This window comes from Triticum urartu, chromosome 7 (assembly GCF_003073215.2).
Source record: "Triticum urartu cultivar G1812 chromosome 7, Tu2.1, whole genome shotgun sequence".
NCBI classification, from domain to species: domain Eukaryota; kingdom Viridiplantae; phylum Streptophyta; class Magnoliopsida; order Poales; family Poaceae; genus Triticum; species Triticum urartu.
The window spans coordinates 4943071-5015159 of NC_053028.1; the positions used below are offsets into that span (position 1 = coordinate 4943071).

General features: G+C 46.4%; 1 protein-coding gene and 1 pseudogene across 1 annotated transcript; both read right to left on the minus strand.

The window, feature by feature from the left end:
• Positions 1-24105: 24105 nt before the first annotated feature.
• Positions 24106-47567, minus strand: LOC125518032 (annotated as a pseudogene).
• A 580-nt stretch (positions 47568-48147) lies between these two features.
• Positions 48148-50630, minus strand: LOC125525029 (sucrose:sucrose 1-fructosyltransferase-like). Its single transcript, XM_048690053.1, has 4 exons — positions 50345-50630; positions 50205-50213; positions 49276-50120; positions 48148-48837 (listed from the first exon to the last, which is right to left on the minus strand). The coding sequence occupies exons 1-4, from the start codon at positions 50628-50630 to the stop codon at positions 48148-48150; spliced, it is 1830 nt and encodes a 609-aa protein (XP_048546010.1).
• Between the last annotated feature and the right edge of the window lie 21459 nt (positions 50631-72089).

Genomic DNA, 72089 nt, shown 5'->3' on the forward strand with positions numbered 1-72089 from the left:
TACATCTGTATGTATGATTTCCAACAAATCTGTTGCTCTCTCCATAGTACCGGAGAACGGTGTTTTTGTCATCTTACCCATAAGGCACGGTTCACAAGTACCAAGTGATTCATAATCAAGTGGTTCCAAAAGCCCATCAGTATGGAGTTTCTTCATGCGCTTTACACCGATATGACCCAAACGGCAGTGCCACAAATAAGTTGCACTATCATTATCAACTCTGCATCTTTTGGCTTCAACACTATGAATATGTGTGTCACTACTATCGAGATTTAATAAGAATAGACCACTCTTTAAGGGTGCATGACCATAAAAGATATTACTCATATAAATAGAACAACCATTATTCTCTGATTTAAATGAATAACCGTCTCGCATCAAACAAGATCCAGATATAATGTTCATGCTTAACGCTGGCACCAAATAACAATTATTTAGGTCTAATACTAATCCCGAAGGTAGATGTAGAGGTAGCGTGCCGACTGCGATCACATCGACTTTGGAACCATTTCCCACGCGCATCGTCACCTCGTCCTTAGCCAATCTTCGCTTAATCCGTAGTCCCTGTTTCGAGTTGCAAATATTAGCAACAGAACCAGTATCAAATACCCAGGTGCTACTGCGAGCATTAGTAAGGTACACATCAATAACATGTATATCACATATACCTTTGTTCACCTTGCCATCCTTCTTATCCGCCAAATACTTGGGGCAGTTCCGCTTCCAGTGACCAGTCTGCTTGCAGTAGAAGCACTCTGTTTCAGGCTTAGGTCCAGGTTTGGGTTTCTTCTCTTGAGTAGCAACTTGCTTGCTGTTCTTTTTGAAGTTCCCCTTCTACTTCCCTTTGCCCTTTTTCTTGAAACTAGTGGTCTTGTTGACCATCAACACTTGATGCTCCTTCTTGATTTCTACCTCCGCAACTTTCAGCATTGCGAAGAGCTCGGGAATAGTCTTATTCATCCCTTGCATATTATAGTTCATCACGAAGCTCTTGTAGCTTGGTGGGAGTGATTGGAGAATTCTGTCAATGACGCAGTCATCTCGAAGATTAACTCCCAATTGAATCAAGTGATTATTATACCCAGACATTTTGAGTATATGCTCACTGACAGAACTGTTCTCCTCCATCTTGCAGCTATAGAACTTATTGGAGACTTCATATCTCTCAATCCGGGCATTTGCTTGAAATATTAACTTCAACTCCTGGAACATCTCATATGCTCCATGACGTTTAAAACATCGTTGAAGTCCCGATTCTAAGCTGTAAAGCATGGCACATTGAACTATCGAGTAGTCATCAGCTTTGCTTTGCCAGACGTTCATAACATCTGGTATTGCTCCAGTAGCAGGCCTGGCACCCAGCGGTGCTTCCAGGACGTAATTCTTCTGTGCAGCAATGAGGATAATCCTCAAGTTATGGACCCAGTCCGTGTAATTGCTACCATCATCTTTCAACTTTGCTTTCTCAAGGAACGCATTAAAATTCAACAGAACAACAGCACGGGCCATCTATCTACAATCAAACAAGAAAGATACTATCAGGTACTAGGTTCATGATAAATTTAGGTTCAATTAATCATATTACTAAAGAACTCCCACTTAGACAGACATCCCTCTAATCCTCTAAGTGATTACGTGATCCAAATCAACTAAACCATGTCCGATCATCACGTGAGATGGAGCAGTTTCATTGGTGAACATCGCCATGTTGATCATATCTACTATATGATTCACGCTCGACCTTTCGGTCTCTGTGTTCCGAGGCCATATCTGTATATGCTTGGCTCGTCAAGTATAACCTGAGTATTCTGCGTGTGAACTGTTTTGCACCCGTTGTATTTGAACGTAGAGCCTATCACACCCGATCATCACGTGGTGTCTCAGCACGAAGAACTTTTGCAACAACGCATACTCAGGGAGAACACTTCTTCATAATTAGTGAGAGATCATCTCAAAATGCTACCGTCAATCAAAGCAAGATAAGATGCATAAAAGATAAACATCACATGCAATCAATATAAGTGATATGATATGGCCATCATCATCTTGTGCTAGTGATCTCCATCTTCGAAGCACCGTCGTGATCACCATCGTCACCAGCGCGACACCTTGATCACCATCGTAGCATCGTTGTCGTCTCGCCAATTTTATGCTTCCATGACTATCGCTACCGTTTAGTGATAAAGTAAAGCATTACAGCGCAATTGCATTGCATACAATAAAGCGACAACCATATGGCTCCTGCCAGTTGCCGATAACTTGGTTACAAAACATGATCATCTCATATAATATAATTCAGCATCATGTCTTGACCATATCACATCACAACATGCCCTGCAAAAACAAGTTAGACGTCCTCTACTTTGTTGTTGCAAGTTTTACGTGGCTGCTACGGGCTTAAGCAAGAACCAATCTTACCTACGCATCAAAACCACAACGATAGTTTGTCAAGTTGGTGCTGTTTTAACCTTCGCAAGGACCGGGCGTAGCCACACTTGGTTCAACTAAAGTTGGAGAAACTGTCACCCGCTAGCCACCTTTGTGCAAAGCACGTCGGGAGAACCAGTCTCGCGTAAGCGTACGCGTAATGTCGGTCCGGGCCGCTTCGTCCAACAATACCGCCGAACCAAAGTATGACATGCTGGTAAGCAGTATGACTTATATCGCCCACAACTCACTTGTGTTCCACTCGTGCATATAACATCAACACATAAAACCTAGGTTCTGATGCCACTGTTGGGGAACGTAGTAATTTCAAAAAAAATTCCTACGCACAGGCAAGATCATGCTGATGCATAGCAACGAGGGAAGAGTGTGATGTACGTACCCTTGTAGACCGACAGCGGAAGCGTTAGCACAAGCGTTACCCTCGTACGTCTTCACGGCCCGACCGATCAAGCACCGAAACTACGGCACCTCCGAGTTCTAGCACACGTTCAGCTCAATGATGATCCCCGGACTCCGATCCAGCAAAGTGTCGGGGAAGAGTTCCGTCAGCACAATGGCATGGTGACGATCTTGATGTACTACCATCGTAGGGCTTCGCCTAAGCACCGCTATAATATTATCGAGGATTATGGTGGAAGGGGGCACCGCACACGGCTAAGAATATGATCACGTGGATCAACTTGTGTCTAGGGGTGCCCCCTGCCCCCGTATATAAAGGATCAAGGGGAGAAGGCCGGCCGGCCCCTATGGCGCGCCAAGGAGGAGTCCTCCTCCTAGTAGGAGTAGGACTCCTACTAGGAGGGGGAAAGAAGTGGGGAGGGAGAAGGAAAGGGGGGCGCCGCCCCCCCTCTCCTAGTCCAATTCGGACCAGGGGGGAGGAGGCGTGCGGCCCACCTTTGGCTGCCCCTCTCTCTCTCCACTAAGGCCCATATGGCCCATTACTTCTCCCGGGGGGTTCCGGAAACCCTCCGGCTCTCCGGTTTTCTCCGAAATCACCCGGAACACTTTCGGTGTCTGAATATAGCCGTCCAATATATCAATCTTTATGTCTCGACCATTTCGAGACTCCTCGTCATGTCCGTGATCACATCCGGGACTCCGAACTAACTTCGGTACATCAAAACTCATAAACTCATAATATAACTGTCATCGAAACCTTAAGCGTGCGGACCCTACGGGTTCGAGAACAATGTAGACATGACCGAGACACGTCTCCGGTCAATAACCAATAGCGGAACCTGGATGCTCATATTGGCTCCTACATATTCTACGAAGACCTTTATGGGTCAGACCGCATAACAACATACGTTGTTCCCTTTGTCATCGGTATGTTACTTGCCCGAGATTCGATCGTCGGTATCTCAATACCCAGTTCAATCTCGTTACCGGCAAGTATCTTTACTCGTTTCGTAATACATCATCTTGCAACTAACTCATTAGTTGTAATGCTTGCAAGGTTTATGTGATGTGCATTACCGAGAGGGCCCAGAGATACCTCTCCGACAATCGGAGTGACAAATCCTAATCTCGAAATACGCCAACCCAACATTCACCTTTGGAGACACCTGTAGAGCTACTTTATAATCACCCAGTTACGTTGTGGCGTTTGGTAGCACATAAAGTGTTCCTCCGGTAAACGGGAGTTGCATAATCTCATAGTCATAGGAACATGTATAAGTCATGAAGAAAGCAATAGCAACATACTAAACGATCGGGTGCTATGCTAATGGAATGGGTCATGTCAATCACATCATTCTCCTAATGATGTGATCCCATTAATCAAATGACAACACATGTCTATGGTTAGGAAACATAACCATCTTCGATTAACGAGCTAGTCAAGTAGAGGCATACTAGTGACATTTTGGTTTGTCTATGTATTCACACAAGTATTATGTTTCCGGATAATACAATTCTAGCATGAATAATAAACATTTATCATGATATAAGGAAATAAAATAATAATATTATTATTGCCTCTAGGGCATATTTCCTTCACGGAGTTCAAATAAGTTTAAAAAACAGTGAAGTGCCCGTGTAACAGATGAGTTCTCGTCCGAAACCCTGATACTCCAAAAGAGTTTGTCCAGTTTATACATGAAGTGCGTCCATCTTTTGCCGTGACCCTCTCTAGTCTTTCGCACATGCTATGCGGGTGAAATGATGATACCATGCCAAGTTTCAACATTTTCAGAGTTCATTTTGTAGTGGTTTTCAATTTCACGGTCATTTAGCTCTCTAAACAATTAGGTAAATGACCCAAAAACAACAAATGATGTCAGAACATGTTGGAAATTGTTGAAGTCGCTTTGAATGCTGCATACTGAACACAAAAGAAGTCCAGAGTTCAAATAAGTTTAAAAAACATTGAAGTGCCCGTGTAACAGATGAGTTCTTGTCCGAAACCCTGATACTCCGAAAGAGATTGTCCAGTTTGTACACGGAGTGCGTCCAATTTTTGCCGTGACCCTCTCTACTCTTTCGCACATGCTATGCGGGTGAAATGATGATAGCATGCCAAGTTTCAACATTTTCACAGTTCATTTTGTAGTGATTTTCAATTTCACGGTCATTTAGCTCTTTAAACAATTCGGTAAATGACTGAAAAACAAATGATGTCAAAACATGTTGGAAATTGATGACGTCGCTTTGAATGCTGCATACTGAACACAAAAGAAGTCCGGAGTTCAAATAAGTTTAAAAAACATTGAAGTGCCCGTGTAACAGATGAGTTCTCGTCCGAAACCCTGATACTCCGAAAGAGTTTGTCCAGTTTATACACGAAGTGCATCCAGTTTTTGCCGTGACCCTCTCTACTCTTTCGCACATTCTATGCGGGTGAAATGATGATACCATGCTAAATTTCAACATTTTCACAGTTCATTTTGTAGAGATTTTCAATTTCACGGTCATTTAGCTCTTTAAACAATTCGGTAAATGACTGAAAAACAACAAATGATGTCAGAACATGTTGGAAGTTGATGACGTCGCTTTGAATGCTGCATACGGAACACAAGAAGTCCGGAGTTCAAATAAGTTATTAACAATAAAAAAAGAGGTGCAATGCTGGTTAATTTGCTTCAAGCCTTTCGGAATAGTGTAGACTGCACTGCACATAGCTCAGTGCAATCTATGCTATTCCGAAAGGCTTGAAGCTAATCAACGTGCAGGTGAGCATTGCGCCTCTTTGTCATTGTCTCTGCACTCACGGCTTATAAACCGCTCATACTGCCTCTCTCTTGGCGAGGTGGTACTAAAAATCAGCTTACTAAGAAACTCTAGTACCGGTTCATGCCATGAACCGGTACTAAAGGTCTTCGTGGGGGCCCCAGCCTGACCACAGCCGCACTAGCCTCATTAGTACCGGTTCGTGTCATGAACCGGTACTAAAGGTTGCCCATGAACCGGTACTAATGATGCCCGCCCGCCTAGCCGTTGGAACCGGCACTAATGGTCACATTAGTGCCGGCTCAAATTCAAACCGGCACTAATGTGCTTCACATTTGACCCTTTTTCTACTAGTGCAAGCTCAACGCCGTACACAAGGGGGAGGATACACCAAGCGAAGACGAGGATGAGCCTCTCAAGCAAGACACTGGGGAACACAAGAAATTTCCACCAGAAGTCAAAACAGTAAACGTGTTGTACATGATCAAGGGGAGAAACAAAATGGCACTCCCAGAAAAATTTGCCCAAGGGCCTATCACCGCGGAGTCCTGCCACTGGTCGTCTCAAACGATCACTTTCGACCATCGTGATTACTCAGCAAGTATCCGGCGTGCAGGAGGGGCCGCCCTGGTATTAGACCCAATAATTGACGGATGCCACTTCACGCGAGTCCTGATGGACGGTGGCAACAGTCTAAACCTGATATACCAGGATACAATCCGCGAAATGGGGATAGACCCAACAAAAATTCGCCATAGCAATACTACCTTGAAAGGAGTAATGCCAGGCCCAGGGGCTCATTGCACGGGCTCCCTACTACTAAAGGTTATATTCGGCTTCCCCGATAACTTCCGTAGCGAACGTTTAGCCTTCCACATCGCTTCGTTCCAAAGTGGCTATCAAGCACTACTTGGACGCGAAGCTTTTGCTTGCTTTAATGCAATACCACATTACGCTTCCCTGACGCTCAAGATGCCCGGTCCACGCGGCATCATTACAGTGAACGGGAGTATTAAGCGATCCTTGCGTGCCGAAGAGAATGCGACTGCCTTGGCAGCCGCACACCAAAAACGGCCTCGCCAACTAAAGTATTTGATAGGTCGTCAAGACCACGGACGCGGTTAGACGAGTCCGGCGCTGCTATATGTAATTTATACCGGATTGATGGCCACACCCCTATTACAAATACAAGGGGCCCAACGCGCACAGACAAGTGGCAATTTATACTCATTTCTAGTTATACATGGTTTCTTTAAAAACTATCTCCCTGCACGACAACTTTTTCACCTAAATTCCTCTCTTTTACAGATGACCATCGTGCTACACCCGTCCAGGATACGGCACAACGGAGACACAGGCGCAGACGTGCAGTAGGGACCCGTTCCAAGGATTCTTTTTAGATTAAGACCCTGCGTAAACCTTTTTTACTGTCTCTTGTTGATACACATCCACCGAATTCTCAGCACAATTGAGAAGGATGCTGATGTCTTGGCATGTGGCCACGTCAGAATAATGCGCGTACCTGGACACAAGGGGCTTCTTACAAAGGGCACTATTTAGGCCCGGTTTATACCATAAAGACCGAATACCTTAGGGAGTGTTCGGCGTCGCGAGTTTGTCTTTGGTCAAATGTCGGGTTTGCCCGGCTCCTGTGTTTTGGTTCCTTACGTTCCGCTTTATCGGCTAAGGCAGGACCAGGAGAACTACTGCGATTGTGCCCTGGTTCATCCGGATGAGCACCTCAGTAGAGAAAGCCGAAAACTGACTGTCATGACATAGCGTGAGACTGGTCAACCACTCGATGACCTATCGGAATGTTAGAATTCCTCCGCCTTAACGAAGGGCCGTTTTCCGGCCAGGCATGTATGCACCCCGAGATCAGGAGAGTGCGGAGCCACCAGGGGCTATCTAGTAGCCCCACTGTCAAACTCCTATGGCTAAGTGAAAGTGTTAAAGCATTATAGTCTGGTTGCCTCATTCGCTACACTATCACCTCCTTAATAGGACCAAGACGTTAGGTTAAGTGTGAACACGCGTTTTTCGCAAGCACCTCCGCATTATATGCATGGGGATTGAACCGACGGCTGCAATCTTTCAGGTTACACACATGTATACATAAATGGCCGCACAGGAGGCATCATACTACTTTCAGGCAAAAGTATAAACATAGCCTTATAAAATTTCATAAAAGCATATCACTCAAACATAATATTCTTCGAGCACTGGGCCTCTATCAAATGAGCACCCTCGAGAACTTCTTTGAAATAGTGCTCGGCAGCCACTCGGCCTATGGCCGAACCCTGCGCAGCAACAGTGGTAGCGTCCATCTCCGCTAGTATGCTTTAACACGGGCAAGGGCCATCCGCGAGCCTTCTATGCATGCCGACCTCTTCATCGCATTAATGCGTAGCACCGCACCAAGGTACCGCTGCACTAAACTGAAATAGCTGTTCGGCTTTGGCTTTTCCGGCCATAGCTGATCCACGACAGACCTCATGGCGAGTACGGACAACCTATTTAGTTCGGCCCATTCGGCTAGCTGATCAGTCAATGGAAGTGGACGCTCTGGAACATTGAATTGTGACCCGAATAGCTTGTCCACTTCACGATCTGTTTGACCTTGGAAGTATTTGGCCGCATTGGCAGCGCTCGCCGCCAAGTCCATATACGCATCTGTTGAAGGGCATACCGTGGATCTCCGAACTTCCTCCGTAGCATGAAGGGCTTCCCAGCCACAATTTCCCCGGCTTCCCGCATCTCCTCCTTCTTCACTCTCATAGCAGAGCGGGTGTCTTTGTCCGCCATCGTGGCCTTCTCAAGGTCCGTTGCCTTCGCTCGGTTTTCTTTTTCTAGGAGCCGGCAACAATCGGCAGTGTCTTTTAAATCTACGGCTATCATGGCCATCTTCTCTTGGCTCTTGCAATGTGCGGCCTTCTCGGCTCTCAACTCTTCGGCCACCTTCAAAGCAGCCGCATTACCCCGTGCCTCGTCAAGCCTCTTGTTAACAAGCCCGATGTCGGCGTCTGCCGCATCCAGTTGCCGTTTTAATTCGGCAAACTCACCAGTCCGGCTAGCCACCGGAGCTTCCACCACCTGCACATAAGGGCAGTCTGGTTATTGCATGGGACTATGATCCTCTGTTCGCCGCCGTTCTCGACGACAACCAGAGTCTCAGGGGCTACTATCTACACAGGGCACACCTAACATGTGCAGTACTATCACATATTATCTCACGTACCTCAAAGCCTGTCAGTAGACTCATAAAGGCTTCATGTAATCCGCTTTCGGCGGACGAAATTCTCTCCATCACCGTACCCATCAGCTTACGGTGTTCTTCTGAGATGGCCGCTCGCCCCACCAGCTCCCTCAGCACGTCCGACCGCATACCAGACGGTGTTGGACTCTTTTGTTTGCTCTCTTCGGGAGCCGGACGCTGGGGACTTCGGGGGTCTATAGGATTATCTTCTGGCCTCACCGGATCCGGAGAGGCCCTCCGTGACGACACTTCGGGGTCGCCCGCTTCTTGAGCGGAGGAGTCCGGGGGAGGCGTTTCGCTCTCCATCATCTCTGGAAGAAGATCCCCCGAAGACGAGCTCAGCTGAGAGGCGCTAAGGCCCGAACTGCAAGATATATGCGGTGGTTATTTTCCCAGAAAAAAGATAGCATACCTTCACTATTAAAGTATTTTGGATCACTTACGACTCGTTGGAGGGCTGATCCCCCCGTGGACTTTGTGAGGCAAAAGCACCCCCCAGGCAGGACCCTCTGTGGGAGACTTCTTCTCCCGTTTGGAGGCCTCAGCTTTCGGATCCTCGGAAGCAGTCCTTTTTCTCCCCCGGTTATCCTCCTTCATGGAGACGCTCATTCCCTCGGTTGGAACTGGCAACGATGGGGGCCCGCGTCCGCCCGTATTATCCCCCCCCCCCTCCCGTATCTTCCTTCGAGGGCTCCGGGCAAGCTGCGACCTCGAGCATCTTTTCCAATACCGGATTTTCCAAACCCTCAGGGAGGGGGGCCAAACACCAAATCATCTTCGCCTTTGTTAGCTAGTCCTGGTCAAAGAGCGAACTCTCGGAAATAACTTCATGATGAATAAAAGACAGTGTGTTCGGCCGGAGGATTTCTTACTTGTTCGGCGGCGCGGTTACTGCTCAGGCCCACGTCCTCGGTAATATCCGTACACTCTACTTGAGGTCAGAAGAACGACTTGTACATCTCCTCATGCATCAGGCCGAGGAAACTTTGAATGGCACGCGGTCCCTCTGGGTTGAACTCCCACAAGTGAAGGGGCCGGCGTTTGCAAGGCTGGACTTGACGAACCAACATAACTCGTATTACCACAACCAAATTAAAATCTCCCTCGAAGAGATCTCGAATGCGGCTTTGCAGTATAGGCACGTCCTTGGCTGGACCCCAGCTCAGACCTCTGCTAATCCATGACATCAGTTGTGGTGGGGGGCCCGAGCGGAAAGCGGGGGCAGCCGCCCACTTGGCACTTCTGGGAGCCGTGACGTAAAACCACTCCCGTTGCCATAATTAAGACACCTCTGGAAAGGAACCTTTCGGCCATGGGGCTCCTGCCATCTTGCCTATTGATGCACCTCCGCACACTTCATGTTGCCCCTCGATCATCTTCGGCTTCACTTCAAAGGTCTTGAGCCACAGGCCGAAGTGAGGGGTAATGCGGAGGAAGGCCTCACACACAACAATAAATGTCGAGATGTGGAGAAAGGAGTCCGGAGCTAGATCGTGCAAATCTAGCCCGTAATAGAACATCAAACCCCTGATGAAGGGATCCAGAGTGAGGCCTAGGCCTCGGAGGAAGTGGGAGACGAACACGACGTTCTCATTGGGTTTGGGAGTAGGGACGACCTGCCCTCGAGCAGGCAGCTGATGCGAAACCTCGGCAGTCAGGTATCTGGCCTCCCTCAACTTCTTGATGTCCTCTTCCGTAACAGAGGAGGGCATCCATCGGCCTTGAAGGCTGGATCCGGACATGATTGAAGATCCGGAGCACCTAACCTGGGCTTTGGGTGTTAGAACTCGAGGCGGGGGAAGGGTTCGATTGAGCATGAGAGGGAAAAAGCAAAAATCTTGTCCCTTTATAAAGAGGGTGAATATCAAGCGTCCTCTCCGTAGCCGTTTAGGACTTGCCTATAATCAAGGAGTCCTAGACAGGGTTGGGTTACCCATGACCGCATTAATGAGAATCCCGTAATTGGGGGAGCACAATCTCTGCTTTGACAAGACGTGTCAAGAAACCGCCTCGCGTTGTGTGTGGAGCTGGTTGAAGAAAAATGGTTCGAATAATCACCGGGCCATGACATAACGTCATGCTGCCAAAACAAGTCAGCGGATTGGATTTGCGAAAATATTATTCTCTCTACGGCGGTATGTGGAACTTATTTTGCAGGGTCGGATACTATCCTCGTATTCAAATTCTTCTGTGATGTATTCGGAGAAGGAACCCGCCTTGCAATGCCAAAGACAATACTGCGTGTCAGACTCATCATCATTGAAGCCTGGTTCAGGGGCTACTGAGGGAGTCCTGCATTAAGGGGTCTCCGGACAGCCGGACTATCTCCATCGGCCGGATTGTTAGACTATGAAGATACAAGATTGAAGACTTCGTCTCGTGTCCGGATGGGACTCTACTTGGCATGGAAGGCAAGCTAGGCAATACGGATATGCATATCTCCTCCTTTGTAACCGACCTTGTGTAACCCTAACCCTCTCCGGTGTCTATATAAACCAAAGGGTTTTAGTCCGTTGGACAACAACAACCATAACATACAATCATACCATAGGCTAGCTTCTAGGGTTTAGCCTCTCTGATCTCGTGGTAGATCTACTCTTGTACTACACATATCATCAATATCAATCAAGCGGGACATAGGGTTTTACCTCCATCAAGAGGGCCCGAACCTGGGTAAAACATTGTGTCCCCTACCTCCTGTTACCATCGGGCCTAGACGCACAGTTTGGGACCCCCTACCCGAGATCCGCCGGTTTTTACACCGACACCCACGTCTTTGAGTCAAGCTCCAATGCCTCGTGCTTCGCCACGAGAGCTTGGAGCTCTTACTGCACCTCGCCCACCCGAGCCTCATGCTTCTCTCGCTCGGCGTGCTCCTTGGCTGCTTTATCTTCGGCCTTGGTTAGCTCTTGCTTCAGGGTAGCCACCTCGGTCGTGGCCCCTGGTAAATATACGATGATCCTGTCATTTTGCAATCGCATCTTCTTTTATATATACATATCTATAGATAGGGTATTACTTACCCTTGTTCTCCTCGAGCTGGCTCTTGGCAAGGCCGAGCTCTTTCCTAGACCCCTCGAGGTCCTGCTTCAGTACAGCGACCTCCGCAGTCAGTGCGGCGGACGCCAGCAGCGAAGCCTGCATATGCATATTGACACACTTATATTAGACTCCTGCGATATTATTTGATCCTCTGTTCGTCTTTTCTTTGTGAACACCGAACAAAGCATCAGGGGCTACTGTCTATGCGGTAATATTTCTACTACATTTTAAAACACTTACCTCAAAGCATGTTAGAAGGCTGGCACAGGCTTCAGTCAATCCGCTCTTGGCGGACTGAACCTTCTGGATCACCGCACTCATGATAGTGCGGTGCTCCTCATCGATGGAAGCGCTGCGAAGCGCTTCTAGCAGATTGTCCGGCGCCTCTGGATGGACAGAGGTCACTGGCACAGGCGTCTTGCCCCTCTTAGAAGGAGGCCGCCTGCCCGAGCCTGGAACCACTGGAGGTTCCGGCGCAATGTTTGGCTGAGGGCCGAACTCAGAGCTCTCAGGGGCCCCGTCCCCTCGGCTCCCGGAGTCTGGAAGGTCTCCTTGAGGCACCTCCGGGACTGTCTCCCCTCGGTCCGGTGCCTCTTGAGACAGCACCTCGGCGTCGTCGGCAGGATGAGGGGAGGTGGCGGTCGGGACTGGGTCGCTGTCCATGTCCGACGAGCCCAGGGAGCCGTCCGATGATACCTAGATATTGGCTCGTGGCGGCCTGCATAATTATGTTCGATGTCAGGGAAAACAGTGCGACAAAGGAATTCTATGAGTTACTCTGGTAACCAAATACTTACGATCTCCCCGGGGGCTTGGCCCTGGGCAACCACTTGTCTTCGCCTTCGTCGGCGGCAGTGGAACTATCCGGAAGTAGAGTCCTTCCCTTCTTGGACCCTTCGGCCTCCCCAGTTGGGGCGGCCTTCCTTTTCTTGTCTCCCCCGCCTAGAGGGGGAGCATCTTCTTTTCCTCCTCGTCTTCGGGGGAAGAGTGTGCCGCAGAGTTATCGTACGATAAGTCCGATAACACCTGGCACCGGGAACTCTTTCGGGTTCCCTTGGCTTTCTTGGTCTTCTCCGGCACCTTGTAAGGAGCCGGAGCCAGCATCTCCGTCAGGAGAGCGCCCGCAGTCTCTTCGGGAAAAGGGGCCGGACAGTTAATCTGCCCCGACATCTCCACCCAGTCCTATCAAAGGCATGGAGATTATACCCCGCGCATAATTAAGCTAGGGAAAATAAATGTCCTACGGGACGTATTGAACTCACCGAACGCGCTAGGCGCTTTGCGCTTAGTCTGCGGTCCTCGGTGAGAGAAGGGGGGACCTCGGCGCCCTTGAACAGCACCTTCCAGACATCCTTGTGCGTCGTATCGAAGAGCTCGCTCAGAGTCTGGTGCTGGGCCGGGTCGAACTCCCACAAGGTAAAATCCCGTTGTTGACACGGGAGGATCCGGCGGATGACCATAACTTGGACTATGTTGACAAGCTTGAGCTTCTTGCTCGCCATGCTCCGGATACATTTCTGGAGTCCATCCAGCTCCACCGATGAACCCCACGACAAGCCCTTATCTTTCCAGGAAGTGAGCCGTGTTGGGAATCCAGATCGAAACTCAGGGGCTGCCGCCCATTTGGCGTCGCGCGGCTCGGTGATGTAGAACCACGCCGATTGCCATCCCTTTATTGTCTCCACGAAGGAGCCTTCGAGCCATGTGACGTTGGGCATCTTGCCCACCATGGCTCCGCCGCATTCTTCTTGTTGGCCTCGTACTACCTTCGGCTTGATATTGAAGGTCTTTAACCACAGGCCGAAGTGGGGCCGGATGCGGAGGAAAGCCTCACACACGACAATGAACGCCGAAATGTTGAGGATGAAGTTCGGGGCCAGATCATGAAAGTCCAGCCCGTAGTAGAACATGAGACCACGGACGAATGGATGGAGGGGAAACTCTAGTCCGCGCAGGAAGTGGTGAAGGAAAACTACCCTCTTGTGAGGTTCCGGGGTAGGGACGATCTGCCCCGCAGCGGGCAGCCGATGCACGATGTTTGCGCTAAGTATCCGGCTCCGCGCAGCTTTGTGATGTCTCCCTCCGTGACGGAGGAGACCATCCACCTGCCTCCCGCTCCGGACATGGTTGGAGAAGGTTGAGGTGGAAAGAGCGGACTTGGGCGCTAGAGTTCGAGTGTGCGAAAACGGACTAGCGAAGGAGGAAGAAGGCGTGGATAGAAAGGTGAATCCTTATCCCTTTATATGGGCGGACGAAGCTAAGCATCCCCACTTGCCTGGTAAAACTCGCTTATCCCCCAAGCACCGTAATTGATGGCGTGGTTGGGTTACCCATGCCCGTATTGATGAGAATCCCGTAATAAAGGGACACGATCTCTGCTTTGACAAGACGTGTCGAAAAGCTGCCTCGCGTTATGTGCGGGGCTGGTTAAAGGAAACGGTTCGAATAATCACCGGGCCATGACATAACGTCATGCTGCCAAAACAAGCCAGCAAATTAGATCTGCGAAAATATTATTCTCTCTACGATGGAATGTGGAACTTATTTTGCAGGGTTGGACACTATCCTTGTATTCAAATTCTTCTGTGATGTATTCGGAGAAGGAAACCGCCTTGCAATGCCGAAGACAATACTGCGTGCCGGACTCATCGTCATTGAAGCCTGGTTCAGGGGCTACTGTGAGAGTCCTGGATTAGGGGGTCTCCAGACAGCCGGACTATATCCTTTGGCCGGACTGTTGGACTATGAAGATACAAGATTGAAGACTTTGTCTCGTGTCCGGATGGGACTCTACTGGCGTGGAAGGCAAGCTAGGCAATACGGATATGGATATCTCCTCCTTTGTAACCGACCTTGTGTAACCCTAACCCTCTCCAGTGTCTATATAAACCGAAGGGTTTTAGTCCGTAGGACAACAACCACAACATACAATCATACCATAGGCTAGCTTCTAGGGTTTAGCCTCTCCGATCTCGTGGTAGATATACTCTTGTACTACCCATATCATCAATACTAATCAAGCAGGACGTAGGGTTTTACCTCCATCAAGAGGGCCCGAACCTGGGTAAAACATCGTGTCCCCTGCCTCCTGTTACCATCCGGCCTAGACGCACAGTTCGGGACCCCCTACCCGAGATCCGCCGGTTTTGACACCGATAGTAGTCCTTTCGATAAGTAAGAGTGTCGAACCCAACGAGGAGCAGAAGGAAATGCTAAGCGGTTTTCAGCAAGGTATTCTCTGCAAGTACTGACATAAGTGGTAACAGATAATTTTGTGATAAGATCATTTGTAACGAGCAACAAGTAACAAAAGTAAATAAAGTGCAGCAAGGTGGCCCAATCCTTTTTGTAGCAAAGGACAAGCCTGGACAAAATCTTATATAAGGAAAAGCGCTCCCGAGGACACATGGGAATATCGTCAAGCTAGTTTTCATCATGTTCATATGATTCGCGTTTGGTACTTTGATAATTTGACATGTGGGTGGACCGGTGCTTGGGTGCTGTTCTTACTTGAACAGGCATCCCACTTATGATTAACCTCTATTGCAAGCATCCGCAACTACAACAAAAGTATTAAGGTAAACCTAACCATAGCATGAAACATATGGATCCAAATCAGCCCCTTACGAAGCAACGCATAAACTAGGGTTTAAGCTTCTGTCACTCTAGCAACCCATCATCTACTTATTACTTCCCAATGCCTTCCTCTAGGCCCAAATAATGGTGAAGTGTTATGTAGTCGACGTTCACATAACACCACTAGAGGCTAGACAAGATACATCTCATCAAAATATCGAACGAATACGAAATTCACATGACTACTAATAGCAAGACTTCTCCCATGTCCTCGGGAACAAAAGTAACTACTCACAAAGCATAAACATGTTCATAATCAGAGGGGTAATAATATGCATAAAGGATCTGAACATATGATCTTCCACCAATTAAACCAACTAGCATCAACTACAAGGAGTAATTAACACTACTAGCAACCTACTAGCACCAATCCCGGACTTGGAGACAAGAATTGGATATAATAGATGAACTAGGGTTTTGAGATGAGATGGTGCTGATGAAGATGTTGATGGAGATTGCCCTCTCCCGATGAGAGGAGCGTTGGTGATGACGATGGCGATGATTTCACCCTCTGGGAGAAAAGTTTCCCTGACAGAACAGCTCTGCCGGAGCTCTAGATTGGATCCTCCAAGGTTCCGCCTCGTGGCAGCGGAGTTTCGTCCCGAAAGGTTGCTTCTTATTTTTTCTCGACGAAAGACTTCATATAGGAGAAGATGGTCATCGGAGAGCCACCAGGGGGCCCACGAGGTAGGGGGTGCGCCCTAGGGGGGCGCGCCCCCCACCCTCGTGGAAAGGGTGTGGGCCCCCTGGTCTTCATCTTTGGCGAGGATTTTTCATTATTTATTATAAGGTATTCCGTGGAGTTTTAGGACTTTTGGAGTTGTGCAGAATAGGTGTCTAATATTTGCTCCTTTTCCAGCCCAGAATTCCAGCTGCTGGCATTCTCCCTCCTTATGTAAACCTTGTAAAATAAGAGAGAATAGCCATAAGTATTGTGACATAATGTGAAATAACAGCCCATAATGCAATAAATATCGATATAAAAGCATGATGCAAAATGGACGTATCATGGGTATATATAGGAGGAAGAAGTACGTCGGTGGAGCAACAGGGGGCCCACGAGGGTGGGGGGCGCGCCTGGTACGGTAGGGCGCGCCCCCTACCTCGTGGCCTCCTGTTACGTGCCTTGGCGTAGGGTCCAAGTCTCCTAAGTTGTATTCGATGAGAAAATCACGTTCCCGAAGGTTTCATTCCGTTTGGACTCCGTTTGATATTCCTTTTCTTCGAAACCCTAAAACAGGCAAAAAACAGCAATTCTGGGCTGAGCCTCCGGTTAATAGGTTAGTCCCAAAAATAATATAAAAGTGGATAATAAAGCCCAATAATGTCCAAAACAGTAGATAATATAGCATGGAGCAATCAAAAATTATAGATACGTTGGAGACGTATCAAGCATCCCCAAGCTTAATTCCTGCTCGTCCTCGAGTAGGTAAATGATAAAAACAGAATTTTTGATGCGGAGTGCTACTTGGCATAATTTTAATGTAATTCTTCTTAATTGTGGTATGAATATTCACATCCGAAAGATTCAAGACAAAAGTTCATATTGACATAAAAATAATAATACTTCAAGCATACTAACAAAGCAATTATGTCTTCTCAAAATAACATGGCCAAACAAAGTCCATCCCTACAAAATCATATAGTTTAGTCATGCTCCATTTTCGTCACACAAGAATGCTCTCATCATGCACAACCCCGATGACAAGCCAAGCAATTGTTTCATACTTTAGTAATCTCAAACCTATAAACTTTCACGCAATATATGAGCGCGAGCCATGGACATAGCACTATTGGTGGAATAGAATATAGTGAGGGGGGTTATGTGGAGAAGACAAAAAGGAGAAAGTCTCACATCAACGAAGCTAATCAATGGGCTATGGAGATGCCCACCGATTGATGTTGATGCAAGGAGTAGGGATTGCCATGCAATGGATGCACTAGAGCTATAAATGTATGAAAGCTCAACAAAAGAAACTAAGTGGGTGTGCATCCAACTTGCTTGCTCACGAAGACCTAGGGAACTTGAGGAGGCCCATTGTTGGAATATACAAGCCAAGTTCTATAATGAAAATTCCCATTAGTATATGAAAGTGACAAAATAAGAGACTCTCTATCATGAATATTACGGTGCTACTTTGAAGCACAAGTGTGGAAAAGGATAGTAACATTGTCCCTTCTCTCTTTTTCTCTCATTTTTTTGGCCTTTCTTTTTTTATATATGTCCTTTCTCTCCCTTTTTTTATAATTCCTCACTTGGGACAATTCTCTAGAAAATGATGATCATCACACTTCTATTTATATACAACTCAATGATTACAACTCGATACTAGAACAAAAGATGACTCTATATGAATGCCTCCGGCGGTGTACCGAGATATGCAATGGACCAAGAGTGACATGTATGAAAGAATTATGAACGGTGGCTTTGCCACAAATACTATGTCAACTACATGATCATGCTAAGCAATATGACAATAATGAATGTGTCATGATAAACGGAATGGTGGAAAGTTGCATGGCAATATATCTCAGAATGGCTATGGAAATGCCATAACAGGTAGGTATGGTGGCTGTTTTGAGGAAGATATAAGGAGGTTTATGTGTGAAAGAGCGTATCGTATCACGGGGTTTGGATGCACCGGCAAAGTTTGCGCCAACTCTCAATGTGAGAAAGGGCAATGGACGATACCGAAGAGGCTAGCAAGGATGGAAGGGTGAGAGTGCATATAATCCATGGACTCAACGTTAGTCATAAAGAACTCACATACTTATTGCAAAAATCTACAAGTCATCAAAAACCTCGGCACTACTCACATGCTCCTAGTGGGGTAGATTGGTAGGAAAAGACCATCGCTCGTCCCCGACAACCACTCATAAGGAGGACAATCAAATAACACCTCATGTTTCAAATTTGTTACATAACGTTTACCATACGTGCATGCTACGGGACTTGCAAATTTCAACACAAGCATTTCTCAATTTCACAACTACTCAACTAGCATGACTTTGATATTATTACCTCCATATCTCAAAACAATCATGAAGCATCAAACTTCTCTTAGTATTCAAAACACTCATAAGAAAATTTTACTAATCTCGAATACCTAGCATATTAGGATTTTAAGCAAATTACCATGCTATTTAAGACTCTCAAAATAATCTAAGTGAAGCATGAGAGATCAATAGTTTCAATAAAACAAATCCACCACCGTGCTCTAAAAGATATAAGTGAAGTACTAGAGCAAAACTATATAACTCAAAAGATATAAGCGAAGCACATAGAGTATTCTAACAAATTCCAAATCATGTATGGCTCTCTCAAAAGGTGTGTACAGCAAGGATGATTGTGGTAAACTAAAATTAAAGACTCAAATCATACAAGACGCTCCAAGCAAAACACATATCATGTGGTGAATAAAAATATAGCTCCAAGTAAAGTTACCGATAGAAGTAGACGAAAGAGGGGATGCCTTCCGGGGCATCCCCAAGCTTTGTCTTTTAGGTGTCCTTAGATTATCTTGGGGGTGCCATGGGCATCCCCAAGCTTAGGCTCTTGCCACTCCTTGTTCCATAATCCATCAAATCTTTACCCAAAACTTGAAAACTTCACAACACAAAACTCAAAGTAGAAAATCTCGTGAGCTCCGTTAGCGAAAGAAAACAAAAGACCACTTCAAAGTATTGTAATTAACTCATTCTTTATTTATATTGGTGCCAAACCTACTGTATTCCAACTTCTCTATGGTTTATAAACTATTTTACTAGCCATAGATTCATCAAAATAAGCAAACAACACACGAAAAACAGAATCTGTCAAAAACAGAACAGTCTGTAGTAATCTGTAGCTAGCTTAAGATCTGGAACCCCAAAATTCTAAAATAAATTGCTGGACGTGTGGAATTTATCTATTAATCATCTGCAAAACGAATTAACCAAATATCACTTTCCAAATAAAAATGGCAGCAGTTCTCGTGAGCGCTAAAGTTTCTGTTTTTTACAGCAAGTGTAACAAGACTTTCCCCCAGTCTTCCCAACGGTTCTACTTGGCACAAACACTAACTAAACACAAAAAACACAACCTAAGCAGAGGCTAGATAAATTATTTATTACTAAACAGGAGCAAAAGGCAAGGAATAAAAATAAAATTGGGTTGCCTCCCAACAAGCGCTATCATTTAACGCACCTAGCTAGTCATAACAAGCAAGGATAGATCTAGGTATTGCCATCTTTGGTAGGCAATCCATAAGTGGCTCTCATAATAGATTCATAAGGTAATTTAATTTTCTTTCTAGGAAAGTGTTCCATGCCTTTCCTTAATTGAAATTGGAATCTAATATTTCCTTCCTTCATATCAATAATTGCACCAATCGTTCTAAGGAAAGGTCTACCAAGAATAATAGGACATGAAGGATTGCAATCTATGTCAAGAACAACAAAATCTACGGGCACATAATTCCTATTTGCAACAATCAGAACATCATTAATTCTTCCCAGAGGTTTCTTAATAGTGGAATCCGCAAGGTGCAAGTTTAGAGAGCAATCATCAAAATCACGGAAACCTAACAAATCACACAAAGTCTTTGGAATCGTGGAAACACTAGCACCCAAGTCACATAAAGCATAGCATTCATGATCTTTAATTTTAATTTTAATAGTTGGTTCCCACTCATCATAGAGTTTTCTAGGGATAGAAACTTCCAATTCAAGTTTTTCTTCATAAGATTGCATCAAGGCATCAACGATATGTTTAGTAAAAGCTTTATTTTGACTATAAGCGTGAGGAGAATTTAGCACGGATTGCAACAAGGAAATACAATCAATCAAAGAGCAATTTTCATAGTTAAATTCCTTGAAATCCATAATAGTGGGTTTAGCAACATCTAGGGTTTTAATTTCTTCAATCCCACTTTTATCAATTTTAGCATCAAGATCAAAAAATTCTGAATTCTTGGAACGCCTTCTAGGTAAAGGTGGATCATATTCAGTCCCATCATTATCAAGATTCATATTTCAAAACAAAGATTTAATAGGGGACACATCAATAACTTTTAGGTCTCCATCTTTATTTTCATAGGAACTAGAAGAACACGCTCTTATAAAGGCATCTTTCTTAGCATGCATCCTAGCGGTTCTTTCTTTGCACTCATCAATGGAAATTCTCATGGCTTTGAGAGACTCATTGATATCATGCTTAGGTGGAATAGATCTAAGTTTCAAAGAATCAACATCAAGAGAAATCCTATCAACGTTCCTAGCCAACTCATCAATCTTAAGAAATTTTTCTTCAATCATAGCATTGAAACTCTTTTGCGAAGTAATAAATTATTTAATATTCGATTCAAAATCAGAGGGCATCTTATTATAATTTCCATAAAAATTGTTGTAGGAATTACCATAATTATTAGAGGGATTACTAGGATAAGGCCTAGGATTGAAATTTCCTCTATATGCGTTGTTACCAAAATTGTTCCTACCAACAAAATTCACATCCATAGATTCATTATTATTCTCAATCAAAGTAGACAAGGGCAAATCATTAGGATCGGAAGAAACACTCTTACTAGCAAATAATTTCATAATTTCATTCATCTTTCCACTCAAAACATTAATTTCTTCTATCACATGCACCTTTTTATTAGTAGATCTTTTAGTATGCCATTGAGAATAATTAACCATAATATTATCTAGGAGTTTAGTAGCTTCTCCTAAAGTGATTTCCATAAAAGTGCCTCCCGCAGCCGAATCTAAAAGATTACTAGAAGCAAAATTCAATCCGGCATAAAAAATTTGTATAATCATCCACAAATTTAAACCATGAGTAGGGCAATACGTATCATTAGTTTCATTCTCTCCCAAGCTTGTGCAACATGTTCATGATCAAGTTGCTTAAAATTCAAAGTATCGTTTCTAAGAGAGATGATCTTAGTAGGAGGAAAATACTTAGAGATAAAAGCATCTTTGCACTTGTTCCATGAATCAATACTATTTTTAGGCAAAGACGAAAACCAAGCTTTAGCACGATCTCTAAGAGAAAAAGGAAATAGCTTCAATTTAACAATATCATTATCCACATCTTTCTTCTTTTGCATATCACACAAATCAACGAAGCTATTTAGATGGGTAGCGACATCTTCACTTGGAAGGCCGGAAAACGGATCTTTCATGACAAGATTCAGCCAAGCAGTATTAATTTCACAAGATTCAGCATAGGTAAGAGGAGCAATCGGAGTGCTAATAAAATCATTATTGTTGGTATTGGTGAAGTCACACAATTTAGTGTTATCTTGAGCCATCGTGACAAGCAAGCAAACTAAAACACAAGCAAACAAAAAGCAAGCGGGCAAAAACAGGCAAATAGAGAAAGAGAGGGAGGATAGAGAGAGAGAGAGAATAAAACAGCAAGGGTGAAGTGGGGGAGAGGAAAACGAGAGGCAAATGGCAAATAATGTAATGTGGGAGATAAGGGTATGTGATGAGTACTTGGTATATTGACTTTTGCGTAGACCTCCCCGGCAACGGCGCCAGAAAACCTTCTTGCTACCTCTTGAGCACTGCGTTGGTTTTCCTCGAAGAGGAAGGGATGATGCAGCAAAGTAGCGTAAGTATTTCCCTCAGTTTTTTAGAACCAAGGTATCAATCCAGTAGGAGGCTACGCGCGAGTCCCTCGCACCTGCACAAAACAAATAAATCCTCGCAACCAACGCGATATGGGGTTGTCAATCCCTACACGGCCACTTACGAGAGTGAGATCTGATAGATATGATAAGATAATATTTTTGATATTTTTGTGATAAAGATGCGAAGTAAAATAAAAGCAAAGTAAAAAAAGCAAAGGAAATAACTAAGTATTGGGAGATTAATATGATGAAGATAGACCCGGGGGCCATAGGTTTCACTAGTGGCTTCTCTCGAGAGCATAAGTATTCTACGGTGGGTGAACAAATTACTGTTGAGCAATTGACAGAATTGAGCATAGTTATCAGAATATCTAGGTATGATCATGTATATAGGCATCACGTTCGAGACAAGTAGACCGACTCCTGCCTGCATCTACTACTATTACTCCACTCATCGACCGCTATCCAGCATGCATCTAGAGTATTAAGTTAATGAAAACAGAGTAACGCCTTAAGAAAGATGACATGATGTAGAGGGATAGACTCATGCAATATGAAGAAAACCCCATCTTGTTATCCTCGATGGCAACAATAAAATACGTGCCTTGCTGCCCTTACTGTCACCGGGAAAGGACACCGCAAGATTGAACCCAAAGCTAAGCACTTCTCCCATTGCAAGAAAGATTAATCTAGTAGGACAAACCAAACTGATAATTCGAAGAGACTTGCAAAGATAACCAATCATACATAAAAGAATTTAGAGAAGATTCAAATATTGTTCATAGATAGACTTGATCATAAACCCACAATTCATCAGTCTCAACAAACACACCGCAAAAAGAAGACTACATCGAATAGATCTCCACAAGAGAGGGGGAGAACATTGTGTTGAGATCCAAAAAGAGAGAAGAAGCCATCTAGCTACTAACTATGGACCCGTAGGTCTGAGGTGAACTACTCACACTTCATCGGAGGTGTTACGGTGTTGATGTAGAAGCCCTCCGTGATCGATGCCCCCTCCGGCGGAGCTCCGGAACAGGCCCCAAGATGGGATCTCGTGGATACAGAAAGTTGCGGCGGCGGAATTAGGGTTTTGGCTCCATATCTAATCATTTGGGGGTACGTAGGTATATATAGGAGGAAGGAGTACGTCGGTGGAGCAACAGGGGGGCCACGAGGGTGGAGGGCGTGCCCCCCTACCTCATGGCCTCCTCTTTTGTGTCCTGACGTAGGGTCCAAGTCTCCTGGGTCTTGTTCGTTGAGAAAATCACGTTCCCGAAGGTTTCATTCCGTTTGGACTCCGCTTGATATTCCTTTTCTTCGAAACCCTAAAACAGGCAAAAAACAGGAATTCTGGGCTGGGCCTCCGGTTAATAGGTTAGTCCCAAAAATAATATAAAAGTGGATAATAAAGCCCAATAATGTCCAAAATAGTAGATAATATAGCATGGAGCAATCAAAAATTATAGATACGTTGGCGACGTATCAATTGCCGGCGATGAGGGTGAAGGGGAAGCCCGCACGCATGATTTTGAGAAGCCCGGTGTTCAGGTCCGCCTCCTGAAACAAGAGGGCGAGCATATTGCCAACTTTATTGATAACTGTAGCTCAACCAGTGCATATGCTACTTCTGATTGATCTTGTGGAGCATATATGAATCCATGCTAGAAATCAGTAAAGTTTGCTTTTAATTTTTCAACTATGCACTATGAACAATTTTTATGCTTGCACTATTGTTCGATTATGTATTCTTAAATACGAATTATTTGTATTTGTGTGCACTACTCATTGTTTGGCCATGATGATCGACATGCATGTATTTGATGTTTCAAAGTAGGTATGGTTGTAAATGGGGCCATTCGAGGGCAGGCCTGTCACTTTCTGTGGGTCCATCTGTGGATGTTTTGAAAGTAGGTGATGTGGTTGTAAATGAGGTCATTTGCTCTGGCTAATATTGCTGAGGACGAGGATGCCGAAGGGACCGAGCGCGCCGTGGTTGGCAGCACCGCTGCCGCTGCTGCAGTTGGAGCTGACATCGGCCTCGCTGAGGGCGGAGATGGCAGAAGCGTTGAGGCAGAGTGACACCTCAATGTCGAGTTGATCAGCTTGGCGGAGGTGGGGGAGACGGAGTCAGTGTCTAGTGTGATGTTTCTGAAGTCCATGGAATTGCGACGAAGGGTTTCAATCTCTTCCGCTGGCCATTGCAGGAGGTTCGTTCGGGTCTTCTCGTCAAGTGTCACGGTTCTTGGAATTATCTGCCGCAATCATACATCATTAACTAGTTAGTTCAATAGTTAAGCTAATTTTCAAAAAAAAAGTTCAATAGTTAAGATAGGCAAGTCCATCGATCGTTTTTCGAATGGCCAGTGCCAAAGTCACTGAATAGGTAAGTCACCAATCCAATCCCTCATTAGGAATGCACATTAACATCAATAATTTAAAAACACATGACTCCAATGATTCTTATTTAAGTAATAATGGTGACACATGATGTATCATCTATCTGTCAAGCATGCATAATGCAGGAGTGGAACTATTGATGATAAATGCAAGGTAAAACAAAACAATCATATCTATGCTTACTAAACGTACCTGGAGGGATGCCCAGCCCTTGGTGACGTTACTCCTCTTGGAGTCGGTCTCACCGACATACCCCACAACACTTCCCGCTGCTTCGACGAATCATAGAATGTTGTGGACGCAAAAAGCTTTCCCCAGTTGTACCTCAGCCAATCACATCCGCCTCCGGTTCCAATGACGTCCACCTATTAGTCGTCTTGTTGTACCTCCCCAATGCATAGTTGTCATGCCTTTCATCATCCATACTAGCCGGGGATCAGCTCGTACTTGATGAAACCTTTTGTCTTGTACATGAAGGCGATGTCGGCATGGACTTGGTTGTCCTTGGACCCGATGACGGTGCGCCACGTCTTGTCGGAATTCTCAAACCAGGCGTTGGTGTGGTCGCGAAAGTCATACTCGTGGACGCCGGATGGCGGGAGAATTACAGGGTTTGTAGGGTGCTTGGTGCAGTTGCGGAGGAGAGGGCCATTGGGGTGGGCTAGACACTAGACCTGCGTGGAGTTGTTGGAGTTCCGTGTGTAAAGCAAGATGACCTTGCCATCGGGTAGCACGGTGGCGGAGCCTGTGAAGACGTCGTTGATGTCGTACCAGCGGTTGGGGACCATGGCGAAGGATAGGTGGTGCCAGTGGAACATGTCACGGGACACGGCATGGCCCCACACCACGCCATGTGGGTTATGCTGGTAGAAGAAGTGATACCATCCACGGTAGTACATCAGACCTGCATATTGATATCCAGAAAGCTTACTTCCTGTCAACTCGACATTAGCGACAGAGACGAATGATTCCCGCTTGGTCGGATTCGCTCCTTTCCCTCCCCGCACGCCCACATTCGCTTGGCGAGATTCAGGCCCAATACCGCTCCCGTCATTTTTATTCTCCGCGCTCGCTAAGCCAAAAAATGACAGAACTAGGATTCGCTCCCTTGACCTCATGAGTGGAAACGTAGTGTAGTAACCATCTACTAAGTAGTTGTTGTGGTTGATTAGTATTTAAGTTGATTTTGTACATTTGTAAAAGTTGATTCTACTCCCCTTCAACATGGATCGAGTCGCTGCCCTCGAATGATTTTTCTGAGAAAAACTAAGGCCTGCATCTCATACGTTCTACCATATTTTTCACAGATTTTAAATGAACAAAAATTGTTGCGGTGAGTGAGAATCAAATCTAAGTCCTCATGTCATAACTTTGACCCTTAAAAACTTGTTAAAACATTCTTCGCAACTTTCTGTTGTGAATAGCATGATAATTTACGCATCGCAAATCCAACAACTTACATGCAAAAAGGGTGTTAACTTTAAACGGATTTTTCTTCTGTTGAAAACATACCCCCGGTAACTACTATGTTAATATCGTGATAATTTGCACATGCAGAGCTGATAACTTACTTAGCCGAAACATGGTAACTTTTGAGCCAGAGATTTTTTTCTTGAAAAACACACCCGGTAACTCATGTATAAATAACTTGGTATAGACGTACAATAGACCTGATAACTTACATAGCCCAGACGTCATAATTTTCTTGTCTTGGATTTTTTTATTGAAACATACATCTGATAATTTACGTATAAACACCATGGTAATTGTGGAATGAGATTTTTTTTTGTTCTAAACGTACCCTCGACAACTCTTGTGTAATTACATACAAACAACATGTTAACTTTCACCCAGAGATTTCTTTTGTTGAAACATCCCCGGCAAATTTTTGTGTTAATATCATAACAATTTATGCATTGTAGATCTGATAATGTACATCTAAACAAATTGATAACTTTTTATCCAGTCACCAAAAGTTTTTGAAACATACCCGGTAATTTATGTGTAAATAAGATGATAATTTATCCACAATAGACCTGATAACTTACATATAAACACATTGATAACTTTTAACCATAGGCGAAAAAGGTTGCAGAAATATACCCAGAAAATTTAAGTGTAAATAGCATGGTAATTTATGCAACATACACCCACTAACTTACATACAACCTATTGATAACTTTTTACCCATGGGAAAAAATTGTTGAAACATGCCTCGGTAACTACTGTGTAAATATCAATGGTCGTTTATGCCCTGTGGACCTCATAACTTACATTCAACCACCATGGTAACTTTGACTTCGAGGAAAAAATGTTGAAACATAACTTCTCCCGTAATTTTTATGTAAATTTATGGTAATTTTGCAGACCACAAACCTAATAACTTAAGTTTAAACACCATGGTAACTTTCATCCAAGAAAAAAATTTGTCGAAACATACCCCAGTGTGAAGTTACCACTGCCCCATGCTAAAGTTATGACGCTTCTCATGATATAGTCATTAACTTTCTCATAATGTAGTTATCGGGGTTATTATAGTATAGTTGTCATGTTACTCATGTCATAGTTATCACGCTGGTCATGCCAAAGTTACCAAGCAAAAAATATTATTATTGTTGATATGTCAGAAAAAAGAAAGGTTCAAATAACCTTGTTTATATACAATAGACAACAACTAAAGGTGGCTTTGTTGGTTATGGGGCTCAATTTCTAATGAATAGACCTGGGTTCAAGTCCCCTTTCTAGCACACTTATTTTCTTTCCATATTGTGTAGCCAAAAACCGGAAAAACCACTAGCGATTTACTATTGGCGTATACGATTTTCAAGAGAAGCAAAATAATAATCGGTGGAATCGAGCGTGCGATGATAGCGATCACGATATTGCGCACACCCCCTAAATACATTGATGGCTGAGATACCCAATACTCCTTCATAATAATAAAGGGTGAGATAGACTTTTACACTCGACTGGGCCGGCCCACCGTGCGTGAGGCCTATTTCAAAGTGCAATAAAATTCCCGAGAAAAGGAATAAGTTAAGCACTAGTAAAAAACATGGCTTTTCTCACAGTGCAATATACACATTAGTCCCAGTTGCATTACGAACCGGGACTAATTTGAGCATTAGTCCTAGTTCGAGCGGCTAAAGGCATTAGTTCCGGTTCAAATGGGCCCCTTAGTCCTGGTTTGAGACACGAACCGGGACAAAAGGGCATCGCACCCTTTAGTCCCGGTTCGTGTCTCAAACCGGGACTAAAGGTCTAATCTTTAGCCTACGGCCTGTTTGCAAATTTTTAGAATCCTCAAATTCCAAAAGGAAAAAAAGATATGCTCAAATTTCAGTTTGTTTTAATTTTGGTTAAATCTGGTCAAACTACTTATTCAAGAAGTATTAGTGTTACTACATAATTATTCAATAATATTAGTGTTACTAAATAATTAATTCAATTTTTTGAATTTTGGTCAAATCTGGTCAAACTGTGATCAAACTACTTACTCGAGAAATATTAGTGTTACTAAATAATTATTGTTTTTTAGAATAATAGTTTCAAACTCAAACAGTGAAACGTGTGACTTCATGTTCAAGCTAAACTCCTAAGGGTTAATAGGATTGTCATCTTACTATTGCCAGAAAAACAACAAGTGCAAACTTGGAAACGAGGGGGAATAGAACCCAGAAGTTAAGCGTCCTCAGGCTGGAGTAGTGAGAGGATGGGTGACCGGCCGGGAAGTTAGATGATTTAGAATGATGAGGGGTGATTAGAGTTAGAGGTTAAATTGAGCAGTGATGAGGGATGATTAGAGATTAAATTGTAAAATAATTCGGAAATTTGAAATTCAGAAAAAAATTAAAAAATCGTAAAATTTTCTTTAGTCCCGGTTGGTAGCTCCAGACAGCAGCCACGTGGAGGGCTTTTAGTCCCGGTTAAGAACCGGAACTAAAGGCCCTCTAGAACTGGGATAAATGGGCCTTTTTCTACTAGTGTAGATGAGGAATCGAACCTGTATCCTCGTCCTCCTGGTGATACTAAAAAGGAGGAGATATATAAGAACACATGGACGCACGTCTACCCGATCAAGTCTCTCGGTCTTTTGCTATCACGCACACACAAACACACTGGACGGCAGGCAGGCACAACAATGTTAGTTCCCAGATCAAAACGTGAAGTAGCTAGCTTAGGAAAATAAGGACAAAGACGATGGTTTTGGTGCTGCCCAAATTCGCAGCTTTTCAATCTCGTTTCCTTTACTTTATATATATGGCTCAATGAACCGACCTCACGTCCAACACGGCCTTCTAACTTGCCCAACACGACGTGACCCAGACCACAAGTCAATCTGGTTTAGGACTCTACTTAACTCCAAGAGATTGGATGGAAAACGACTAAGGAATCACCTTATACTTCGGCTATCCTGTACAGACTCGGACGAACTCGATTTAGCCTAATATAGCATGTGCTGTAACTCACATTCACTCTCCTAAGCACAAATGAGACTACTTAACAGCCACGACTCCAATATTCTGGCGCATCTCCTGAAACTTCAGTCTTGCCAACGACTTTGTTAGTATATCTGCGAGTTGATATTTAGTGTTGACATAATCCACCTCCACCTTGCCTTCTTCTACACATTCTCTGATGTAATGGTACCTTATATCAATGTGCTTGTTGCGATCATGATGAATGGGGTTTTTGCACAATGATATTGTGGATTTGTTATCAACTCTAAGATTTAGTTGTTCTGGCTGCTGGTTCGTCAAATCAGCAAGGAGTCTACTGAGCCACACTCCTTGACACGCCGATGTCGCCGCTGCAATGTATTCGGCTTCACAAGATGAGAGGGCAACCACCTTTTGCTTCTGCGATAACCAAGTTAAAAGTGCAACTAGCCCTAGGTGGTTTTGGTAATTCATAACAACATATAGCTCATTGAGCTAATACTATTCCAAGATAATTATTTCAGGAAAGCTCAATGATTGGCATGGCATGGATGTGAAAGTGGAACCCTCAAAATGCTAAGGACAATGGATTGGCTCAAGCTCAAAAGCTCAAGACTCTTCATTTTATATTTTAGTGATCCAGGATCACATTGAGTCCATAGGAAAAGCCAATACTATTAAGGAGGGATGAGGTGTTGCTTAATGAGCCTCTTGCTTCATGTGCTTAGTGATATGCTCCAAAAACCCTCAACTACTGTCCCATATCCACATATGACCTAAACTCTAAGCCAAACTCGGTCCTACCGATTCTTCCTATCCGGCGCCACCGAGTTTCACTTGTCATTAGCCACTGCCAAACCCTAGCAATTCGGTTCTACCGATAAGGATCTCGGTCTCACCGAGATGGGGTTGCAAACTCTCTGTTTCCCTTTCGTAACTTTTCGGTCCCACCGAAAGAGCGAATCGGTCCCACCGAGATTGCAATGTAAACTCAGTGTTTCCCCTTTATAACTTTTCGGTCTCACCGAGTTCCACTCGGTCTCACCGAAAGAGCAAATCGGTCCCACCGAGTTTGCCAGACCAACTCTCTGGTTAGTAAATTACCAAATTCGGTCTCACCGAGTTTGTGTAATCGGTCTCACCGAGATTACGTTATGCCCAAACCCTAACCGAATCGGTCCTACCGAGTTGCATGTTAGTCCCACCGAAATTCCTAACGGTCACTAGGTTTACTATTTCGGTCCGACCGAGTTTATTAATTCGGTCCCACCGAGATTTGAAAACTGTGTAACGGTTGGATTTTGTGTGGAGGCTGTATATACCCCTCCACCTCTTTCTCATTCAGTGAGAGAGCCATCAGAACACACACATCAGTCCAACTCATATGTTCTGAGAGAGAACCACCTACTCATGTGTTGAGACCAAGACATTCCATTCCTACCATATGAATCTTGATCTCTAGCCTTCCCAAGTTGCTTTCCACTCAAAATCTTCTTTCCACCAAATCCAAATCCTATGAGAGAGAGTTGAGTGTTGGGGAGACTATCATTTGGAGCACAAGAGCAAGGAGTTCATTACCTACACACCATTTGTTACTTCTTGGAGAGTGGTGTCTCCTAGATTGGCTAGGTGTCACTTGGGAGCCTCCGACAAGATTGTGGAGTTGAACCAAGGAGTTTTTAAGGGCAAGGAGATCGCCTACTTCGTGAAGATCTACCGCTAGTGAGGCAAGTCCTTCGTGGGCGATGGCCATGGTGGGATAGACAAGGTTGCTTCTTTGTGGACCCTTTGTGGGTGGTTGCTTCTTCCTGGACCCTTCGTGGGTGGAGCCCTTCATGGACTCGCGCAACCGTTGCCCTTGGGTGGAGCCCTGTGTGGACTCGCGCAACCGTTACCCTTCGTGGGTTGAAGTCTCCATCAACGTGGATGTAGGATAGCACCACCTATCCGAACCACGGGAAAAACATCCGTGTCTCCAATAGCGTTTGAATTCTCCAAACCCTTCCCTTTATATTCTTGCAAGTTGCATGCTTTACTTTCCGCTGCCCATAAAACTCTTTGCATGCTTGCTTGAATTGTGTGATGATTGCTTGACTTGTCCAAAAATAGCTAAAATCTGCCAAGAACTAAAATTGGGAAAAGGTTAAGCTTTTATTTGGTCAAGTAGTCTAATCACCCCCCCTCTAGACATACTTTCGATCCTACAAGTGGTATCAGAGCTTTGGTCTCCATTTGCTTGATCTAGCTTTTGGTGGTCATAGCCTTGGTTTCACAACCTAGGAGAGTATGGCGTCTAGCGAGGGAAATTATCACCGTAGAGGTCCTTACTTTGATGGTACTAATTTTGCTAGTTGGAAGCATAAAATGAAAATGCATATTCTTGGACATAACCCCGCTGTTTGGGCTATTGTGTGTGTTGGTTTGCAAGGTGACTTCTTTGATGGGAGAGAACCAAACCGTGAAGCTACCGCGGATGAGTTGAAGATGTTTCAATACAATGCTCAAGCTTGTGATATCCTCTTCAACGGATTATGCCCCGAAGAATTCAACAAAATCAGCCGCCTTGAGAATGCAAAGGAAATTTGGGACACTTTGATTGATATGCACGAAGGTACCGACTCCGTCAAGGAATCCAAGTTGGATGTGCTTCAAATCCAACTTGACAAGTTCAAGATGAAGGATGGTGAAGGTGTCGCTGAAATGTACTCTAGGCTTGCTCTCATCACAAATGAGATTGCCGGCTTAGGAAGTGAAGAGATGACCGATAGATTCATCATCAAGAAGATCCTAAGAGCCTTGGATGGAAAATATGATACCGTGTGCACATTGATCCAAATGATGCCCAATTACAAAGATCTCAAGCCAACGGAAGTGATTGGAAGAGTTGTTGCTCATGAGATGTCACTTAAGGATAAAGAGGAACTTCACAACAAGTCAAGTGGTGCCTATAAAGCCTCATGTGAAGCCCCTACATCATCAAGTGAGAAACAATACTTCAATGAAGAATTGAGCTTAATGGTGAAGAACTTCAACAAGTTCTACAAGAGTAGAAGCAAAGATAGAAGCTCCAAGTCAAGGTCCTACAATGACAAAAGATCTTCTAGTCGAGAGAGAAACTGTTACAATTGTGGAAGATCCGGACACTATTCCAACGAGTGTACGGCTCCCTACAAGAGAAGAGAATATTCTTCAAAAAGAAGAAGCAAAGGATCACCACCAAGAGAGAGAAGGAGTAGAGATGATCGTTATGAACGAAGATACTCACGGAGAAACAAGGATTCGGAAAGGAAGGAAAAATCATCAAGGAGCTACACAAGACGAAGACATCAAGCTCATGTTGGTGAATGGGTATCCGGCTCCGACTCCGACAGCCACTCCGAGAGAAGTTATCACTCCGACTCCGAAGATACTCAAGATGAAGGTGTTGCCGGTCTAGCACTTGTGTCAACCAACTCCTATGACATATTTGACTCACCAAATGAAGGAATTGGAAGATGCTTCATGGCCAAAGGTCCTAAGGTAACACACCCCGAGTATGTTGATTTCAATAGTGATGAAGATGACTTGTTAGGTGATGATTTGCTTGGTGACAACTCTAGTGATGAATACTATGATGAAAGACCAATTAATCATGCTAATCAAGATAAAACGAATGACAATGATAAGGAGAAGATTGAGGCTCTAACTAAAGAACTAAAAACTCTTAAGTTAGCTCATGACACTATCTTCGAAGATCATCGAGAACTTTTAAGAGCTCATGAGAAGCTATGCTTTGAAAAGCTCAATCTTGAGCAAGAGCATGAGTTCTTAAAGGCAATCAATGATGATCTCCGCAAGAAAAGTTCTTCTTACATTGCCAAGCGTTTACTCTTATCCACTTACATGCCTCAAGTCAAATCTAACAAGAACGATTCTTCCGCTAGTAGTAACAATGATCATGCTAAATCCAATATTGTTGCTTCTAGTAGTTCTCTTGATTCCACTAATGATTCTCTTAGCCAAGTTACACTTGAGCAATAAAATAGCTTATTGAAGGGAATTATAGAGAAAGGAGTGTACAAAAGCCTTGCCGGGAGTAAGCAATTCGAGGAAATTGTGCGCAAGCAAGGAATGCACTGGAAGAATCAAGGTATTGGTTTTGAACGAAAGTTCGATGCCAATGGAGTTGAATGGGAAGAAGATCAATACCCTAAGACAAAGTTTGTCCCTCAACAAGAGAAGTTTTTCAAGGGGACACAAGCTCAAGATGACCTTCCACCACAAGACTACGAGCAAAAAGGCAAGGACAAGCTTCAAGAGGAAATTGATGCATTTGAAGAAGCTCCTAAGACCTTAGTCAAGTGGATTCCCAAGACTACTTCAAGTTCCACTTCATCAAGTACGACTACAACTCCAAGGATTCCCATCAAGATGATGTGGATCCAAAAGAAGAAGAACTAGAGAGTTCTTGAGGGTGACTCCGCCAACATACTTCACTCTTATCATTTTGGCAAGAACAAATGCAATCAACTTCCACATCTTGCACTAGTTCAAGGAGTCACAAACCCTCTTGTTGGTAAGACAAGGGACAAGGTAACCTAAAAGTTTTCATGGACATCATCTTTTGTGTGCATCACTCTATGTCTATGGATATCCTTGTTTGTTCCTTGTGGGACTAACCCATGTAGGTATTGAAAGTGCAATTCACTCAAATGGATAGCTCCAAGAGATCTACATCAACATTGAGCATCCACATCTTCAATGTCTACATGAAGTCATCGTCGACAAAACCCAAGGTTAGTTCATCCCTCTTAGGGGGGATATCACATCTAGGGGGAGCTTTACTCTAAGACTGAGCTAAAGAAACTCTAAAGATGTGAACAAAACAATGCTTTATGTAAAAGTGGTAACCCCACTTGAGCTTAAACGATGAGTATGACCTACGATCAAGTGTTCTCACTTGACTCCTAAGTCAATATACTCATATATAGATGACCTAGTCATCGCAAATTGCTTGATAGATGCTAGAATTGGTTGTGCATGCTTTGCCACATATTTCATTTGCTATCTTATTGTGTGAGCATGCTGATTGCATATTTTACTCATTCGAGGACATCCACTTGTTGGTTTGATTGTTCGGCTTTATCTTCTTTTGCCAAGTGGATGGACAAGAATGCCTAAGAACCTCCTCTAGCTATCTATGCTTTTCTCGTCTCAAACTCTATTCATGCTGCATCACAAAATTTGATCAAGTCAGATTCGAACCACTCTGTGTGAGGAGCGCTCGGAGTCCCCGATTTGTCATATACTTGAACTTCCAAAACCTCTTTATGATTCTCGGTCTGACCGATACTCCACTTTCGGTCCTACCGAGATCATTAAGTTGATCTAAGTTTTCAATCTCGGTGCAACCGATTTGAACCTTTCGGTCTCACCGAGTTTCAGTAACTGCACGCAGTTATGAATCTCGGTGCCACCGAGTTGTTCAACTCGGTCACACCGACAGGGTCGGGCTATATATAGTCACGGGAAAAATTTGGAAATTTCTCCGAACCCCTTCGCCCGCGCGATAGCCTGCTCTGCCCCCAAGGTCTCCGGATCGTCTTCTCGCCGCCAGCAGCCTCCAGTCGCTGGTCTCCGTCGCCGTCAACAGGATTTCTGCCCCACCGTTGCCGCCGTAGCAAGTCCCCGTCGAACTAGGGTAGGGACTTGATCTTTGTGCTATTCCTCAATCTGATTCCTAGCACATTGTGATCACATTGTTTCTGGCCACGTTTGATAAACTTCTATCCAGTCAAAACGCTCATAGATTAGGTTTGATTCGAAAATTCTAGGTTTAGGTTTCCGCCGAAACCATCTCGGACCCACCGAGTTGAAAAACTCGGTCCCACCGATTTGTCTTATGCCATTGCACAAGTAAAACTCGGTCTGACCGAGAATTACTATCGGTGTGACCGATTTTTGAACTCAGTGAAACCCTAGCAGTCTCGGTGCCACCGAACTATGACTCGGTCTGACCGAGTTCACTAGTTTAGGTTCCAAAACTGCTTCGGTATCACCGAGTTTGAAAATCGGTAGATCCGAGATGATTTCAGTGGGAAACTAAAACTAAGTTTTTGGATCATTCTTTTTGCAAAAATCTTTGCATTTTGTGATGCTCATTCACTCTATCTCCTCTATAATCTATTCACAGGGTCAGCAGTCAGTTTGCAACATGTCAGACCAGAGTGACAGCCAAAACTTGTCAGAGCAGCAAGTGCAGTTGAGTGAGGGCACTAGCCCCTCAAGTTCCTCAGATGATGGCAGTAGGAGCACACCCAGCAACCTGCCTAAAGCTGCCACGAGACAAAGGAAGAAGAAAACCTCAGATTCTGAAGATGAGGACTATGTGGCAGAGGAAGAGGCCACCTCCAAGAGAGTTGAGCCAGCTCAAGGCTCAAAGCCAGGCCTGAAAATCAAGAGGCCAGCAGGCAGGCAACCCATGTCAAAGGCTAGAGCCTCAACTGAGAAGCCTGCTCCCATTGAGCCCGTTTGCAGCTGAGGGCAAGAAGAGGAAAGAAAGAGTGAAGAAGACTGTAGCCAGAGTGCTTGGGAAAGCCTCCATCATGGTAGAAGAGGAGGAGGAAGAAGAGGCAGCTGCACCAGCGCCCAAGGCAGCCAAACTTATGGGAGATGCCATAAGGTCAGGGGGAGCTGCATCCAAGCCCAAGGAAGAACCTAAGGCTGCATCTAAGCCTAAGAGTGCACCAAAGAGAAACACAAGAAGCATCCCAGCCACTGAGAAGAACAAGGCCCCAGTGCCTGAGACTGTTGCAGAGGAAGAGGAAGAGAGTGTCCTTCGGAAGCTCAAGCCCAAGATCCCAGACCACAACGATGCTCATCCTGTGGCTGAGGATATGAAGCTCAGGAGAGACTCAGGGCTCAGGAAGTGGAGAGAAGCAGATCCATATGCTTCTAGGAGAAGGACTGCAGTGGACTACAGATTTCATACCAAGGAGCAGCAAGATTTCTATGAGACAGTGCTACTTGACAAGAAGCCAATCGTATGTGACATGAGATGGGTCGACTGGACCTATATCAAGGATAATGAAGAGTACTACCCAGGAGTTCAGGACAGCTTCAAGGCGTGTGGAGTAGAGGACTTTGTTGGGAAGAAGCTCACAAAGTGGAACGAGGAACTCATCATGCAGTTCTACTCCACAACTCACTTTTATCCAGATGGGAGGATTACATGGATGTCTGAGGGTATGAGGTACCACTCTACTGTTGAGGAATGGGCGAAGCTGATCAATGCCCCAGAGGAGCAAGCAGATGACTTGGACATTTATGCCAAGAAAAAGATGGACCACAACTCCATGTCCAACATGTACAAGGAGATTCCGAATGAAGCACTTGACACGTTCAAGTTTGGCTCAGTGCATTATCTGCTCTCAGGATTGCCTACGATCAACTGGATCCTTAGGCACACCCTTCTGCCCAAGTCTGGAGATCACAAGATGATCAGAGGTCACGCGATCAATTTGCTTCATGTTTTTGACGTGCCTCAAAAATTCAAAGTTATGAGCCTCATAGTGGAAACGATCAAAAGGACTGCAGCAGATCATAAGAGGAGCTGTGGATATGCCCCTCAGATTCAGGAGCTCATCAACTCCAAGATGGGCATGGACGTATATTTGTTGGATAAGGAACACCTGCCCATCCGTCCAGATTTCGAGAACAATGAAGTTGTGATGACAGAGAATGAACCATCATCTGCCCATGCACAAGCTTAGAAGGAGAAGGCGAAGAAGGAGAAAGCTGCCAGGATGCCTACTCAAGCGGAGGCATCTGATTAGTTCCCGAAAACCAAACAAGAGCAGCTCAGTTACTTGATTGCGTCCACCCTGCGGATTGAGCAGAGTATAGCCACCCTGACTCAGAACCAGGCGAGCTTAGAGAGGATCATGGAATAAAGATTCTATGACTTGGACATCAAGGTGACAGAGATACAGACTGCCGTGGAACAGCTCCAGGACGACATGAATGAGAGGAGAGGCAGGACCACGACTCATGCTTTTGCGAGGGTGCCACGAGGTCCGAGGTCGTCTGCACTGCCAGTTGCTGACACCAGAGCTACAACGTCTGCACCAGCCACAGCCTCCGTTCCACCAGCTCCAGCATCCACTTCAGCCTCGACTCCGACCACGTCTACCGAAGGCTTCGTCCTTGGAGTGATCCGGACTCCACCACCACCTGAAGATCAAGCCTAAGCGTCGATCTAGTGCTATGCATTTTCTAGGAACTTTTTGGTAACTTGTTGCCAAAGGGGGAGAAGATGTATAGATCATAGGCTTCGAGAGAGAGTGTGTTGCTTTTCTCTCTTGCTTTATTTGGTGGTTTTTCGAACCTTGTTTGCTTGTGTGTGAGATACTACGTCCTTATGCTTGTGAGACATCGATGATCATGTGTTTGATCATAAGCTACACTTAATGTTTGCTTAATGCTTGCTTAAATATTATCATTCTATCTATCGTTTGTGATCATTCACTATTCTTGGTGATGAGTGCATGCATTTCAATCTTATCATTTTCAGCGCTCCACCAAGATGTATGTGACATGGAAGAGTAACCCATGACTCTAACTCTTTGTGCATTTGCAGTCCAAAGCAAATTTTAAATATGCACAAATTTAGGGGGAGCTCTTACTTATCACATACTTCTCAAAGCGACGATATATTTCATGCTTATTATCTTTTGTCGAAGCTTTGATCTATATGTTGTCATCAATTACCAAAAAGGGGGAGATTGAAAGTGCAATTATCCCTAGGTGGTTTTGGTAATTCATAACAACATATAGCTCATTGAGCTAATACTATTCCAAGATAATTATTTCAGGAAAGCTCAATGATTGGCATGGCATGGATGTGAAAGTGGAACCCTCAAAATGCTAAGGACAATGGATTGGCTCAAGCTCAAAAGCTCAAGACTCTTCATTTTATATTTTAGTGATCCAAGATCACATTGAATCCATAGGAAAAGCCAATACTATTAAGGAGGGATGAGGTGTTGCTTAATGAGCCTCTTGCTTCATGTGCTTAGTGATATGCTCCAAAAACCCTCAACTACTTTCCCATATCCACATATGACCTAAACTCTAAGCCAAACTCGGTCCTACCGATTCTTCCTATCCGGCGCCACCGAGTTTCACTTGTCATTAGCCACTGCCAAACCCTAGCAATTCGGTTCTACCGATAAGGATCTCGGTCTCACCGAGATGGGGTTGCAAACTCTCTATTTCCCTTTCGTAACTTTTCGGTCCCACCGAAAGAGCGAATCGGTCCCACCGAGATTGCAATGTAAACTCAGTGTTTCCCCTTTGTAACTTTTCGGTCTCACCGAGTTCCACTCGGTCTCACTGAAAGAGCAAATCGGTCCCACCGAGTTTCCAGACCAACTCTCTGGTTAGTAAATTACCAAATTCGGTCTCACCGAGTTTGTGTAGTCGGTCTCACCGAGATTACGTTATGCCCAAACCCTAACCGAATCGGTCCTACCGAGTTGCATGTTAGTCCCACCGAAATTCCTAACGGTCACTAGGTTTACTATTTCGGTCCGACCAAGTTTATTAATTCGGTCCCACCGAGATTTGAAAACTGTGTAACGGTTGGATTTTGTGTGGAGGCTGTATATACCCCTCCACCTCTTTCTCATTCAGTGAGAGAGCCATCAGAACACACACATCAGTCCAACTCATATGTTCTGAGAGAGAACCACCTACTCATGTGTTGAGACCAAGACATTCCATTCCTACCATATGAATCTTGATCTCTAGCCTTCCCAAGTTGCTTTCCACTCAAAATCTTCTTTCCACCAAATCCAAATCCTATGAGAGAGAGTTGAGTGTTGGGGAGACTATCATTTGAAGCACAAGAGCAAGGAGTTCATTACCTACACACCATTTGTTACTTCTTGGAGAGTGGTGTCTCCTAGATTGGCTAGGTGTCACTTGGGAGCCTCCGACAAGATTGTGGAGTTGAACCAAGGAGTTTGTAAGGGCAAGGAGATCGCCTACTTCGTGAAGATCTACCGCTAGTGAGGCAAGTCCTTCGTGGGCGATGGCCATGGTGGGATAGACAAGGTTGCTTCTTCGTGGACCCTTTGTGGGTGGTTGCTTCTTCCTGGAACCTTCGTGGGTGGAGCCCTTCGTGGACTCGCGCAACCGTTGCCCTTGGGTGGAGTCCTGTGTGGACTCGCGCAACCGTTACCCTTCGTGGGTTGAAGTCTCCATCAACGTGGATGTAGGATAGCACCACCTATCCGAACCACGGGAAAAACATCCGTGTCTCCAATAGCGTTTGAATTCTCCAAACCCTTCCCTTTATATTCTTGCAAGTTGCATGCTTTATTTTCCGCTGCCCATAAACTCTTTGCATGCTTGCTTGAATTGTGTGATGATTGCTTGACTTGTCCGAAAATAGCTAAAATTTGCCAAGAACTAAAATTGGGAAAAGGTTAAGCTTTTATTTGGTCAAGTAGTCTAATCACCCCCCCCTCTAGACATACTTTCGATCCTACACAAGTGATCAGATTTTCTCCCAGAAAGTATGCAACGCCCGATGTACTCTTTCGGTCATCTACATCCCCTGCCAAGTCACTATCGCTATAGCCCACTAGAAGTGATTTGTCTTCCTTCTTCCTTGTGTACTTGCAGCCATACTTCAGAGTCCCTTTCACATATCTCAAAATCTGTTTCACAACAGTCAAATGCTCATTGGTAGGGTTCTCCATGTACCTGCTTACTATGCCAACCGAGTATGCCAAATCTGGCCTAGTGTTCACAAGATATCGTAAACTTCCGACAAAACTTCGGTACTCGGTTGAATCAACAGTCGGCGCCTTGCTCCTCTTGCTCAACTTCAGCCTCGCCTCCATAGGCGTTTGCGAAGGATTACAATCCTGCATGCCACAATTCTGCAAGATCTTCAAGGCATATGCCTCCTGGCACAACGTGATCCCGTCTTTACTTTGACGCACCTCGATCTCGATGTAATAGCTTAACAAGCCCAGATAACTCATTTTAAATAATTCCTTCATTTGCTTCTTGAACCTTCCAATTTCCCTTTCATCAGCTCCTATGATCAAGAGATCATCTACATACACGCCAATAAGGAGACAGTCTGAACTGGTGCCTCTCTTGTACATAGCGTGCTCAAGCGGACACTTCACAAAACCGAGTGAAATCAAGGTGCTATCAAGTTTGGTATTCCATGCCCTAGGTGCCTGCCGCAAGCCATACAAAGCTTTATGCAATTTGAATACTTTATGCTCTTCTCCCTTCTTGATAAAACCAGTGGGCTGCTTCACGTACACTTCTTCCTCTAGTTCTCCATTCAGAAACGCAGACTTCACATCCATATGGTGTAAAAACCAAGCTTCTTGGGCTGCTAGAGCAATCAACAACCGTACTGATTCCATTCGTGCAACTGGAGCAAATACTTCTTCAAAATCTACACCCTGCTGCTGGACATATCCTTTGGCTGCCAAACGAGCCTTATGCTTCACCACGGCACCCTCTGAGTCCTTTTTAACTTTGAAGACCCACTTGAGACCTATTGCTTTGTGCCCATCAGGGAGATTAACAAGACTCCATGTGTCATTATCCTGGATTGAACCAAGCTCGTCATCCATAGCTTTACGCCATGATTCTTCTTCGTTCGCCTCCTCGAACGTGGCTGGTTCTTCTGTGATGAGTAGACACTCCCTTCTGACCTTTTTCATCCTCACTGGATTGATCTTCCGAAGAGCCTCCTTAGGGTAGAGATCTAGGACTCACCGGAGTTTCACCGGCGTTGTTGCTCTTCCCGGAGTCCACTCAGGGGACCCAGCCACCGTGCTTTGTCCCACTGAACTTGGAGAGTCTTCATCTACTGTTGTGGACATTTTTGGCTGCTGCGTGTCGACCGTGGCACTAGGTGTTGCACCACCAGTAGTTGATCATGTGTCGCCGTCTTCAGTCCACCATGGATCGTCCACCCATGGTGAGGAGCAGCTCGGCGACCCATAACTTGGCACTTTTGTTTGTGCTGATGGAGTAGCCGGCATCTAGGTTGTCGTCATCGTCGACATCATGGCCATCTCCGTGCCCGTCGTCGTCATGGTCATGGCCTGCATGGTTGATGTGATTATATGTCACAACGAAAATATCATCACCTTGCGTGGGGCGATCTGCTACTACTGCGTCGTCCCAATTCCATGCCTTTTCTTCATCAAATACTATGTCACGTGACACTTGCACTTTCTTCGTCACGGGATTGTAGACTCGATATGCTTTGGACCCGGCCTCATAACCGAGTAGGATAGTTGGGGAGCTCCTGTCCGCCAACTTGCCAACATGCCCTCCCACGGTCTTCACATGTGCTATGCATCTGAACATGCGGAGGTGATCGACTCTGGGTTTTCTGCCGCACCATGCTTCATACGGCGTTCTTCCGACAACACTCTTCGTCGGAGCTCTATTGAGTAAATACACTGCGGTAGTCACGGCTTCTCCCCAGAATTTTCCTGGCAATTTCTTGCTTTTTAGCATACTTCTTGCCATTGCAACTATGGTATGATTTCTGCGCTCCACAACGCCGTTTTGCTGCGGAGTATAGGGTGCTGTCAAGTACCGCTTGATGTCATGTTTCTCACAGTATGCCTTGAACTCATTAGAGTTAAATTCCCCACCATGATCTGTACGTAACGCTTTCAGCTTCTCTTCTGACTACACTTCAGCGGCAGTCTTGATTTTCCTGAAAGCTTCCAAAGCCTCATCTTTGGTCTTCAGTAGTACTAGCCACATGTACCGACTGAAATCATCAACAATCAGCAAGAAATACTTCTTCCCTGCAGGAGTTGCTGGTGTGATTGGTCCACACAAGTCACCATGAATAAGCTCCAGTACCTTCGAAGCTCTAAACTTTGCCTCCCTCGGGAAAGCGGCTCGCCGCTGCTTGCCAACAAGGCAGCCATTGCACAGCTGATCAACATGATCTATACATGGCAGCCCTCGTACCATATTCTTCTGGCCGAGCTGCCGTAGGGCATGAAAATTAAGATGCCCATAGCGTGAGTGCCACCTCCAAGCTTCTTCATCAAAGTTTGCCAACAGACACACCGGATCACACGCATCATCAATTTTCTCTCGCGATCATACCCCCATAGGTATCCATCCTCGAGCACAATTTTACACCCACGCTCCTCAAGCTGTCCTAGACTTATAATGTTTGTCTTTAGACGGGGGATGTAATACACATCTGTAAGCACCTTGTGCTCACCACTCTTTGACTAGAAGATGACAGTCCCTTTACCTTTGATTGGGACCGTCGTGCCATCGCCAAACCTGACTGTTCCGTTGACTGTTGCACTCAACTCAGAGAACTGTGCACTGTTCCCTGTCATATGGTTGCTAGTGCCTGTGTCCAAGTACCAAACATTGCCGGCCCTCTTCTCTTCTTCCTCATGGAGATATACTTTTTTCTCCACAAGTGTGACGGTCTCGACTTCCTCTGGCTGCGTGTCATCCTCCGTGTACTCGCATATCTCACATAACAGGAGGTTCGCCGGATTGTCATCCTTGTCGCCTTTCTTGGCAACATATGCCCGCTCCTTTACGGGTTTCCGGCACTCCGACTTGAAGTGCCCCATCAGGCCACAATTGTGACACTTTATCTTGCGCTTGTCGAATTTCCTTTTCTTTGGAGCACCGTCGGCACCGGTGCCCTTCTTGTTCTGATCTCGTGGTGCCCAGTCCTGCTTCGAGCCGCTGCCGGATGCCTCGCTGCCTCCCTTCTTTTCCCTTAAGCTTAGTGCTTGCCACTGTGCCAGGGTGAGCATTACTTGCTCATCATGCTTCGCATCTCCTTGGCTGTAACGCATATGTTTGTCGTGCGCCTTGTAGCGCCCGACTAGGTCATCGATACTAAGCGTCGCCAAATCGATGCACTGCTCAATTGCAGTCATGATCTGCATATACCGAGGAGGCGCAGCGCGCAAGAATCTCTAGACAACAGATGTTTCAGTCAGATTTTCACCAAGCGCACGAATTCCGTTGACAAGTGTGACCACCCGTGACGCGAACGCATCTACGGTTTCATCATCAGCCATCACCAGTGTCTCGTAATTCCTTAACATAGTTTGCAGGTTGGCCTGCTTCACACGAGCATGCCCCTCGTACAGAACCTTCAGGGCGTCCCATGCTTCTTTGGCTCTTTCCTTTGAGATCAGATGCTGCAAGACATCCATTGGCATCACAGAGTAAATTGCCGATGCTGCCTGTCTATCCTTGCGATGTTCTACTCCATCTTTCTTGAAAGCATCACCGCCGGGATCGACGGCGTCCCATAGCTCATTGGCTCGGAGGGCGCACTCCATCAAGACCCGCCAGACCTTGAAATTCTCACGATCGAATCGTGGGTACTGCGACCCGGGCACTGCAAGTAATTTAGCGGCGCCAGACGCTGCTGCTGGGCTCTTCATCTTGTCCCCCATCGCTGATGCAGGCTGCTTCTGGACGAGTTCCTCCTGTCCTGGGCGTGTTCTTTCCGTGCTGGATGAGTTCCTCCCGTCCTGGATGAGTACCTTCCGCCCCGGACTGCACGATCCTCGTCGATGAGTTCCTTCCGCCGAGAAGATACGTACACGCTGGCTGCTTCCACGCTGAAGCTCTGATTACCAATTGTTAGTTCCCAGATCAAAACATGAAGTAGCTAGCTTAGGAAAATAAGGATAGAGACGATGGTTTTGGTGCTGCCCAAATTCGCAGCTTTTCAATCTCGTTTCCTTTACTTTATATATATGGCTCAATGAACCGATCTCACGTCCAACACGGCCTTCTAACTTGCCCAACACGACATGATCCAGACCACAAGTCAATCTGGTTTAGGACTCTACTTAACTCCTAGAGATTGGATGGAAAACGACTAAGGAATCACTTTATACTTCGGCTATCCTGTACAGACTCGGACGAACTCGATTTAGCCTAATATAGCATGTGCTGTAACTCACAAACAATGGTCAAATGGATATCTATCTAACACCAAACTAAGCGTACATGCATTGCCCCTTGCGTCCGCACGCTAGGTATCTGCTCGAGTCTTTGCTTAATACACATCGTGCCAAAGCATACACGCACACAAGTTTAATTCTCAACTTGAACGCACCCACACTATTGGATATCTATCCCAACTAAGCATGTTTGTTTCATCAATTTTCAAACAAATTTTGAAAAGTGAACATTTTTTGGAAATATGAGCTAACTTTGAAAAATGGGAACAAATTTGTGAAAAAAATTCAAACCAGGAACTTCTCTTCAAATTTGTCAAGTTTTTTTAATTCACATACACGTCTTTTTTCAGAAGATGTGAACTTTTTCTCAAATTCATAAACTTTTTCTCAAATCAAAGAATTAGTTTTTCCAAAATTGATGATTTTTTAATCAAGGAATCTTTTTCTAATTTTGTGATTTTCTTCAAAATCGATGACCTTCTTTCATTAAACCAAAATAACCGAAAATAGCTTCATTGTGTGGAAAATAACCGCATATATGATTTGAACCATTCATCACCCATCCTTTTGTTGCCCTCCATCAACCAACCTGCAACTCGCGTAATGATGTGGTACTAAACTACACATTGCACTAGAGGCTGGCGCACGCGGGACACGCTTGGCGCCTAGGCTTGGGTCGCCTGGCGCACAGGGAACGACCTGGGCACCTGGAGGCTACGTCTACAGCAAGACATTGGGTACGACTGGAATCAATGAAGCAGTTTGTGTGCTTGTTTATTTTTGAAAGTTCAGCTTGCGTGCTTACTTGCTAATTTAGCGAGCATTGTACCGCTAAAAAAGGCTAGCACTGTGGCACTACCCCTCCCTAGACCTACTCATTTTACACTTTTTTCCTCTTCTGAAGACCTTTAAGAACACTCTAGTTTTAAAATTATTATTTTCACAAATTTAAGAAATTTGCATTTTTTAAAAGTTGATATTTTTTAAAATGATGTGGTTCGTAATTTGTGTTCAACCTCAATTGTTGGGAATTTGTTTACAAATTTTAAAAAAGAGTTCAAGTTTATAAAATTTTCATACAATTTAAAATTCCAAAATTGTTGAAAAATTTCAAGAAATGGTTAGGATATAAGAAAACATTCATGTTGATTAATAATGACTGAAATTTAAATAACCGAAGCATTTAAATTAGGAAAAACTATATGCTCGCGGATGCACCTGTCTGGCCTAGTCTAGCACACTCCTTCTAACTGGTGGTTTTTTGGACTATGCTAAATAACTCCAGCTTCTTGCAGCAGCCTGGCACAGACATATGAGGCACCCATGCCAGGTTTGAACGACTTTTGACACCGTTTGCACGTTACGACACATCCGGCCATTTATCGGTCCTTCTTCACAGAGAAAACTTCAGAAAACGCAAAACTTGTCAAAAATCCGAATAACTTGGCATGATGCCTTGAATTGGTCATGAAAGCTGGTGGAAAAAAATTGAGGCCATTTGATGTATTTCAACTTACTTTCAAACGGGCGCTACTCTCGCCCTAGCTGGAAACCATCCGTTACACATGGTCCATTTTTGGACATCCTTCAAATGAACCCAACTTCTGCGAGCAGGTGGGCATCCCATGATAGGAATCCATGCCTGGTTCGAACAACTTTCGAAACCATATGCAAGTTGCAGCATGTCCAACCATTTTATCGGCCTTTTTCTATGAAGAAAACTTTAGAAAATACAAAACTTGTTGAAAACCCAATGAATTTTCTATGGTACCTTTAATTGGTATTACAAGGACAGGAAAAAGAATTGGGGTCATTTAAGAGATGTCGAGAATTGAGGTGCTCCCAACAGACCCTTCCCGCCCACTCGAACACTCGCCGTTGAACATAATTTTTTTTGGAAATCTCAGGATTGACCACAAATTTTGCAGCTAGGTGGGCATGCCCATGTTAGGTATCCATGCGAGGTTTGAAATTTTTTCAAAACTGTATGCAAGTTGCAACACATCCGACCATTTATCGGCCTTTTTTGACTGAGAAAACTCCAGAAAATACAAAGTGAAGCGAGCGATCGACATGATACGAGTCAGCACACTTTGAACGAGCAATCGATTTTGGGAACATTTTAGAAGGTTCCATGAGCTTTTTTCCGGTTTTCTTCATGTTTTTAATTTTAGTTCCTTTTCTTTTCCCTTCTTTTTTCCTTGTTATTTCCGTCTCCTTTTTGTTTTCCATAATTTCAAAATTTTCAAAATATTTTTGAAATGTTTCTTTTTTGGTTCCTTTTTGTTTTCCATAAATTCAAAATTTTCAAAAAAAATTATGAATTTCCTTTTTATTTCCTCATATATTCAAAATTTGTTCATGTTTTTCAAATGTATTCATGTTTCAAAATAAGTACAGAACACCAAATTCCATTGAAAGTTCAAAGTTCCAATTTGTTCATTTTCCAAAGATAGTCATGTTAAAAATATTTCATCGTATTGAAGAAACTATTCACCGTACATTGGGAAAATGTTCACTTTGTATAAAAAGTTTTCATCCTGTATAGAAATTTAATTCAGCGTGCATTTCAAAATATATTAGCATATATTTAAAAAATTACTCCCTCCGTCCCATAATATAAGAATGTTTTTGACACTAGTATAGTGATAAAAACATTTTTATATTATGGGACAGAGGGAGTAGTTTGTATTTGAATAAAATTCACCATATACTAAGAAAATGTTCAGTCTGTATATTAAATTCACTTTAAAAATCACATTTAAGAAAAGAATATTCGAAATTTGTTTACAACATAGAAACATTGTTCGCATTTTCAAGAAATTTTGTTCACATTGTTTTGCAAAAAATATTGAAAAGTATTAAAAAAAAGGGATCTGCCGCTTTAATTATTACTTTAAACATTAGCGCTGCCTTTAAGCTGTCCTAAGTCACTAGGTCGTCTAGTTAGCATCGGTTGCATGCATGACGAGCTTGTGAGTTCAACTCCCGTCTCAACTGCTTTTATATTTTTCGGGAAATTCCGGCATTCATTCAGCTCTTTCGAATTGAGCCGGCCCGTTTGCTTGCCACCTTTAGCGAAAACTAGACTATTACGTGCATGTATTAATACATATATGACAGACTACCATATAATTTATGAAAGGTCTGTATTGCTCTTTATACGCTTTGTGAGCGGATGTACTGAAGCGGGGCTCAAATATTAATCGATTGAACATTGAGGTATTGGTCACCGTCCATACATGTAGTTCTTGGCCGGCTCCAAATGGAACCCTGTCCGCTGCCACTGCAGCATTGTGTTGCTCCACAGGAAGTCGTCGCCATCAATGATGCCGCCGTCCTTTGCTTGCGGGCGCCCGCCACCCTGCCGCCAATGATGTCTTCTCCGTCGCTGCCAGGAGCCTCGGTGTGACAGCAGCCTGCCTATATCGCCGGTCGGGTCCACCCTGGCTCCTCCGAGAACATGGGCGATGAGGAGCACGACCATGCCCAAGGCAGAGAGCACGGCGGCACACGCACGCCGCCTCTGGTCCGCTGTTCCGCTGGGGTGGCACATGACTCCATGACGGCGGAGAATTCAAACAGAGAATGTGGCGCTTGGATCTTGCTTCGGCGGGATGGCACGAAAGGTCTATATATATAGTGCTCCACAATATGTTGAGCTGGGAGATCATCTAAACAAAAAATAAGAATACATTTAAACAGTACATCGCAATTTGTTAGCCCAGGGATTATCCTAATAATAAAAATTAGCACTTAGGTTAAAAAACTACTACTCCACAATGTTGGTAATCGAGAGGTTATGAATACTCCAATTAAATAGCACTCCGATGATACCAAATATCCAAAGAAAAATTATTTGACAAACATATTGGACACAACAAGGAATCTAGTGTATGTGTGCCCACATTGCGTGTTTGGGTGTTGTATTTATTGTTTCGCATACTTGTTGGGAAATGTCACAAAGTACTATAATATCAATACAAATGATCCATTACATTACCACGAATGTGTGTATAACATATTTGACATTAAACTCAAGAGAATGAAAACTCTATCGTAATCTGCTAACTAGATCTATCTGATGGAACTGGAACAAATTTGACACTAAACTCAAAAAGTAAAAAGTTCAGAATTTAGTCTCGTCCTTCAACATATGGCTTTAATGGCGATGAGGCCATCTCGTGCACCACGAGCTTCTCGACGGTAACTGTGGAGCCAGTAGCATTGTTGAAAACACATACCCCACCTGCCGCGTTAATTGCCTCCGTCGGGTACACCCGCGACGTTGCAGTCAACCTCCCTCCCATCACAAAGCTCTCCACTATCGAATGATCCACAAGCACCCTAGCAGATAATGCCTCTCCATGGAGCACCGGCACGGTGCTTCCGACTACCCACTTCACCGGCTCCTTGGCCCGAGATGACCGCGACTCGTCGTGGCAGAAGTGGGTCCGGAGGCCCCCATCGAGGCCCCTGGACACGTAGAAGTACACCGCCGTTTGTTCACTGCGGCTCTTGGTGGCATGGATTAGGAGGCCAAAGGGTCCGAGCACGCCACGGTTGGCAGCACCGCCGCTGGTACTGCAGTTGTAGCTGACGTCGGCCTCGTTCAGGGCAGCGACAGCGGAAGCATTGAGCCGGAAGAAGGCCTCGATGTCGAGTTGAGCAGCTTGGTGCAGGCGGAGGGGGATGACAGAGCCGGTCCTGACGATGATGCTACCGAAATTGGTTGTGTTATAGCGGAGGGTGTCGATCTCCTCCACCGGCCATTGGAGTAGGTTCGTCTGGGTCTTTTCATCCAGCACCACTGTCCTTGGAATCGCCTACACGCTCAACATGCACCAGTCATTAGTTAGTTCTTCGAGCAAGTATGTCCTCAAGTATGAATGCACATTGACGCCAATAATATTTTGGGAAAAAAACGACCAAAATGATTATTGTTTATAAGTAACAATGGCGTGGCATATACTGCAGCAGATAGGGAGGAAGGAAAATGTCCTGATTTGGCCATGTTAGCACGGACTCGAAAAGATAACCTGTTGGAAGACGCGAAAGGTATTCAATTAACATGTACTGATTGATCGATTGATATATGCATGCAGTGATATACTCAATCTTCAAGAGGTAATGCATGATATATCTATTTGAGCATGCATAACTAACCGATCTTTATCGGAAAAAAATGCATAACGGACTAATAGAACTACTGATAGATGGTAAACACAAGATAAAACAATCATATAAATGTACGATAAAGATACCTGGAGGTTTGCCCATCCCTTGGCGATGTCGGTAAGGTTGGAGTCGGTCTCACCGACATACCCCCAGCTCACGCGCCGCCGCTTCACAGGATCATAGAAGGATGTGGACGCAAATAACTTTCCCCAGTTGTACCTCAGGCCGATCCCCACATCCAATTCCGGGTCCAAGGGCGTCCACTTGTTGGCCGCCGCATCGAACCTCCCCAGCGCGTAGTAGTCGTGCCGTTCATCGTCCATGCTCGCCTTCAAGACATACAACTCCTTCTCTGATGAATTCTTGCTGTCACCGACGGGGTATAAGTCGACGCACTCCCACATGCCAGTGCCTTCAACGCGGTGGACCGGGTGCGGAATGAGCTCGAAGTTGATGAAGTCTTTCGTCTTGTACATGAGGGCTATGCCGGCATGACCATGGTCGCCCTTGGACCCAATCATGGTGCGCCACGTGTTATCAGACTTATCGAACCATGCAGTCATAGGGTCGTGGAAGTCTTTTTTATAGGTCCCAGGGGGTGGGAAGAGGACGGGATTGCCCGGGTACTTCGTCCAGGTGCGGAGGAGGGGGTCATTAGGGTCCGCAGGTTCAGCAAGGCACTGAACCTGGGCAAGGTCGTCCGTGTTGCCCGTATAGAGCACGACGACCTTGCTGTTGGGGAGCAAGGTGGCGGAGCCCGTCAAGACGCTGTTGCTCTCGTACCAGTGCTCGGGGACCATGGCGAGGGGCAGGCTGCGCCAATTGACCATGTCCCGCGACACGGCGTGGCCCCATGAGATGTTGCCCCATGTTTCACCCCCCGGGTTGTACTGGTAGAAGAAGTGGTACCATCCACGGTAGTACATCGGAGCTGCATGTTGTGTTAGAATTAGCTAATAGTTCCACAGCTGATAGACAGATAGACAGCGAGCAAATGATCGATGAACGTACTAACCGTTGGGGTCTGCATGCATGTCGCCGGAGTACATACGCCGCCGGCCGTGAGCAGACAAACAAGAAAGCAGCCATGTCAGCTTCGTTCTCCATAGATACATCAACCCTTGAGAAAAATAAACCGAAATACTGGTCACCGACCATTCATGTAGTGCTTATCCGGCTGGAAATGGAACCCTGTGCGCTGCCACTGCAGCATGGCGTTGCTCCACGGGAACCGGTCCTTGTTGCCGCCGCCGCCTTCCCCCGTGCTACTCTCCGTCTCTGCCAGGACACGGGCCCTGACATGCCCGTCACTGGACACCCTGGCCACGGTGAGCGTGTGGGCGACAAGGAGCGCGGCCACGGCCGAGATGGCCAAGACGGCGGCGCATGCGCGCCACCTAAACCCACCGCTGGTCCGGTAAGGCATGGCGTGTGACTCCATCACGGCAGGCGAACAACAGTTGGAACAAAGAGAATTTGTTCCACTCTTGCTTCAGCTCAAACCGACAATGTGTTGGGCCGCTCAGCCAAGCGGAGGGATTTATAGTGGATTTGGGCACGGGCAATAATGCCCATAGATTTGACCAGACCGAATATTGATAACGCGTTCTCTTCAATGCCGCAAGCCCATCGAGAGATCAACCAAATCAAATCTGGGTAGCCAAGCTCCCTAAAAACTATGTCAAAAAAGGTTCTCCCTCCATTCCCTAATATAAGGCCTTTTAACTTTTTCTTGATTCGTGTATATCTAGACACATATTAGTATGTATGTCCACTCATTTTAGTATGTATGTAGTCAATATTCTGTAATAGTTTTTTTTTGCAGGGAAATATTTGAGAGCTTTATTCAAATGTAATAGTTAAGATGTCTTATATTAGGGAACGGAGGGAGTATTCGACAATAGTCATATGTACATACGGTATGGAGGAAAATCTTTCTATCTTTAATGATCTAATCAGATTATATCCAAATCATAAATAGTACATGAGGAGAGATTTGATACTGTAATAACTCCACAAGAATGCTAGCCATACTCAATCTCATAGATCCCTATAGAATCCCACAGAAACCCGTGTTCGATAAAAGTTGTACCCACGGTTTGGAGGGAGATCATTCATATCTTTTCAAGATCCACCCTGAGAGAATATCCAAATCTCCACTCCTAATGGAGCAGTTGGTAGGATTGCGTCCAGATTTTTTTTCGTCCAACTACTTTCGTCTGGTTTTTTTCAACTAGTTTTTTCGTCCCCTCCCTCACCCCATTTAGTTTCGCATCACCCTCTCACACAACGAAAAAAATGAACGGATCAGAACTTTTCATGTTGGCGCAAATTATCTCTACTCCTAATGGAGCAGTTGGTAGGATTGCGTCCAGGTTTTTTTTTGTCCCACCACTTTCGTCTGGTTTCTTTCAACTGGTTTTTTTCGTCCCCTCCCTCACCCCACCGGTTTAGTTTCGTGTCACCCTCTCACACAATAAAAAAAATTGAACGGATCAGAACTTTCGATGCTGGCGCAAATTATTTAGTAATGTTTTTGTGTGAAAGAATCAATCACAATCAATCTCTAAAGATCAAATCTAAATTAATTAACCTTACCTTAAATTGCTCAATTGTTTGTTTCGTTTCGTTTGTTTCTTTCCACCGAATGACCGATCTCTCGATCGATGGTTTCCAAAGATAGCCCACCTCCCATTTTTATCTTTCCTTCGGTTTTATGCCAAAGCGAACTCCCGAAAATCAGCCCACCCCACCCGTTCCTCCTCCCCTTTCTGTTAAGAAAAAGAAAACACACGCGATCTATTCCACCGCCGCCCCAGTCCTACTCTCCCTTCCCTCCTCCTAGCAGCAGCGGCAGGGGAGTGCCAGCAATGGGACGACGGCGGCGGCAAGCAGAAGGTGGCCGTATAAGTCTATCCCACAGGGTCGTTTATCTCTCACCCTTTTCTTTCTCCAGATCGAAATCGAGATATAGGGCGGTTGACCGGGGGCAACGCTGATGGGGCAGTGGATGTGTGTGCCTGCATCGTTGGAGCGCGAAGAGTGGCGCCGGCACCATGGTTGTGAATGTTGTCCGCGTCGTGAGTCGTGACCAAGAGCTGGGGAGAGGCTGTGGATGTCATTGGGAACGCGGTCGGCGGCCTCCTCAGGGTGGACACGGTCCGGGCGCCCTGACCGAGCGCCGCGACCGGTCTGGACAGGACCGGACCGAAGTTTCCTGACGAAGAACCAATTCATCTATGGTAGCGTCTCTTCTCTACATACATCAAGCTCGTCCCGGGGAACTCCGCCGCCCGCCGGCACCGTCACTGTCAGCACATACTAGGTGTGTGCATCGTCGTTTCCAATTTCAAATTACTGATGAGCTTTTACTGCAATCAAGGTGACTATAATACTAACGGTGTGTGCATCAATTGATTGCAAATTCAGACATCGTTTGTGGGGGACGACCATGATGAAATCGACTTCGAGTTCCTGGGGAGCAAGATGCGGCACACCGACGTGTATGTGTTCACCGACGTGTTTGTCTGCACCCGAAGTGCCCTTCGAGCGAACACACGCGAACTAGAGATTGCTCGAGGAAGAAGGAAGACACATGTATTTTTCGCTCACAAACTTCAGAGCTTTTCTGTTCTATTTCTCTTCTATTTATTCGGACTTACAGAACGGAAACAGGGCTTCACGCACCCGGCTTTTGCCGTCATGATCCACGAGCATACCGACGAGGTGTGAGAGTCGCTCAGGCTGTTAGACCCGCCAGCTAAACTAGCTAACAGAAAGAAAGCGTTCGAGCCTAACCTGACGAAAAACCGAAGTTCTAACTGAGATAACTGAAAACGTGACAGGGGCCTGAGATTTATTTAACTGTGTTTGCCAATATCGCTGGCAAGAAGGAGGTGCAGTTCGTGCCCAGCGTGCGTGCATGCACGGGCTGCACCGCTTTATCGCGTCAGCAAGGCCGGGGACGTGACGTTGGCGACAAATTTGATGGAGGCAGACGGTGACCGTGGTCGTGGCAGAGAGGATGTGTGCGTCGTGTAGGCGGCGTCCGGCCTAATTCCTGAGCTGTAGGTGGGCTAGCTTGAAAAGTTCGGAGAAGATCCAAGGTACATGTGGCTGTGTGTTGCCAACATACAATCTTGTAGCTTAATTTATGCTGATTATGCATGGCAAAATTTTCTCCAAGAAGATGCAAAATAATTTTAGATAGTCTGTGTGCTAACATACATGCTCCAGATCTGTTTATAATAAGTTTGTATTACCAATTTCCCGTGGCTTCCTTTCGTTCGCTTTGATTACAAAATGCAGAGTTCGTGCTTCAGTCATCCATACCTCAAATCTAATTTTGCTTACTAACTTCACATATATCTGGTGCATGTATATATCTGCAGATGAGGGCTATAAATCACATTGTTTAGGCAATCTCAAATTGCAGAGGTTTTTTTCATTGATAATCCCTCGATAACTTGGACTACTCTTATATCTCTTTCCTATTGTGATTTTGTTTTGCAGGTTGTAGTGAATATTGGTGCATTGATATTAATGCTTAAAATTGATTGTACTATTCTGAGAAGATGGGTGCATAATAATATGATTTGCTTAAACAAGATATATTGGTCTATCAATCAATACAATAATAGCTGACATTATCTTGGTGGTATGTACAATAGTACTTCATCTGCAAAGTAATATAAGATCTTTTAGATCACTATTTTAGTGATCTAAAAGATCTTATATTAGTTTACGTAGGGATCGGTATTTTGTTCTGCAGATTGAGCCAAACTTAGTGCCATATTACCAAGTTGTGCAACGAATCTCCTGTCTCCCAGTAGCAATTCAATCAAAATTAACTATAAGTTATCCTTTCTATGTAATGATAATAGCTTCCCATTGCTTGACCAAAACATAATGACGCCGCGGGTACGTCGGCATGTCGTTCATTTTGTATGACAATAGAGCTGATGTACCCGCTTTCAACATTTCATTATCTTTGGATATATAGAACAGAGGTGAAGCTCAGGAGGTGACGAGATCCAATGCATAATGTGAAAATAGTGCTATTCAATCTAACACGGAAAAGAAAGTGTTGCATAGGGACCTCGCCTAGAGGGCCAACCGAAAACATTAGAATTGCAAAAGGATGGTGGCATTTACAATTGCGTGGAGAGTGCGGTTAAGAAGGAAAGTGAATTTCCATCAGTCGCTATATAAATGGAAGTCAAATACATGCTCGACTGTGATTTCCGAATTATAATAGTTTTCACATGATGAATTTTTCTTTTGTTATTCCATGCAAAACACGGGCATATTTGTGGCTACATTATATATTTCTTTTCGCAACAAGTTCTTACATGTTTCTCTTTGACAAAGTTCTACAGCAAGCAAGCATCTATAAGATTGATGAAGATTATTGATATTTTGTCACATTGCTTAGAAGAATGATATTCTAATAAAGATCTTTTTTTATCTTCTGGATGTCTCTCTTATCTCTACTATTCCCTACCATTGAAGGAAGTATATACATCATGTTCGTTTTGCTTCGCTTCATAACACTAATGATGGATTAAAGGAAAAAAATCACCATCTCGCTCGATCCCACCCGCGTGCAAAAAGAGAGTTAAAAAATCAACGGTGGAAGCCCACACATGCATGCCGACTCCACCCTCGATTCCTCGAGCAACCTTTCTCCAATCAACACCTTCCAATCTTCCATCCCCACACCGCCGCCTCACTCACGCCGCCGCCCCGTATGAGTCCCCTCCTCACACACACTCCGCCACCAGTCATGCTCCGGCTGCCATTGGCCCTCCCCCTTTTCCCCCTCTGTGGCTAGCTCTGCCCTCCATCACTGGTTGGCTGGCTGCACCCGCCACACAGTTGTGGAGGGGTCACGGGAGAGGCGGACGGCTGGCTACGGGCTGGATTGGAAAGTGATGCCAGCGATGGAGACCATGCTAATGGGTAGGGCATGGTCAATGGTGGCCTTCACAGTTTTTCCGAGTGAGAGCGAGGTATCGGCCATCGTGCAACCATTGAAATCGAAGCCTGGGCCGAAGTTGGCCGGCGTAAAACCTGGCGGACCTGAAGGCCGGTGACGGTTCCGCCACCACCGCACTACCTCTGAACTTGGTGGAGATTCGGAAGGAGAGGGGTGGCAGTGTGGAGACCCCGACACCTCCCGTCGTGACCACGACCACGATCATGACCATGACATCGATAAGAAAGATACTAACTTTGTAAATATTTGCTAGTTTCAAAAGCATTGACATCTTTTCTTATACGAATCTCCTGTCTTCCAATAGGAATTCAATCAAAATTAACTATAAGTTATCCTTAATGGAAATAGTTTCCCATTGCATGAGCAAAACATACTGACGCCGCCTGCATGTCAGTACGTCATGCATTTTCTATGACAAACAGAGTTGATGCACCCACTTTCAACATTTCATTCTCTTTAGATCTATATATAGAACAGAGGTGAACCTCAGCAGATGATGAGATCCAGTGCATAATGTGGAAATATTGCTATTCAATCTAACACAAAAAAGAAAGTGTTGCACAGGGACCTCGCCCGGAGGGCCAACTGAAAACATTAGAATTGCAAACGGACTGTGACATTTACAATTTCAAGGAGAGTGTGGTTACGGAGACATGATGACTGCCAAGAAGAAAAGTGAATCTCCATTGGTCGCTATATAAATGGAAGTCAAATACATGCTCGACTATGATTTCCCAAATTAGAATAATTTTCACATGATGAATTTTTTTTTGATATTCCATGCAAAACACGGGCATATTTGTGGCTACATTATATATTTCCCTTTGCAACAAGTTCTTACATGTTTCTCTTTGACAAAGTTCTACAGCAAGCAAGCATCCATAGAATTGATGAAGATTATTGATATCTTGTCACATTGCTTAGAAGATTGATATGCTGGTAAATATCTTTTTTATCTTCTGCATGTCTCTATTATTAAATCTCTATTATGTCTACTATTCCTTACCATTGGAGGAAGTCTATACGTCGTGTTCGTTTTGCTTCGCTTCGTAACACCAATGATCGATCGAAGGAAAAAAAATCACCGTCTCGCGCGATCCCACCTGCGTGCAAAAAGAGAGTTAAAAAATCAACGATGGATTGAACAACAACTACCGACTCAGGTTCACTCGGAGCATTGGACCATGTTCTTCGACGGTTCTAAAATGCTGAATGGTTCCGGTGCCGGGGTAGTATTGGTCTCCCCCCGAGGAGATAAGCTCAGATATGTTCTTCAAATCCACTTTGATTTCTCCAATAACGAAGCAGAATATGAAGCACTTTTATACGGGTTGCGCATGGCCATTTCACTCGGCGTTCGTCGCCTCATGGTCTATGGCAACTCAGATTTGGTGGTTAATCAAGTGATGAAGGAGTGTGACGTCAGAAGTCCGGCCATGACTGGTTATTGCAATGCAGTGAGAAAGCTGGAGAAGAAATTCGAGGGGTTAGAACTTCATCACATACCCCGACTGAAAAATCAAGCAGCTGATGATTTGGCGAAAATAGGTTCCAAAAGAGAAGCCATTCCCAGCAATGTGTTTTTGGAACACATCCACACACCATTAGTTCAGGAGGATCCCTTCACTGAAGAAGCCCCGCAGCCAAAAAGTGCCACGGATCCGATTGAAGTTGAAGTTCCAGCTGTGGTCGACCTGATCATGGAAGTTTTGGTCATCACTCCCGACTGGACGGTACCGTACATCGTGTACATACTAAGGAAAGAACTCCCAGAGGACGAAGAAGAGGCTCGACAGATCGTCCGTCGATCCAAGGCCTTTACAGTCATAAAGGGACAGTTGTATAGAGAAAGCGCGACTGGGGTCAGTCAGAAGTGTATAACACGAGAAGAAGGTCAGATAATACTTGATGATATCCACTCGGGGACCTGTGGTCATCATGCGTCCTCTCGGACCATTGTGGCTAAAGCATACCGAGCGGGATTCTACTGGTCAAGGGCGAATGAAATGGCGAAAGAGATAGTCGACAAATGTGAAGGATGTCAGTTTTACTCCAATATGTCGCACAAACCCGCGTCATCCCTGAAAACCATTCCACTCGTCTGGCCCTTCGCTGTTTGGGGACTGGACATGGTTGGACCACTGAGAACGGGCAGGAGCGGCTTCACTCATGTGCTAGTAGCAGTCGACAAGTTCACCAAATGGATTGAAGCTAAGCCTACCAAGAACCTTGATGCTTGCACTGCTATCAGTTTCATCACAGAGTTGATATTCAGATATGGAGTTCCGCACAACATCATCACTGACAATGGGTCAAACTTTGATTCTGACAAATTCAGAGCCTTTTGCGCCTCTCAAGGCACACGAGTCGACTACGCTTCAGTCGCTCACCCCCAGTCGAATGGACAAGCGGAAAGAGCAAATGGCTTAATACTCAAAGGACTGAAACCCCGACTGATGCGCGATCTCAAGCACGCAGCAGGTGCATGGGTCGACGAGTTTCCATCAGTTCTTTGGGGATTGAGGACAACCCCGAACCGATCGACTGGAAGAACCCCATTCTTTCTGGTCTACGGAGCCAAAGCAGTTTTGCCGAGTGACCTTCTTCACAACGCACCCCGAGTCGAGCTCTACTCTAAAGATGAAGCAGAACAAGCCCGGCAGGACGCAGTCGACCTCCTGGAAGAAGAAAGAGAAATGGCCATGATCCGATCGACCATCTATCAGCAAGACTTGCGTCGATTCCATGCCAGAAATGTGAAGAGTCGAGCCTTCCAAGAAGGAGACTTGGTCCTCCGAGTGGATCAACAGAAACAACACAAACTCGCTCCTACTTGGGAAGGCCCCTTCATAGTCACCAGAGTCCTCCACAATGGAGCGTACCACCTTTATAATGTCGATCGCCAGATTGATGAGCCATGAGCCTGGAATGCGGAGCTGCTCCGCCCCTTTTATACTTGAATTCTCACTCGGATGAGATGTAATAAGAAAAACTTCTGTAGTCTATCTATCAAAGACAAGAGCGTTATAATTTTCCCAGTGATTGTTATTGTTTTTGTTTGCGTGAGAAATTCCCCAGTGGGTGGCTTAGCTGCGAATCTGTTTCACCTAATTCGCCTAAGTGTTTGAAAATCCTACCGAGTGGTGAGCCAGCCTCCCACTCGGGGGCTTAGCTGCAGTCCAGTACTCGCCTAAGTATTTGAAAATCCTACCGAGTGGAGAGCGACCCTCCCACTCGGGGGCTTAGCTGCAGTCCAGTACTCGCCTAAGTATTTGAAAATCCTACCGAGTGGAGAGCGACCCTCCCACTCGGGGGCTTAGCTGCAGTCCAGTACTCGCCTAAGTTTGAAAAATCCTACCGAGTGAGAGCACCCTCCCACTCGGAGGCTTAGCTGCATCCAGTACTCGCCTAAGTATTGAAAATCCTACCGAGTGGAGAGCGACCCTCCCACTCACTCGGGGGCTTAGCTGCAGTCCAGTACTCGCCTAAGTTTGAAAAATCCTACCGAGTGGAGAGCGACCCTCCCACTCGGGGGCTTAGCTGCAGTCCAGTACTCGCCTAAGTTTGAAAAATCCTACCGAGTGGAGAGCGACCCTCCCACTCGGGGGGCTTAGCTGCAGTCCAGTACTCGCCTAAGTTTGAAAAATCCTACCGAGTGGAGAGCGACCCTCCCACTCGGGGGCTTAGCTACAGTCCAGTACTCGCCTAAGTTTGAAAAATCCTACCGAGTGGAGAGCGACTATCGGTGTCAAAACCGGCGGATCTCGGGTAGGGGGTCCCGAACTGTGCGTCTAGGACGGATCGTAACAGGAGGCAAGGGACACGAAGTTTTACCCAGGTTCGGGCCCTCTCGATGGAGGTAAAACCCTACGTCCTGCTTGATTAATATTGATGATATGGGTAGTACAAGAGTAGATCTACCACGAGATCGGAGAGGCTCAACCCTAGAAGCTAGCCTATGGTATGATTGTTGTTGTCTATGTTGTCCTACGGACTAAAAACCCTCCAGTTTATATAGACACCGGAGAGGGTTAGGGTTACACAAAGTCGGTTACAATGGTAGGAGATCTGTATATCCGTATCGCCAAGCTTGCCTTCCACGCCAAGGAAAGTCCCTTCCGGACACGGGACGAAGTCTTCAATCTTGTATCTTCATAGTCCAGGAGTCCGGCTGAAGGTATAGTCCGGCCATCCGGACACCCCCTAATCTAGGACTCCCTCAGTAGCCCCTGAACCAGGCTTCAATGACGACGAGTCCGACGTGCAGATTGTATTCGGCATTGCAAGGCGGGTTCCTCCTCCAAGTAGTTCATAGAAGATTTTGAACACAAAGATAGTGTCTGACTCTGCAAAATAAGTTTCCACATATTGCCATAGAGAGAATAATATTTACACAAATCTAATCTGCTGACGTATTCCGTAGTGTGACACACCACGGCCAAGCCTTCATTCGAGTCGTTTCATTATCCCACCTCAGCGCGTCATGCGAGGCGGTTTCCTTGGCACGTCTTGTCCTAGCAGAGATCGTGTCCCCTGATTCCGGGATTCTCATCAATACGGGCGTGGGTAACCCAACCACGCCATTGATTACGGCGCTTGGAGATAAGCGAGTTTTACCAAGCTGGTGGGGACACGTAGTCGCGTCCACCCATATAAGGGGATAAGGATCCACCTTTTCACCTATGCACTCGAGCTCCAGCGCCCAAGTCCGCACTCCCACCTCAACCTTCTCCAGCCATGTCTAAAGCGGGAGGCAAGTGGATGGTCTCCTCCGTCACGGAGGGACATATCAAAAAGCTAAGGAAGGTCGGATACCTGTCAAACGACATCGCGCACCGGCTTCCCGAAAAGGGGCAGCTCATCCCCACCCCTAGGCCCCATGAGAGGGTGGTGTTCCTCCCCCATTTCCTCCGCGGACTGGGCTTCCCTCTCCACCCGTTTGTCCGGGGGCTCATGTTCTACTACGGCCTGGATTTCCACGATCTAGCCCCGAACTTCGTCCTCAACATCTCGGCGTTTATCGTCGTGTGCGAGGCCTTCCTCCGCATTCGCCCCCATTTCGGCCTATGGCTCAAGACTTTCAACGTCAAGCCGAAGGTGGTGCGCGGCAACCAGGCAGAGTGCGGAGGCTCTATGGTTGGCAAGATGGCCAACATCTTATGGATCGAGGGCTCCTTTGTGGAGACCCTGAAGGGGTGGCAAGTGGGGTGGTTTTACATCACCGAGCCACGCGACCCTGAATGGGTCGCACCCCCCGAGTTTCGATCCAGACCCCCTACGCGGCTCACCTCCTGGAAGGAGACGGGCCTGTCGTGGGGTAAGAAAGGAGAGCTGACCGGACTCCAAACATGCATCCAAACCCTGGTGGACAAGAAGCTCAAACTTGTCAACGTAGTCCAGGTTATGCTCATCCGCCTGATCCTCCCGTGTCAACGACGGGCTTTCAACCTGTGGGAGTTCGATCCAGCGCGGCACCAAACTCTGAACAGGCTCTTCGACACGACGTACGAAGATGCCTAGAGGGTGCTTTTCAAGGGCGCCGAGGCCCCCGTATCCGCTACCGAGGATCGCGGATTCAGTACACAGCATCACGCTCATGCGGTAAGCTGTTTATTTCCTTTTACAGGGTACTAGTTTTTCATAGTTTGACTCCATGCGGGATCTAAGCTCCCTTACCTTTGACAGGATTGGCAGGTGACGTCCGGACAGATCAACTGTCCAGCTCCCTTGCCCGAAGGCCCAGCGGACGCTCACTTGGCGAAGCTGCTGGCTCCGGCACCCTATGTGGTGCCGGAGAAGAAGGCCGCGAAAAGGGCCACGGGGACTCGAAAGAGTGCCCGGTGCCAGGAGGTGTCGGATTCATCATCCGGCGGTTCCGAGGCGCATTCCTCCCGTGAAGACGAGGAGGAAGAAGAAGAAACCTCTCCCCCTCCAGCGGGAGGAGAGAAGAAAAGGAAGGCCGCCCTCTCTAGGGAGGCCGGAGGATCCAAGAAGGGGAAAACCCAGCCCAGGGCCAAGCCCCTGGCGAGATCGTAAGTATCCGGATGCCGGAGTAATTCATAGTATTCGTTTTTTGCACAGCTTTCCCTTATGTCGAATATGTTTATGCAGCCCTCCCAAAGACCAGCTCAACGTGTCATCGAGCGGCTCACTGGACTCGTCGGACGTGAACTCGCTTCCGACGGCTTCCTCCCCCCGCCCTACGGACGACACCGGAGTGTTGTCCCAGCAGGTTCCTAGCCGAGAGGAGGTGGTCCGGGAGGCGCCGCAAGGCGACCTCCCGGACTCCAGGAGTAAAGGGGATGAAACCCCCCAGGGCTCCAAGTCCGACTCAGGGCCGGACCCCGCTCCGAAACCTTCAAAGGTTCCAGAGTCCGGCGGGAGACCTCCTTCCAAGAGGAGCAATCCTACCGTGCCGGTGACCTCCGTCCAACCGGGGGCGCCGGACAATCTGCTGGAGGTGCTCGAAGGCGCCTCCATCGACGAGGGGCACCGCACTATTATGAGTGCGGTTGTCCAGAAGGTTCAGTCCGCTAAGAGCGGACTGACTGAAGCTTGTACTAGCCTTTTAACAGGCTTTGAGGTAAGTAAAGGATGTGTGAATGATATTACCGCATAGATAGTAGCCCCTGATTCTCTGTTGGGCGTTCGGGAAGAAAAGCCAAATAGAGGATCAAAGAATTCGCAGGAGTCTAACAAAAGGAGTCAATATGCGTACGCAGGCTTCTCTGCTGGCGTCCGCCGCACTGACTGCGGAAGTGGACACGCTGAAGCAGAGCCTCGAGAAGTCCGAGCAAGAGCTCGGGCGTGCCAAGAAGCAGCTTGAGGAGAAGAAAGGTAAGAAATATCTTGTTTGAATATGTATAAAAAAGGTGCAATTGCAAAAAATGACAGGACTATCGTTGCTATTGTAGGGGCCACGTCTGAGGTGGCGAACCTGAAGCAGGCGCTGGCTGAGGCCGAGAAGAGGGCGGCCACGGAGCGCACCGAGCGGGAGAAGTATGAGCCCGAGGTTGGCAAAGTGCGGCAAGAGCTCCAGGTTCTCATGAAGAAACATGAGAGTTTGGAGCTTGACTCGAAGACGCGAGCGTCCGAGCTCGCGGCGGCTATTGAAAATGCCAAGTCTGCCAAGACCGAATCCCAGAAGACCCTCCAGGAGTTGGATGAGGTGAAGAACATAGCGGCGGGTAAGGCATTCTTTATGCAAAGAAAACATATAAACGTGAGTTACTTGTTACTTACCCGAATCCGGAGCTCTCCAGGAGCGTTCGCAGATCTTCCCCGGAGTGTGTCCGATGCCGCCGCATTCTATCGAGCCGAGGAGGGCAGCTCGACCGAGAAGGTGTTCTGGTCTCAGTATGCTGAGGCCGGACACCCCGTACCCCTGAGCGACCAGTTGAAGCAGCTGGTCGAGCTCCACAAGGCGGCCGAACAGGCCATGAAGGGCCTCTTGGTCCGGCTATGGCCTGGAGAGGCTTCGCCTAGGAGCTATTTCGGGCTGGTGCGGCGGCTGGTGGAGGCCTGTCCAAGGCTCGAAGTCATCAAGCGCTCCGTCTGCATTGAAGGTGCCCGTAGGGCCCTTGCCCGTGCTAAGGTGCACTGGGGCAAGCTGGATGCCGAGAAGCTTGTGAAGGACGGGCCACTGCCGGGGAAGGAGCATCGCAAGCCCGAAAATTATTATAAGGATGTTCTGAAGGGTGCCCGCCTTGTGGCGGATGAATATTCTAGGGATGTAATTTTTGAGTAAAACTCGCTCGTTTTTGTCCTGTGCGCTAAACTTGTTCATATGCGCTGAGCAATGTTGTTGGAATTTAAAATATTACCTTCTCTGCGGCTGTTTATCAATTCTGAGAGATGGCGAGTCGTCGGCTTCTGCCCCCATGCCGCTAGTGCTGGGGTGTTCGGGGATAAACCTGAGCGCTCTTTTTCCCATGTTTGGGTCGTTCGAGGGAGGCGCTCAGCCCAACGAACAAGGCAATCGGACAATAACGCGTGAACACTCTCACTTAGCATAGAATTCTATAATTTTAAATTTCGGCGAAGCCCCTAGTATTCGGAAGACCGAGTTCGGGGCGCTATCCACGCCTTGGCCGGACAGAGCCGACTCCTCGCCCTAAGCGGCATAAGTCTTTAGGGACTCGAAAAAACCTCTCGAACAGCGACCATCTCTCGTTTCATCATGACAGTCAGTTTTAGCTTTCTCCACTAAGGTGCTCGGCCCAGCTCAACTGGGGCACAATCGCAGTGGTTCTCTTAGTGCTACCTTAGCCGATATAGCGGAACGTAAGGCACCAAAACATAGGAGCCGGACAAACCCAACTATTGACCCAAGTCATGATTCGGAGCCGATGCATATAATGCTATAAGTTCGGGGTGCCGCACTTGTGAAAGTGTTCGGACTTCTCACACCATATTGAGGGGTACTAAAGCCCCTGGCGTATTTTGGCTGTACCAAATTGTACGGGTGCAACATGTCGTTAAGGAACATATATTTATGAAAAGGTAATGCAAAAATAGATAAAAGCTATGCATTGTTTATTAAAAATAGCTGCGATCAAAGCAGAACGATACAAATAATGCGATAAACAAAAAGTTGGACTATTTAACATGTCTGCTCCAGGGGCAAGCTGCGGAATAGTGTGCGAAACGGGTATACTGCTCGTGATAGAGACCACCTGTGAGTTCCGTAATGCGGCATGGCTTGTCTGCCTCCCTGGTTCTTGCATCGTTTGTGCGGCAATTGAACTGCCGAACAGGCCTTCCGAAGAATGGAGTCCTGAAATTAAGAGAAAATTAAAATATCAGCAGCCCCTGGTGTGGTTTAAGCCGCGTTTTGGGCGTGCCGTGATGGTGCCCCTCCCCCTGTACCCATGGTATTTTTAGAGCGTAGTTATGTACGCGAAGCACTGATGTCGCCTTTTTACGAGGGTTGGGGTTGGGGCCGCATTGCTACACCTGCTCGGAACGTGCCAGGCGGTCTTGTTGTAGGTTACTCCGGGAGCGCTTGACGGTGTCCGGTCGTTTAATGGCTGGACTGGAGAACTGCCTGGAGAGGTTGCTTTGTACTTCCGCTGCAAGGGCCGCCGTGTGCTCCTCCGTTCAGAGGGAGCGTTCGGTGTTTCCATTGACCGTAATTACTCCTCGAGGGCCTGGCATCTTGAGCTTAAGGTATGCTTAGTGCGGTACCGCATTGAACTTGGCGAATGCGGTACGCCCGAGCAGTGCGTGATAACCACTATGGAACGGGACTATGTCGAAGATTAACTCCTCGCTTCGGAAATTATCCGAAGACCACTTCAAGTGTGACTGAGCCTGTGCAGTTGGCCTCTACACCTAGTATTACGCCTTTAAAGGTCATTTTGGTGGGCTTAATCCTCGAGGGATCTATGCCCATTTTCCGCACTGTATCCTGGTAAAGCAGGTTCAGGCTGCTGCCGCCGTCCATAAGGACTCTAGTGAGATGAAATTCGTCAATAATTGGGTCTGGAACCAATGCGGCAAATCCGCCATGACGGATGCTAGTGGGATGGTCCCTTCGATCAAAGGTGATCGGGCAGGAGGACCATGGGTTGAACTTTGGGGCGACTGGCTCTACTGCATATACATCCCTTAGTGCGCGCTTCCGTTCCCTTTTGGGGACGTGGGTTGCGTATATCATGTTCACCGTCCGCACTTGTGGGGGAAAACCCTTCTGTCCACTGTTGTTCGGCGGCCGGGGCTCCTCGTCCTCATCGCTATGCGGCCCCTTGTATTCGTTTTCGACATTTAACTTACCTGCCTGCTTGAACACCCAACAATCCCTGTTGGTGTGATTGGCCGGGTTTTCGGGGGTGCCATGTATCTGGCACAAGCGGTCGAGTATTCGGTCCAAACTGGACGGGCCCCTGGGATTCCTTTTGAATGGCTTTTTCCATTGACCGGATTTAGAGCCTCTGAATCCGGCATTAACTGTTGTATCCTCAGCATTGTCGCCGTTAATGCGGCGCTTCTGCTTGTTGCGACGTGACCTGCCACTGCTGTCCCTGGTGTCCGAATTACCAGGGTTTTTGGTCATGTTGTTGCTACGAGCGAGCCAGCTGTCTTCTCCCGCGCAAAAGCGGGTCATGAGTGTCGTGAGTGCTGCCATAGATTTCGGTTTTTCCTGTCCAAGGTGCCGGGCCAGCCACTCGTCACGGATATTGTGCTTGAAGGCTGCTAGGGCCTCCGCGTCTGGACAGTCGACTATTTGATTTTTCTTTGTTAGGAACCGTGTCCAGAATTGCCTGGCCAATTCCTCTGGCTGCTGAATTACGTGACTTAGGTCATCGCTGTCTGGGGGTCGCACATAAGTGCCCTGGAAATTGTCGAGGAATGCGGCTTCCAGGTCCTCCCAACAACTGATTGATCCTGTTGGCAAGTTGTTAAGCCAATGCCGAGCTGGTCCTTTAAGCTTGAGTGGGAGGTACTTGATGGCGTGGAAATCATCACCGCGGGCCATGTGGATATGAAGGAGATAATCCTCGATCCATACCGCAGGATCTGTTGTGCCATCATATGATTCGATGTTTACGGGTTTGAAACCCTCAGGGATTTTATGATCCATTATTTCGTCTGTGAGGCATAGTGGGTGTGCGGCGCCTCTGTACTGGGCTATATCACGACGTAGCTCCAATGAGCTTTGTCTACTGTGTTCGGCCCTGCCGAATTTGTGGCCGGCGTGACGGTTATCGTCTCGAGCCGTGGGGCGCCCACACGATCCGTAGATCGATCTTGTTTGCCTTGCCTTGTCCTCCAACATATCTCATAAGTCCGGCGCATATTCCCGTGCCTTGGTGCGGGGTGCGGCTTGAGTGGAGGGCCGAGAGGCCTCTCTGTCACGGCCACGAGGTGGTCGGTCGGCCGCATCAAGTGCTTCCTCCTCTAATCAGGGTAGCAACCTGCGTTTTGGGTAGCTCTTGGAGGGGCGTTCGAGTTTATGCTCTTCGGCCACAAGGACTTCGGTCCATCTGTCCACTAGCAAATCTTGATCAGCTCTAAGCTGTTGCTGCTTTTTCTTGAGGCTTCTTGTCATGGCAATAAGCCTGCGTTGAAAACGCTCTTGCTCGACGGGATCCTCTAGCACGACGAATTCGTCGTCGTCGAGGCTTGCCTCGTCTTTGGAGGGAGGCATATAATTATCGCCCTCGACCTCTGTGTCAGCCACCTTCTCATGAGGGCTGGTTTCTCCATCCTCCTGTGCTAAATCTTGCTGGAGGGGGTTTTCTTCGGCGCTTTCCGGAGTATTATTATCTCCCATGCTGGAATCACCGTATTTGTTTTGGCGGGATTTTGAGCGGCACCGCTGACGCCGGCGCTTAGGCTGTTTCTTGGAGGGGTCATCCTCCGCTGTTCCATCGCCATCTCCTTCTTTTAGGGTGTCCACCATGTATATGCCATATAACGAGGTGGCTTTCCAGGGCCTAGTAGGCGCTGGTTCTTCATCATCTCCTTCATCGGCGTCCATACCGTCGATGTCTTCGGAGTCGAAGTCGAGCATGTCGTTTAGATCGTCGACAGTGGCTACAAAGTGGGTGGTGGGTGGGCTTTGAATTTCTTCATCGTCCGAATCCCAACCTTGCTGATCGTAGTCCGGCCAGGACTCTCCTGATAAAGAGAGAGACTTCATTGTCTTCAGAATATCGCCAAAAGGCGAGTGCTGAAAGATGTCCGCGGCAGTAAACTCCATGATCGGCGCCCAATCGGATTCGATCGGCGGGGGCGCGGAGGGTTCGGAGTCCGGCTCCTTGGAGTCACGAGTCTCGCGGAGTGCGGGGCTGGTGTTCGGCTCAATCACTGTTGGGATCGCAGCCCCCGAGGCGGCGTCCAACCGCCCATCCTCGATCGGCGCAGTTGGCTCCGAATTAAGGGTCGAAGCCGACGCGGGTGCGGCCTCTAGGGCACTGTTCGGCGGCAGAGCTAGATCATGCTCGTTGGGACAGTGCGACGCGCTCGGCAGTGGCTCGAATCCGTCGAAGATCAAGTCCCCGCGGATGTCAGCCGTGTAGTTTAAACTTCCAAATCTGACCTGATGGCCAGGGGTGTAGCTTTCGATCTGCTCCTGATGGCCAAGTGAATTGGCCCGCAGTGCGAAGCCGCCGAAGACGAAGATCTGTCCGGGGAGGAAGGTCTCACCCTGGACTGCATCGCTATTGACGATCGTAGGAGCCATCTGATGGGTTTCGTAGTAATTTCAAAAAAATTCCTACGCACACGCAAGATCATGTGATGCATAGCAACGAGAGGGGAGAGTATGATCTACATACCTAGTAGATCGACAACGGAAGTGTTTGGTTGATGTAGTCGTACGTCTTCACGATCCGACCGATCAAGCACCGAAACTACGGCACCTCCGAGTTCTAGCACACGTTCATCTCGATGACGATCCCCGGACTCCGATCCAGCAAAGTGTCGGGGAAGAGTTCCGTCAGCACGACGGCGTGGTGACGATCTTGATGTACTACAGCAGCAGGGCTTCGCCTAAACTCCGGTACAATATTATCGAGGACTATGGTGGCTGGGGGCACCGCACACGGCTAAGGAATAGATCACGTGGATCAACTTGTGTGTCTCTGGGGTGCCCCTGCCTCCATATATAAAGGACTAAGGGGGGGAGGCTGGCCGGCCAAGGAGGGTGCGCCAGGAGAGTCCTACTCCCTCTGGGAGTAGGATTCCCCCCCCCCCAATCCTAGTTGGAATAGGATTCGCGGAGGGGGAAAAGAGAGAGGGGGGGCTGGCCACCTCTCCTTGTCCTAATAGGACTAGGGGAGGGGGGAGGTGCGTGGCCCATCTTGGGCTGCCCCTTCTCTTTTCCACTAAATCCCACTAAGGCCCATATAGCTCCCGGGGGGTTCTGGTAACCTCCCGGTACTCCGGTAAAATCCCGATTTCACCCGGAACACTTCCGATATCCAAACATAGGCTTCCAATATATCAATCTTTATGTCTCGACCATTTCGAGACTCCTCGTCATGTCCGTGATCACATCCGGGACCCCGAACAACCTTCGGTACATCAAAATGCATAAACTCATAATATAACTGTCATCGTAACCTTAAGCGTGCGGACCCTACGGGTTCGAGAACAATGTAGAAATGACCGAGACACGTCTACGGTCAATAACCAATCTCGTTACCGGCAAGTCTATTTACTCGTTCTGTAATACATCATCCCACAACTAACTTATTAGTTGCAATGCTTGCAAGGCTTAAGTGATTTGTATTACCGAGAGGGCCCAGAGATACATCTCCGACAATCGGAGTGACAAATCCTAATCTCGAAATACGCCAACCCAATATGTACCTTTGGAGACACCTGTAGTACTCCTTTATAATCACCCAGTTACGTTGTGACGTTTGGTAGCACCCAAAGTGTTCCTCCGGCAAATGGGAGTTGCATAATCTCATAGTTATAGGAACATGTATAAGTCATGAAGAAAGCAATAGCAACATACTAAACGATTGGGTGCTAAGCTAATGGAATGGGTCATGTCAATTAGATCATTCACTTAATGATGTGATCCCGTTAATCAAATAACAACTCATTATTCATGGTTAGGAAACATAACCATCTTTGATTAACGAGCTAGTCGAGTAGAGGCATACTAGTGACACTTTGTTTGTCTATGTATTCACACATGTATTATGTTTCCGGTTAATACAATTCTAGCATGAATAATAAACATTTATCATGATATAAGGAAATAAATAATAACTTTATTATTGCCTCTAGGGCATATTTCCTTCACCATCGAGCCTGACGGCGACGACACAGAGGAACTCTCAATGAAAGCACCAATGTCGGTGTCAAAACCGGCGGATCTCGGGTAGGGGGTCCCGAACTGTGCGTCTAGGCTGGATGGTAACAGGAGGCAAGGGACACGAAGTTTTACCCAGGTTCGGGCCCTCTCGATGGAGGTAAAACCCTACATCCTGCTTGATTAATATTGATGATATGGGTAGTACAAGAGTAGATCTACCACGAGATCGGAGAGGCTAAACCCTAGAAGCTAGCCAATGGTATGATTGTTGTTGTCTATGTTGTCCTACGGACTAAAAACCCTCCGGTTTATATAGACACCGGAGAGGGTTAGGGTTACACAAAGTCGGTTACAATGGTAGGAGATCTGTATATCCGTATCGCCAAGCTTGCCTTCCACGCCAAGGAAAGTCCCTTCCAGACACGGGACGAAGTCTTCAATCTTGTATCTTCATAGTCCAGGAGTCCGGCTGAAGGTATAGTCCAGCCATCCGGACACCCCCTAATCCAGGACTCCCTCAGCGACCCTCCCACTCGGAGGCTTAGCTGCAGTCCAGTACTCGCCTAAGTACGAAGCACATCCCAATCTGCAAGGACGACGAGGTGCAGGTCGACTGCCACCTTCTCCTTCGGAGCTTTGCCACAAATACAACGTGTGCTCCATCCCGACCCACAAGGACGACGAGGTGCAGGACGACTGCTACCTTCTCCTTCGGAGCTGCGCCACAAATACAAAAGTTGTCTCGAGTGAAGAACGAGTTCCACTCGATGGAGAATTCATGAAGATATTCAACGATAAACCAAGTTCAGATAAATACTAAATGGTTCCAAGCAGCGAATCAAAGGTACTCGGGCACCATGCCCGAAGGAGTTTAACGGTTACATAAACCACTAGGCATTCCGAGGCAAATTTAAAGCATATCCAAGTTTCATAAGATTGTTCACTTGGCCGGAGGAGGGCTGGCAGGCTCCATGAACGAGTCCAGATCGATCCCATCAGCGATCCGAGTAGCGGCAGCAATGAAAGTCTCCATGGAGGACTGGAAGTCGTGCTTTTTGGTGTTAGCGACTTTGATCGCAGCCAGCTTGTCCTCACAAGCCTCCTTGCAATGGACTCGCACCAGGGACAGCGCCACATCAGCACCACACCGGCGGAGGATTTATTCCATTCTTGCACTCGGCCAGGGATCTCGTTCAGTCGAGTCATCAGAGATTCCAGATCATTCTGAAGCGTCGCCCCGGCCAAAGCGTCGAGTCGATCCGAGAGACAACCTCCTTCAGGCGTGCGAGGTAGCTTGTGGTGCTGGCGATACGGGACTCTAGTCGGAGCATGTTCATCGCAGTTTCGTCGCAGACCGGGGAAGCGATAGGGTCCAGACCCATCTCGACCCTTCCAGTTTCTTCATCAAAGTCTTGACAAAGTTCTGCAGCCAAAAGTCAGTTCAATCAACCGAGCAAAATCCGATGGCAAGCATCAACACAGTCGGATTAAAAGAAATACCTCCCAGCACGAGATAAAGCTTCTTGGCAAGGGTCCTCACATAAGCTTCTGTGTCGTTCCTCTTGCGGATTGCAGACTCCAACTTTTCGTTCAGGGTGACCTTATCCTTCTTCAGGCTGGTCACTTCGCGGTTAGCTTCATTAAGACAAGATGTCAGTCTAGTCACCTCTCCTTCAAGCGTTCCAACTGAAGCAAGCTTCTCTTCTGCGAGAACTGTTTTGTCTCGGGCTGCTTTTTGCGCGGCGGCGAGGTCCGAGTCTTTCTTGTCCAGAGCCAACTTCATTTTCTCTGCAAAAGAAATAATCGAATCAAAAAAGAGACCAAAGAGATATATTGAATTTCGGTCGGCAATCAGTTACCTTCCATACCAGCGGCCTCGTCTTGAGCTTTTTTCAGATTTTGCTAAGCCAATTCCAAGTCAAGGTTTAGCTGGATCTGATGTTTCTCCAAGTCAGCAAAGCGAGCTCCAAGATCACAAGATTTCTGCAATCAGGGAGGAGAAGTTATTTTACAGTGAAAAATGACAAAGACAATAAATACTAAGACTACGGTCGACTGCCCGCAGCCCACCATAGTCTCGGGGACTACACCCAGTGGGTGCACTTTGTGTGCCCCCACCGGTTCTGATCCCACTCGACCGGCCTGCCGGAGTCGAGTGCAGGGAGTAAAAAAAGAGAGAGAAAGAACAATTGCGCCATCAAGAAAGAAGAACTCAGACCACAGAACTCAAACCACAGTCGACTACCAGTAGTTAACCGCGGTCTCGGGGACTACACCTAGTGGGTGCACTTGGCATGCCCCCACCGGTTCTGATCCCACTCGCCCAGACCGAGTGGAAGAGCGAAACTACTAAAAACGACAGCAAAATACAAAGACTACAGTCGACTGCCAGCAGTCCACCGTAGTCTCGGGGACTACACCCAGTGGGTGCACTCAGCGTGCCCCCACTAGTCCAAAAATTCAATCGATGCACCCAGTGGGTGTACAAATGCAAAGATTTTCGGAAAGAGAGTCTTCAGATAGCATATCCTAACAGAACAAGCGGTGACCAACTAACCTGAACATTGCTTTGAAGAGCCGAGCTGGCGTCATAGGCGGCCTGACTGGCGTCCCGCACCGCCTTCATCTTCTCCATCATAATGCCCGCCTGGCGTATGGCTTCCTTGGCAGCATTCACTTCGTCCTCTGGGACATGATGGATCGCAAAGACTGAAGGTGGGTCGGCAGGAGCTTGAGCAGTCGACGAAGAAGGCAGGGCACTCGACAATGGTACGACGAAGGTAACAGAACCCCGATTGGCATCACCAGCGTCCTGAACGACTAGTTCCGCCATCGGCGTCGACTATGGCACCTTGCCGGCAGGAGCTTTCCTATTTTTCCTCGTCAAAGGCCTCTCAGGCACTTCGTCATCATCATCGGGGAGGTCCATAATGATAGGAGTTGTTCAAAGATCAATCGCCAAAATCACATCACCCAATGGTACACATTGCAGTTGAGTCGAGCAAGTAAAGACAGAATGACAGAAATCATACCCAGATTGGAAGTGACTGCATCTTCCATTACCTCATCCTCATCCCTGTAATCTGAGGTCCTGGAAGTAGCAACGCTGCCAGTTCCAAAGTTCGTCT

Excerpts from the sequence above, each read along its gene's own strand:
- LOC125525029 (XM_048690053.1), bottom strand. The coding sequence starts at position 50,630 with ATGGAGTCACACGCCATGCCTTACCGGACCAGCGGTGGGTTTAGGTGG. Across the intron at positions 48,838-49,275 it reads AGGGATGGGCAAACCTCCAG|GCGATTCCAAGGACAGTGGT; the intron begins GTATCTTTATCG and ends TTGAGCGTGTAG.